Here is a 72089-nt window from a genome sequence, read left to right on the forward strand (position 1 = left end):
ATGTGCATGGTTTCTAAAAGACGTCCTTGTTTTCATGGTTCCTCTGTCTAGTACCAAAAAAAAGTGTGTCACACTGATGTTTGTCAGAGGAGTGCTTCAAATGTGACAGTGAAGTATAGGATACTGCTCTGATGTGTGTGTGCCTGTGTGCGCGTGTGTGTGCGTGTGCGTGCATGTGTGTGTGTATGTGTGTGCGTGCGTGTGCGTGTGCATGTGCGTGTGTGTATGCGTATGTGTGTGTGCGCGTGTGCGTTGTGTGCGTGTGTGTATGTGTTTGTGTGTGTGTGTGTGAGGCTCGGGATGCCCTAACTCATTTTGTCAGCTGAGGGAACAGTGCCACAGCCAACCCAGAGCTGTCTCTCATCATAGCACACAATCAAACACCTGTCAGCAGGAATGAATCCACCAGCGCAGCACTGTCCAGGAACATCCCACTCTGTTTTAAATCTTCACGAGATGACAAGAATGTCCCCGCTGCAGCCAAGACCCAACACTACACGTTACACTGAATTCTCTATTTACAGCTCGTCTGTGAGCACGTCTGTAGAGGAGAATGAAGTATGTGTTTGTTAAGATGCCTTTCTTACAGAATACGTGGTGAAAACATCAATATTGTAACAATACACCGTTAAAATATTCAGTAAAATGCAGTGTGTCGTGGAACATTGCAGTAACAGGACACTGCTCTCTAGCACCTTACATTACTGTTCTGTCGTTTCTTACATTCTAGAACAATGTTCTGAGTCTTTTAGAACACTCGCCAACATTCTGAGAACAAAGTTCTAAAACAGTGGCTCTGAACTGTAGTCCTGGGATCCCAGAAAGCAGCAGATTGTTGTATTAATTTTTGCTCTAGCCCAGCCTTAACAGACCTTATTCGACTTTTCTACGGATTAACCCCGTCCTTGGCTCCTTAAACTACGCGTACTACTGTTGACTAAAATATGTGCTGTCTACTGCGTCCCACAGGAGCGGATTTAACAAACATGTAGAACATTGCAAAGAAGTGTGATATCAAGGTACAGCAGGCACACAGATGAGTTGGAAAGCCTCTTTGCCTTTCTTTGGTCTGGTAGGACACACCAGTGAGAGAGGGGTTGCTGCTCTGCTCTGCTTCACCCTGGCATTAGTATAATGAGGAATTTGAGTTTGCCGGCATGGTTCAGTAGCCTTGTATGAAGAATTTTTCAGTAAGTTTTATCCTCTAATTACAGCTGCTCAATATCCTCTCCACACCAATCAGACTAAAAAAAAAAAGAAAGATGGAGAAGGACAGCGAGAGAAAGAGAGAGACAGAGAGAGGGGGAGAGAGAGAGAGAGAGAGAGAGAGAGAGAGAGAGAGCGATAATGGAAGAGCTACACGTTTTTCTTGTTTTTTTTTTCCAGGAACATAAGGATATTAGAACTGGGGTTTTAAGGAACATGAATTCATACAATGTTAATTATGTCACACCTTATTTCCTGTCAGGGGTTGAACGGACTGAGAAAATCAGGAGAGGGAATGTTAACCGCATCATAAGACATTGCTGATATTGTCTAACAGAGGCCAACACGCATGAAACAGAGTCTCTGAGAACGCAGATGTCTCATACCATCTATGTCACGTATGTGTCTGCGTGAGAGATTAATTATGACCTTTGCGCGAGTAATGATGTGCATTGACTCTAACGATGCCTGGACTGTTTGGCCGTCTCGGTAAAAGCAGATGTCCCCACGGCCCTGTAGCACAGAAACATTCCTGTGAGTGTGCTCACTGCAAACGGCAGTCCACCTCTCGGATATGAGCAGTCATACTCACAGCCGGCTGGAGTGGCTTAATTAAGCTGTAATGAACAGACTGCAGAGCGGTGTTCAGCCTGAGTGTGGGGGGTGTGGGGGGGTGTGTGGGGGGTGGGGTGTTTGCTTGAGATGGGAGTGGAATTGTCTGCTCTATACTTATTCCACTCAGCTGCGACGTATGATTGACACATCTGCTTTTCCAGGCAGAATCATCACTGCGCTGGAAAATGATTGCACTTACAGGAGACAATGCAGATAGGGAAAAAATATATATATATATTCACTTATAGACACCAGTGGCAAGACAACACATTTAAAAAAAACAACAACAACAACAAAAAAAATTTGAATGCAGACAAATACCAGACATCAGTCAACTAACTGAGAAACCTATCCTTTCTTTTAATTGTAAAACACAACAAAAAAGAAACCCATAGCCTTTTGGAACTGATCTTACCTCAGGATAGCTCAACAGGTCTAGATTCTTTTCTAGCTTTTCTTTTTTATAATTTTTTTCAGGCGAAAACGAGAAACCTGTTTTTGATACATCGAATGCACATTCTGTCTCCACTCTTAAATCTGGCGCTTTGATCGCAGTCCTGGAGAACGAAGCACTGCTTTAAAGACTGGCTGACAGGGTAAGTGACTGACATAGTCCACTCCTATATTAGCATCCAGAATGAAAACTGAATCAGACATGTGTTTCTTACTCCGATTATTGATACAGCTGCTTTATTTTTGGACACGCGGGATCTGAGGTTGTTGCAGGTCATCAAGCAAATTTTAATTTTATCGCCGGAGACTCTCCTCGGCAACGCCGTGTTGGAAAGTGAGCGAAACTGCGATGGGGGTGGTATTTTGTGCTGGACATGCATGACCTTTTGGGAACACTCTAATAAAATGCTCTGCATGCGTATGCTGACTTTTGGTTTTTTTTTTTTTGGTTTGAAATACTAGGGTTGATAATTCTGGTTTGCTATAGCGGTGGGACTTGAATGTTAATAATTTCACAGTTGGTTGCTGTACTTTTTTTTTTTTTCCCTGTTAATGCACATGTATAATTCACATACAAGTTTAATTTGCTTCTGGCTTCTATGCAGAGCAGCAAATTAGAGTGTACCCAAAAGAACACATTAACACATGTCAGCCCTTCGGCCCTGCTTTCTTGCCATTCATCTCAATACAAACTATGAGCTCTCTTTCTCTCTCGTACATTAAGCGCCTGTTCAGTTCACAGCCTGTACTGCAGTTGGGTGGCTTGCAAACCCACGATGCGTATTACTGTAGGTTTTTGTAATGAATCTTTTTCATTATAGAAGCTTATGCATTCTCAACCCTGTTTGTTTTGTGAAAATACATGCCAACATTCTCTAGTCTTGTGTGGTTCACATAAATCTGAAGATTTGTATAGGAAAGTAAAGTTTACACATGTGCTGGATGACCAGGCATGCCTACAGTAAGCATACACACACACACACTCACACACACACACACACACACACACACACACACACACACACTCGTGGGTGCGCCTTTTATGCTAGATTCTGAGGACCCGACGTTGACTTCTGCTATATTACAAGTAAAGGATGACAACCTAATCCAAACCATAAACTTAAACCTGAACCAAAAATATTTTCCCTTTTTTTTTGTTTTTTAAGTCTAAAAGCCACCAATGCAGTTCTTCTTACTGATAGGGACTATGATTCTGACAACATGTTGATAAGGCATCTCGAGTAGTATAGTGTGTTTTCACTAAATGTCCTCCTAAGTTAGAGAAACATAGATAGATAGATAGATAGATAGATAGAGAGAGAGAGAGAGAGAGAGAGAGAGGCAGAGAGAGAGAGAGAGAAAACTTAAAACTGTAACTTTCTTTCTGTACAATATTTCTGCTGTGAAGATCCTTAAAAAAATCCCTGGTTTGAGCACATAAACCCATCTATCCACAGGGTGAGAGATCAGAAAGAGAATACAGAACAGGACATTCACATGGGCCGTGCTGAAATATCTCTGCAGTAAAGCACGAGAGTTTTATATGTAGTTAACCTTGTCTGCTGCTGTTTTCAGTTTAGTATAGAACACACGCCCTTGACCTTAATGAATCCATTGTATTACAGCAAAGTAAAACACATAGTCTTTTACAATAAAAAAAGTCGTTTTGGTTTTTTTTTGTTTTTTTTTTGGTCCACCCTGTACTTTGACCTTTGTATCGTCCTCTTTTTGAAAGTGTACAGACGCCACTTGTAGCTGCAGTCTATTCCCGCCATAAGCATGTTAGATGGCTCACTGCCAGCTGAAAGCCATGGCCAGATGGTGCTTCAGGAACAGAGGTACAAAAGGACCCTCAATATTTTAAAACTATCTTCAAAAGGAGAAGAAGGGTCATTATGACAACAGAGCGTCACTGTAGGAAAATAAAGCCTGAGCGTTATTTGATTAAATTATAAAACGCAACTCATTTGCCCTTACCGTCTGATTTATTCACTTTTATCCAAAGTCTCTGATTAAGAACTCTAATTTGAAAAAAAAAAAAAAGAAAGAAAAAAAAGGGGGTTGAGACAGCGCTTTTAAGCCTGGTCTATGTCAAGGTCTTAGATGCCACTATTTCCTACCCCTGCCTTAATTACCTTTCTTCATGTGCCACAGGGGATGCCACAATGAGAGAGGCTGTGAAAATATTAATCAAAAAGATTTGCTGAAATGCCATCCAGTATTAAAACCTAACCCCCTTGTTGCGAAAACTCTTAAAATAGCATCTTTTTCTCTGTACATTTCATTCTCTGTTCGGAGCAGCTGGTGCCCACTAAGGCTCTGAAACCGTGCCCGGATCCACAATGGCTGTCTGCCGTGGAGGTGAGCCAAATAATTGGCCCAATTAACAAAAGAAAAAGGGTCTCATGCTGATCCATCCATCCGAAAATGAAAAGCAAAATGTGGATGATATCATGAATGACAAATGACTAGAAATAGAGAGAGAGAGAGAGAAAAAAAAAACTGTTAAAAAAAAAAAAGGAACAGTACTGCAATACTGATTTACGCAAATATTCACACAAAATTGTCAGAAACAGCAGAACAATTTTGAAAAATGTTTCTTAGTTACCTTTGGCATTGTATGGGGGGGGGGGGGGGGGATTCTATGCATCTTTAATGAGTAGAACTCATTATGAGAGAAACATAGGTGAAGGAAAGGTCACATAGAGTCCAACGCGAGAAATGGCTGGGTGTAGGAGAATTTCAACACTTTAGACATTGTTCTTTTATTTGTACTTGATCCATTCAAGCAAGAGAACGGCTGTTAGTGCTGCAGCTGTTATGAGACTCGTTTAGTAAAAAAAATTTAAAAAAATAAAAAAAAAATCAACAAAGTTAGCTAATAAAAATGCATGGAGCAAAATCCAGCTTAACAAATTCCAGATTTGTGCCGTTTCAAACAGAAAATAGATCCAAACAACAACAACAGCAGCAACGACAACAACAACAACAACAACAACAACAACAACAAATCTCACATAAGCCCTCACTGGCCCCTGTGCCCCTCTAAGATCTGTGATGATATTGTTTGGTCAAAGCAATAAATTAATAAGCAAAGGATCAATCAAATAAAGTCCACTTCTCTGCAACCTCTGCTCTCCTGCTTGTCATTGTCGGGGGCAGAGATAAGTTCACGTTTTGCCTCGCCTTGTTTACATAGAACACGGCTTTTTGATGTAGCCTGTTTGCCCTTGACAATCACGATATTTATTTACTTATCAGCTGATTGTGGATATGTTGTCAGTTTGGTAGAGCATTCTCAGAAAGTTGCTCATCCACAGTCTGACTTCAAAGAGCTGGATGCCAACCGCTGTGAGGAAGGTAGCAGCGCCCGGAATTATTCATGATTAACTTAAGTAAGTAAATAAATAAATGGGAATCAATCAATAAATAAATAAATAAAATGTGAACAAATTTCTTATTTCATTTATCTGATGATAGAGAAGAAAAAAAAAAAAGTTTTGCCACAAAGTTCTTCTTGAAATACTTGCATAGATCATAATAATCTAATAAGACCCTTATCAAAACACAAGAAGAGGAGAGGATACACACACACGCGCGCAGAAGGCAGATGAATATATTATACATTATACATTTAAGTAAATATTAAATTAGATATTAGATATTTGGCATATCAGTTTGGTTTGGTAAAAAATCTGAAAGGTAAATATACGGTTTCCCAAAATCACACACACACACACACACACACACACACACACACACACACACACACACCAGATGTTCTTTGCACACCCTGAACTTAGATACTATGAACACTGGATATCTTAAAATATAAATATTTTAAAATCAGCCAAAATCAATTTCCTGCTACATATATACGCGTTTTTTTTTTCAGTTCATATACACGTTTTTTTAGCTGATGCAAAAGAGCATTTAAGACCTCTCAGTCTATGTCTCACAGTGGAGAGAGAAGAATCAAAAATGGTGTGTTCAATTGTAGTGGGGCTTTACCCAGGAGCCTCTGTATCCATGGGTAAGGCAGAGCAAAGTCCGCTATTACTGTTAGCTAGGAACCCACATGATCTCCCGGGTCCGCTTGGATCTCCCTGTCCAGTTTAACTCAGAATTTACAACAATCCCCAAAGGAGAGAACACAGGTGACCCTGCAGAATGTACCTTTATTCCCTCGTCCCCTCTAAACTTCTGTCAGCAAACTGGCTGGCACAGAGAGTGAGAGACATGTAAACTATGTTTTGAGATGCCCTCGGTTTAATGGCTAAGCTTAGAAAGCACAGAGAAAAAAAAAAAAGTGAATCCAAGATTTTTAATCAATGTCTAATAAGCCCAACAAAACTAACGTAGCTTGCTTTGGAGAACTGATGAGCTTCCTGACTGAAAGTGCACGGTTAACAAACCCGAGCTCTGGGGTTTTGCTCCAGCATGACTAAGCAACAAGACCGCCGCTCCCCCAAATCACACTAGCCAAACACGCTAGCTAGTCTAGTCTACTCCAAAATGCGTGTTATTTATTGATGCGTTAATAAACTCTTTCATGCCAAATGACTTTTTTTTTTTTTTTAATCTTGATGTTTTCCCCCGTTGCTCGTTGCATACAGTGCAGAAATGAAAACTGTAATCGAAACAGATTTGCACAGATATTGCGTTCACACCAGGCATGTCTCTTAAAATGAATCCTACACAAAGAAAGACACATTCTCCCCCAGCACCCCCCCTAGGTATAGTGCTGTTATCATATTTCTTACATCTTTTTCCTTCTCAAAACTACTCCAATCACTTCTTTGATAATCCATCTTTGTTTCTGTGTCAACCAAGTCCCTTATCTGTCAACCCCATCTGGAGAGGGGTGGGGGGTGGGGGGGGTCTTATTCCCCTTTCCTCTGCTGATAAGTTGTTCTCTGGTGATTTCACACACATGTTCTTAAAGCCCATGAAATCAGGTACCTGATACTTTGATGGGATATAAGTGATGTTTGAATAAAGTAGGCTATATTAAACTATTATAGTGGTGAACAGGTCACAAGAGAACTTTCATTATCACTTTGTCTTATAGGCCAATTTCAAACACTGATAAAAAAGAAGAGGAAGAGATTGGGCCATATAAAAAAAATACATTTAAAGTGTTTACTTTTCTGTGTACATCCACTAACCTGCAATTCGCCTGCAACATATATAATATCTTATAAACATACAACATCCTTAATGAGTAATACATAAAAAAGGTCTTAATTCTCTACAGCATCAAGATGTGACTTGTAGATATTTTCAGATATTTTCCAGGCCTGGCTGGCATTAACTCTTAGCTCTTTGGTATTACTGAGGAGTGGGCCCAGCAGAAGGGAATCAATACAAATGTGATACCATTGCCGGGGGGGGGAATATATAAATGACAGTTAAACAGAATCAGCAATGAAGAGAACTTAATTTATTGGGCTGATCCAGTTTGTTGCTCATTGACACATCTGCCCTCCCTAGCAAGAATTTTTATATATATATATTTATTTCTATATCGATCCATGCCTGGATGCGCTGAGGTCACTGGGTTATGAAATATCGGTGTGTTTTCGACCTTTGGCCCAAAATCTATCTCCGCCGGTTTCGCCCGTCTCTGCTTCTAACGCGGATGTCGTAATACATATCTTGTCAAAGCAGCAATGACCTTGCAACTGAGTAAATACATAAGTACACATACACACACACACACACATACATACATACATACATACATACACGCACACACACACACATACATACATACATACATACATACATATACAAGTCAAACTCCCTCCAAACTTGTGACCAAATGAACTCCGTGAGATTGTTTGCAGTGTTTGTGGTGGTGATTCATTCAGACCTCTCAATCTGTCTCTTCTTGGACAATAGGTCATTTTGCAAATATTTTGGGTCTATTTTGTGTGACACGACTAGGTCAACCTTAATGAATTGTCGCAAGCGAAACAGCACAATTTACGTTGGGTAGGAAAAAAAAATGGTCGGCCTTACCAGAAAGTACAGATCATTTATCTCATATCACGGTGAGTGCAGAATCTTTTTTCTCATGTCTCCGTGCGCACGCAGTGTCAGAGGTCAACCCATCTCAAAGGAGAAACACAAGTATTCTAACAATCAGTCTCATTTATCACGTTAAAGAATGGAGGCCGACCGGCGCCCTGACGAAAAATTAAAAACAAACACACACGCAGTCGGATGTGCAAAGAAAGAAAGAGGGCCTTATGTTACTTGAAGAGAGAGCGCTTGACAAGATCTCTCTCACAAACCATTTATCTTTTGAATGATTTATTTATTTATTTATGTTTGTTTGTTTTTCTGTACCCCCCCCCCCCCCCAAACACGGGGCTTTGAAAGCTGGCACAAATAAGATACGGGGGGGTACCCAGTTTGTGACTGGCTTTTTCGAACCAAAAAGCAATCCTCTTTTTTAATGAACAAAAGCACTGGAAAAATATAATCCTAAATAGCTTCACCCATTGGTTAAATAAATAAATTGGTTCAATAAATAAAGGTGCAAATAAATTGGAAATTAAGAGTGAGGGTTATCAAACAGTACAGGTACTGAATTTTTTTTTCAGCGAAGGTGACTTTGGAGACCTGACCTGGCAAGGACTGCTTGTATCTACATTTGTCAGGCCTCCACGTGGACCGCAGGCCAACCCCGACCTGACAATAAGAACGAATGTCCAATCACACGGTCAAGCTCATTCAGCTTTGGATTGAACCTCATCACTTCGAGTGAGAGCCCTTTGGTTTTTGTGCCGTGTGTCGTGGAACGAGAACCTTACCAATACAATTGGCCAGAACGTTTGCAAATCACGCTTGTGTTTGACGGCGAGAGGAACGGGGTTTCCTCGAGCTGCGAACGACGACGAGGTGCACTTTACGACATCTCGCAGGAAAATAACATTTTGCGCTTTGCCGTGTCCTAGAGCTATTTAATTGAATTATGGATTAGCATGTCGTTGTCGAGGACAGAAAATTCAAGGCAATCCACTTTTTACTCTGCTTTTAAAGTGCGTCTTTTTCTTTGCGTCCATGCCTCAGCTGGTTTCCTTTTATACTGAAAGGTATGTTCTCCTGTGAAAATGACTTGACTTCTCCTGCTTTGTTTGCGCGCCACCCCCCGCATAATGGTCGCTCAGCCGACTCTAACCTCATAATTTTCTGTATATTTCTATCTACCTTTTTACATCACATATGCATATTTCTAGCTCTGTACTCTATTTAATGTTCCTCGCCCTCTACATATCAATTTATGATTTCAACATTTTTTTTTTTCGGTTTGATGATCAAAGCGCACGCGTAAGGTGTTGAAATATGGAAAAATCACTGAGGTCTCATGGTCGTTGATCGATGCAGTTATGACACGTGTGTATTTTCCACTGCATTGATTGAACGGTGATGGCATGGCACGCAGGCGGGAGAATCAGGATGTCAAGTGGGAGGCAATCTCCTGCATAATTATCCTGGTGGGGAGCTATATCACACTCGATACGCTGTTTTGCCTCGCTCTCATGTCATGAGGAATCACAAAGGTATGTTCAGAAAAGAACGACCAATTCAAAAAATGCCTTCAGTATTCATCAACGACTCTTGCTGAAGGCACAGAACTTAGCATCAGAACTTCTGACATCATTATAGATTAGATATTGCTTTCATGGGATGAAGAAAATAAAGCCCACGTCTATACGTGTGTGTGTTTGTGTGTGTGAGTTGCAGTGTGAGTTGCAGTGTGTATGTGTGTGTGACATCTTCTGTTTCTAGAACTCTCTCTCTCTGGGCTATGGCTCCTTGGATTGAGATAATGGCACCTTCACTCAAATCTGTCTTCACAGATGAAGAGAAATGAAATAAAAAAAAAAAAAAAACTGGCAAACTTTTACAACCTTTGGGAACCTCCTCTGTCTATCAGGCCGCACAAACGTGTTGTGATTAACAATGCATTTACAATTTACTCAGTGACGTCTTTTAGCTGTAGGCTCTACAGACCCTGTTAAGAAATTGATGTTTTCTCACCGCACTTTACAAATATAGAACATACATCAAATGGCGTAGGGGTGAGTTGACTTCTGCATATTTGACAAGCTGTATTTGAATGGCCTATGGGATAGCTTTCTTTTCTTTTCTTTTCTTTTTTTTTTTGTCCCTCTGCATGTTCTTTCGTCTGCTGTTTGAAAGAAACCAAAGCTAATTCCAAATCACAATTGTTTCATTGTTTTGTTTTGTTTTTTTGGTTTTCCTTTTTTCATAAATCTTAACATGATCATTTCTCTCTCTGGTAATACTGAGTGCGTCTCAGTCTAAGGATTCCTGACATGTAAATTTTCTTTTAATATTATCAACATTATTGGTCCTCATTATGCTGCTACAGGACAATTTTCTTGCCAAAATGATCAAAACCTGTGATGTTTTGAATGAATGCTTTTGTTTTTTTTTTCTTTTTTTAATTGTAAAGAGAATGCATGAGGGAGCATATGACGATAAGACGATTAAATAAGGCGGTCGGATCCGTTAGACAGGGGTTAGCTTATGAGGATAAGTCAAAGTAACAGACATTTATTGATCTAAAACCATCTCCTAATGAGAACTTCACTGTGTTTGCTGCCCTGTTATGAATTGTGCTCAGTTATGAATTTCTTTGTATTTAAAGAACAGCTCAATGGCTCAGAGCTTACTCTCTCTCTCTCTCTGTCTAACCCTCTCTCTCTCTCTCTCTCTCTCTCTCTCTCTCTCTATCTCTCTCTCTAACCCTCTCTCTCTTTGTTTTTAGGTGTGTGAATTTTAAGTGTTTGAGTTTCTGAGGTAAAGGCCTTGCTTTTTTTAAAAAAAATTCTAATAAGTAATTTATACATTTGTTTACAGATATAGAGTCTGGCTGGTGTTCAGAAATGGCTTGGGTGTCTTCCTCACAAGCTTGGCATTTCTACTTAATTAGGAAAATACTGAACCTCTAATTACAGACTGTCCAGACTGCCAATACTAATAACCCTCTTTCAAACTCTCCACCCGAAGTCGACTAAAATTAGTGTCACACGGAGGCTATGATAGCCCTGTTTCTCGCTAAACTGCACAGGAGATAACTGACAGTATCACTGCTGTGGAAATGATTATGTGTACGGAGAGTGCCATCCAGACTAGAGCTGGCCTCACCTGGGCTAAACATTTAATTGCACATAAAGGGGAGCTGAATACATATTCTATACTGTTAATACAAAGCTTCAACCAGCAGCAGAGCAGATAACGAAATTTCCGAAACATGTCTTTTAGAGGATACTGTTTTATTTGACATATGATTTTGTCCAGAGCAAATGTTTTATTAGTAGAAATGAAATTAGTTTTCCATTAGTTTTTTTTTTTATTCCTTAGAAGTAGTTAAAAGTAGTTAACGTTGAGTGTGTGAAAGCTAGCTGTCCTGGCCTCTTTAGGAAAAGGTTAATTGCCTTATTCAATGATCCACGAGACTTTTTCATCTCGCTGTCGAAAACAAAGGCCCGGTTGACGACTTTTGTCCTTTTCTTTCGGCACTATTTCAAGTCTCACACTTGACATGACATACCGGAATGCAAATGAAGTTTTCATTCCAAGTCTAAAACGGATATCGTTTTCGTTAACCTGAGACAAATTTCCATGCAATCCTGGGGGCTAATCGCGCTGCAGCGTCGTGAGCGGCCTGGCGGCATTGTGAGCGGCCCAGGCAGCGCCTGTTGGCTTTTATTATCGGTGTTATAGTGTATCAAACGAAATAAACAATCGACAGAATTAATCATTTCGATCATAAGCATTAAGTGCTCTTAATACTCTCGACGTCTTTAAATAAGTAAATAAATAAATAAATAGATTACATTTCGCTATGGCACTTTGTTCAACAAACGGTCCAAGCAATATGTAATCCTGTTTAGATCCTTTAGTCTAGAAAGGACTGGATATTCCTTGAGCTGGGCTTTCTGTTGACTTTTTGAACTATGCTATCTTGTATTAGATTACATGGAAACTGCTTTCATTCCAATTAAGCAATGCTTTTTTTTTTTTTTTTTTTTGCCCCGCCAAGGCTTGATTAGAAAGGGGGAAAAAAAACCCTGTAATGTGTTTATTAGTCTGTAATTCATACACTCTCAGAATGTCAAATGGATTTACAACAGATGTAGCTGGGCAGAGTTGTTAAAGTCTAAACTAATTACAGCATCAATGATTGCTTTAATATACAGACTTGTCCATAAATCCAACATGTTTACTGCCTAGCAGTACTATGATGTCACACTACAACAGAGATAAAAAAAAAAGAGACAAACTAATCCAGAGATAAGTAAATGTGTTCTGTGTCAGAATAAAAACTCTTGCACATACACAAATATTAAAAAAAAAAAGGCTACAACCTCTAACCAAGTGAAACGTACCTTTTCTGATCTGTATCTTTTTTTTTAATCAACTGAATGAGCAGAATGACGACGAGACGTTGGACTTTTTTTTTTCTTTTTTTTGGACACTTTTATTAAGTTGCAGGTTTATAAAACTGAACACATACGCACTAAACAATATTCCACATGCACAAGTTTAGTATACAAGACAAAACCTGTCACTTTTCAATATGAAAACAACATGTTATAGGCTGGTCATCTCATTGAGATTATTGATTAATACACCAGTATTAAAACAGAGGGCCAAGAGCAGTATAAAACATCATTGGGTTGTCTATGCTGGCCAGTCTTAAAAATATATACTTACTATTTACATTTGAAAAAAGTAGTCTTTTTATGGTGAAACAGATGTGTGGTGTTATGAGAATATTTATGTTTATAGACAGTTTTAGAACATGTGTTATGTATTTGATAATAAATTATTACAAAATACAATGAAATAAAAAAAAAAATTAGAATTAAATACAACGTGACCCCTTATATATTACAGTTTTACACAAAGACAAAAGGAAATCGATTGAACCGCACGAGATTAAGAAGGGTAAAGAAAGAGAGAAAGAAAGAAAGAAAGAAAGAAAGAAAGAAAGAAAGAGGGAACACACTGACACTGAAAGGCAGCTGCAGCAGCGGAGATGGAGGCTTGCGTTAAGTAAGCAGATACTGCTCTTGAATGGCAACAGGACTGTACTGTACAGAATTTTGAAATTGAAAACCACTTCATGTTAAATAATACCGACCAGAGGCAATGTCACATCATCACTCATGCAACACAAGTCATGTTTCCAGTGAGTTTTTTTTTTTCGCAAAAGGCTGTGCTTACTTAGCAATTATGGATTTGATTTTCTTTTCTTTCTTTCTTTTCTTTTTTTTTTTTAATAACCAACAGTCGAAAAGGAAATAAGGAGGTGTTGCTGCTGGTATAACTCAATCTGACATTTGTGGGGGATATCTGATGGGATGGACGGGGCAGGGAGGTCAAACATCTTAATTAAGTGGAGACGCACTTGTGAAGTATAGAGGCATGAAACATCACACTGCATCTTGGGAGTGGGAGGTTCTTGATGATTGGGAAGTTTCTTGATAAATCAACAAAACAAAACTACATCCTTTACTAAAAAAAAAATAAAAAAGGAGAAAAAAAACAACAACATTTGTGTGGATATTTCTGCTGTTTGCTTTTCTGTCATTAACATTTTAGCAGGTAATCACATCTTTACTCAACATGCATTGCAAAACTTTTCTCCGGAGCACACGCCCGCTGGACAGTCAGCAGCTGATTGTGTAGCCACAACGCCAACAGCACTTCTTATCACAGAAACCTGTTTAAGAAGTTTATCTTTTTTTCTTTCTTTTTTTTTTTTTGCAGGTACATTTTCAAATGAAAGTTTACTAAGCAGTCAAGACAGCCTGGCGACGCAGGGAGACCCAAGAAATGGGAGCGAGAGAGTATGAGAAAAAGAGAGAGAGCGAGAGAGAGAGAGAGAAAGTGAGAGAGAGAAAGAGCGGGAGAGAGAGAGAGAGAGGGAGAGACAGAGACAGAGAGAGCAAGGACACCTTAGACTAGAATCCAGGCAGAGATGTGCAGCCGGACCACTGGCATCAGTCAATCAAGTGTCTCCATTGTGACAGCCACAATAATAGGGAAAAAAAAAATCAATATCCCATTGACTGAGCTGCTGCAGCCTAATCAAGGCTCATCGGTCCTTTATGGAGACAGGGGAGGAGCAGATAGGACGGCCTGATTGTGGGGTGCATTTCGGGCCTCGCCGGCCGTTTCGGGGCTGCCTGGGTGCGGCTGGTTCCAGTGAGTGAGCAGGGACAGAGAGTCACCTTGGTTCAGTTCCTTGTGCTTTCTCCTTTTTTATTTATTTTTTTTTTTTTTCTTTCCCTCCTTTTTTTTTTCCCTTGTTCACGACGAGAAACGAGTGCAAATGCGAGACAAGGCAGCCTGTTTCGCTGCGAGAGCAACAAGAAGAAGAAGAGCTAACAGTCCCAGTGAAAGGCACGATTTCCTTATAGCAAAGCGACTCACAGTTTACCTCCTGATCCCATCGCCCCTCCTCCTCAGCGTCGCCGTTGTCTTTTGTATACACAGGTTAGCTCACAAGCATAAGCGCGACAGCGTCGAGATGACTTATTAAAAGAAAGATATAAAGTTTTCCTATAAATACTTTTGCAGATTTCGTGACGCGTAGCACACCGGGTTACTCGACACTGGTGTTCCTACAGTGAAACCACTGTATGCGCTGCAGGATGTGAGCATTATCCACGTCTTCGTGACGTCTTCGTGATGTAACGTAACAGGGTAAGGTTGCTGTGTTACGGTGTTACGTGTCGCGCGTTACGTCATAATGGTGTTACGGAACTCTGTTGCCACTATTTCACAGATTTTCAAGCATTTCTCCTCTGAATGACCCAGCAGGTTGAAAACATCAGTTACGAACATGAGCACGTCTGGTGCTTAACCTGTCGCAGGTGTTACATTTTTCGACATACAACATATACCAAAGTAGTTTAGGATTACACGTCATATACAACAAAAACACGACTGGCACGAGAGTTTTCTCGGTGCGGTTTCTGTTTAAGCTCGAAGCGGTTAACGTTCTCACATAGCCAGCGACTTTCTGAATCAGAGAGAGAGAGAGAGAGAGAAGGAGAGTGAGAGAAAGAGAGAGAGGGAGAGTGAGAGAAAGAGAGAGAGAGAGCGAGAGAGAGAATGACAGAGAGAGAGAGTGAGAGAAAGAGAGAGAGAGAGAGTGAGAGAGAGACAGAGAGAGAGAGAGAGAGTGAGAGAAGGAGAGTGAGAGAAAGAGAAAGAGAAAGAGAGAAAGAGAGAGAGAGAGAGAGAGAGAGACACGCACTGCCATTATGTTGTTGATACCTGGGAACACTGAACATACAGAGGGAAGGACCTAGACTTTTCCTGTCCATCAGTTGCTTAATGAAGCTTTCAGCTCTTTGCATTTTTCAGGTACGCCATTACAGTTATGAAACTTTAATGATAAACCCATTTTCGCGTCTCGCCTCATAGTCACTCAGTCACTTGCAAATTTCCTTGAATGCTTATTCACCAGTTTACTAAAACTGACCTAACACAGAATTTACAGACAGATTTTCTTAACCAAGACAAGGTCCTTAACAAGGCACTAGTTCTAAGGTCTTGTTTTTTTTTTGTTGTTTTTAAATGATTTTTTATTTTGTGTACCGCTGCTTTCGTGCTAATTTAATACTGACTCGCTGGTATAAACTGAATCTGTCGCCGAGCTTCGTGGCAGACGCGGCGGATTCGCTAATGTACGTTCTACTGAATCACTTGTAAAATTAGCCGGGTTGGCCTCCAAGTACCTTTAATATTCTTAAGAAACCGGATCCTTGATTGTGGAGAATAGGTAATGGTCCGGGGCATCCATTATTGAAGAAGGACAGAGCTTAATGCTATGTCCTATGAAACCGCCGCAGACAAGAGTCTCATTTTGCGGGGATGTGACAGATCTGTAAGAGGCCTAATAACTTCTCATTCCAGACTTGTGCCTTTACACTAGATTACACATTACACAGGGACCTCTGAGCCCAGGGTTCTCCAGACCTCTCTGTCTAAGACGACAAAAAATATACCGGTTGAGTCCTGTGAAACTCTATCTTTTTGTTTCAGATTGGTTACTATTTCAAATTACGCTTATGTCTTTAAAGGACGTGGTTGAACCGTACCCAGACAACGCTCCGGGCGGTTTTTTTTGGCTAACTTTGATGATGTGTAAAGCTGGATTTAACAGCTTGTTTTGGCAGACCCCTTCAGCATGACCCTTTTAAATTTTTTTTCACATGTTGTGAATCTAGTTTCCAAAGCTACGCTAACAACAAAGATCACCGACAGTTAGATTGGAAGCGAATGAAAGAAAAGACAGGATTAGAAAAATTACAATGTCGCTAAAAAACTATGGATGCCTGACACATTAAAAATGGTACTAGATGATATACACGGTACGATGCAAATATTCTGTCATCTACTTTGGTACATAAATGGATTTAAGGCATTCACATTTCTCAAGCTTAAGAGGAACATGGGTGGAGGGGGATTATAGTAATAATAATAGTAATAATAATAGTGGTTGGAAGATCATCAAATTGGAAGAATTTGTCTTACAAATGTCATGACAGAGCATATAACTTGAGAGGACATGTCGTTAAATATCATGCATACCGATTCATAATCAGCCCCAACCAAAAACAACATTTACACATGACACCGCCTGCCCGCTGATCTTTTGCTCACGCATCTGTTTGACATTTCAAATTTTACTGACTCTTGAGGTTTAGTGATATAAAATACTGCCAGAGAGAGCAAAATAGATAGATAGATAGATAGATAGATAGATAGATAGATAGATAGATAGATAGATAGATAGATAGACGGACAGACAGACAGAGAGAGAAAGAGAGAGAGAGAGAGAGAGACAGAGAGAGAGAGAGAGACAGAAAGAGAGTGAGAGTGAGAGTGAGAGAGAGAGAGAGAGAGACTCCTATCAGACTAGAAGGAAAAGGCAGGGAATAAGAAGCAGAGAGAAGTATGCTAATCTGTGTGTGTGTGTGTGTGTGTGTGTGTGTGTGTGTTCAGGAGGTGCTGAGCATGGAGAGTGCAGTAAGAAGAAGAGGGGGGAGAGAGAGGCCTCTGAGGCTTGTCGTTCCAGAACCTCGTGCTCCCATGCCTGAAACACACACAAAAACACAACAGAAGCCCCATTCAAACCAAGGTCTCACAGTAACAACAAAACAACCCATTCCCACTTGCATGCTCTCAGCTGACAATTTCCTCTAAACCAAAGGACAAGAGGCAAACCTCAAGGGCATGCTCTATCTACATTATTAATGGCTTTCACTCAGAAAAACCATTACAAAATCCCAAGATTATAAAGCTAATGTTACATCTGAAAGAAGATCTCTTTTTGAGAACCCGGAGAAAAGAAAAAAAAAAAAAACCCTCCAAGAAAACAAAAACAAAAACAAAAAAAACAACACCTCAAACGCATTTCAATTGCGCCCCAGCGCCGTGAAACGCGCGGCACTGTTTTGTATGCTACGCGGTTCTGCAGTCAACAAGGAATAATAACCCATTGGCAGAGATGGATTACACGGCATGTGCATTTCTAAAAAGGTCGGATCCGGAGTGTCCCTGAGAAGTCTATTACACGTGCCTGGAGAGGAAAGCGGGAAAAGGCGAGAGACGGAAGAAAAAAAAGCGAAAAAAAAAAAAAAAACAACCCCCCCCCCCAAAAAAATCCCAAAAGCAGTACTTGCATGAGGGACTAGTTGTTAAGCGCTATGGGAAGAGATGAGACTGGGAGGACTTACTCAGGTTGTGAATGTGGATCGGTTCGCTCCCCTCCCCGACTCCCCCCTCACTCAGCGTCTTAATCTGGATGACGTAGTTGTCGTTCGCCGAGAGGGTCAGCTCCATGCTAGTTTTGTTGGTCGTTATTGAAATCATATCGTTATTGTGGTGTCTCCTGTATTGCACCTGAGGACAATGACACGCGAGCGCAATCAATCAGACGCTTAAATGGCTAAAATGAAATATTAAATTAGGTAAGTGTGAGTAAGGCTCCATCCAGAAAAGGGGAACGGGACCCTGGTAATGCACAGTTAATTTGGCTGATGGAGACTGATGTTCACTGCTAATGTTTTCCTGTCCTAATCTGTCTGTCTCGATGTTTTCCCTGTGGGGGATATTAGCAATATGAGAGCTACTAATTCAGCACATGTATCTTTGTGAGGCAAGGTACAGAGGTGACCAGGATCCTGGCCACGGAGAAGACAGTCTCAGACGCAGTCTCGCATGCATGTACACACCCGTGTATATGTGTGTGTGTATCTGTGTGTGTGTGTGTGTGTGTGTGCACTCACACATACAGACCACTGTCCCAGAATCTCATCTCTGTGCTTTGTGTTATTGAAATAACTCATGTTCTTTATTACGACCCAATCAGATCTGTCTCTCTCTCTCTTGTTCTCTCTTTCTTGCTCCTTTTTAATCTCTAACACTCACTATTTTTCTGTCAGTTCAGGTGTAAGAACCAAGTTGATAGAAAAGCAGGAAAGTGGGTGAGAAAAAAAGCAGATGCAGGTTTTAGTCTTGGCCAGATACTGTTTTTTTTTTTCTTCTCCTGGTTCAAGTGAGGGAGCTGCTACTACTTTCTGACTATAACAGCAAAAACAATGCGGTTTCGTCAGCTCGACAGCAATTCACAAGGTGCCTGAAAATTCTATGTGAAAGTGCCGTAATGATGTGCTTTGTGATGACTGGTTGTGAGGCGAGAGAGAGGGAGAGAGAGAGAAGGAGAGAGAGAGAGAGAGAGAGAGAGAAAGAGAGAAAGACAGAGAGAAAGAGAGAGAGGGAGAGAAAGAGAAAGAGAGAGAGAGAGAGAGAGAGAGAGAGAAAGAGAGAGAGGGAGAGAGAAAGAGAGAGAGGGAGAGAGAGCAAAAAGACACAGGTGTGCCAGACGACTCACCAGATACCCAGTAACTTCTGATTCTGTATCCAGAGCAATAACAGGATCCCACTGTAAAGTTAGCTGCGTGCCAGTCAGATTCCACTCCACATTCTGAGGAGGCTGTCCTGGGGCTGAGAGGAAGAGAGAGAGAGAGAGAGAGAGAGAGAGAGTGGGAGAGGAATAATGTTTGCCATTCTCAACAACAGATTATGTAAGTGAAACTCAATCCGTTCCTTGTTACTGTCTCAAATACTTTTTCCACTTTTTTCCATTACATTCCTGAGAAGACTTTGCTTTTTATACACACATTTTCTCTTTGTTTGTTTGGTTTTTTTTCACTCATACCTTCAAAAAGGATGCAGAAGAGACACTCACGTGGTTTTCTGGTGGTGGCATTAATAGGGTGAGACTGAGGGCCTGTCCCAGCTGTGTTGAAGGCACTGACGGCCAGATAATACAGCGTGTTTCCCTCCAGACCACTCACATTCACTGCCGAGTAGTTTCCAGTTATTCTCACTTTTCCCACTGTGTCTGGCTTTGTGTCGTCTTCCCAGTACACCACCTATTTACAATGGAGACAAAACAAAGAACAAAACAGAGCCCAACCCCTTTAGCTGGAGAGACCCATTTCTGAACTGTGACTAGAGACCTAAGACAACTGATTGGTCAGCATGTATTTCATTACTCAAACCTGTAATATTAGTGATTTTATGCATGTTAGCAATTTTTTATCATGTGCTGAAAGCTTTCATAGATACAAAGCCACTTGTGGAGAAGAATCTTTGTTCCAAACTGCTCTCCATCAACAAATTACTCAAATATGAGTGACTGCAAGTATAAGGATGAAAAGGATGTATGTGATGACAGTAACTGTAAGTGTTCATATTTTCAGATATGACTGCTAAAAATAAAAAAATAAATAAATAAAAAAAATAAAAAAATAAATAAATAAAACGCTGTTTTGACTGATATCATACTCAGAGTATGTGATAATGAGCCTACTTTTGCCGCGAAATTTTAAGTTACGTTTAAACTAAGCAAAGCAGCTATTAATGCATAAAAGTGTGAAAGCTGATAATTAGGCTCTGATCTTCTGAATCTTGGAGACTGTATGTATGTTGGCTCATTCATTGATGATTTACTGTAGCCAGTGCCTGGGGTGATTGGCTAACTTCCAAGTCCTATTCTTCATTCTTTCAGAACAGCTATTGTATTTCCATAAAGGGAATAAACGGTGTCTTAATCAGTTTGGAGGCCATCCTCAGGATAACACAAATTTAACGTATTACTTCACCGAACGCCGCGTTCATTCGATTATCATCGACTTGCTATCCGCCAGTCTCCTGCGTGATTAAACATGTATTTCCCAATGCATGCGATCAATAACTTCATATGGTCAGAGAGGGAAAAAAAAAAAAAAAAAAAAAAAGATCCTTCTACTGAAGCGCCGTGTTAATTTTCTTAAAGATATGCCATTTCAGTGAATGCTAACCTTCAAAGATGTGACAAAAGTAAAGTAAGTAAATGAATGAGCGAGTAAATCATTAACCTCACAGGTCACATTGTGATATCAACTTTTGGCTGCTAGTTAATATGAACGTTAAGTTAATGAATAATTATGCGTTTAGGGGGAATCCTATTGGGACAGACTTTCTGCATTACCGTTCCTTTTCTTGTCTTTACTCCGGGCCAGTACATGACAGGCAGGTTTCCCGTCCCCATGGGTCCGACAAATGGGCGAGAGAATCAATCCAAAAACGACTTTTTTTTCTGTTTTTCAAAAGTACAGTTGTAATAGCTGTATCAATCCACCCTACTACTGGAGCGCTGTTAAACTCAAACAGCGGGTTTTTTAGACATGAACGGGGTGGCGTGTTTGAACTGACGGCACTTAAAGCACACAGCACCCGCGGCGGCATACTAATGGAATGTCACTATCTTCTCTTTTTCCTCTCGACTTTCCTAAAGCTTTTTTTTTCTAAAATCCCGTACGCTGACGCGATCGTGCCGTTTTCCCCCCCAGACGATATCTCCGGCGCCATGGCAACGTTGCGGTTATGTGCCGCGGGGCAGAAGGTGACAGGAACGGAAAAGAGGGGAGGGGTGAGAAAACCACGAGACTCTCGTCGCATTCTTAATAAAGAGTCAAAACTCTTTCACTGAAGGCCCGGGTGCCACCACAAAGAACCCCCGGGATGTCGTTTCAAACGGCAGGGGCTACGGCTATACAAAAAAAAAAAAAAAAAAAAAAAAGAAAACCTTCGCATGAAATGTTTTGTCTGACATAGAAGTAGGTCCAAGATCCAGGGCAAACCAGTACATTTGAATCTACGACAAATCTAGATCCGTCACAGGTTCGTATCTATGGCAAATTTAAAAGTGACGATGAAAACAACCGGTGTAAATTGTATTTAAAGGTCATATCAGGGTTTGTGAATGGTGAAAACACCATAACCATACCTCATAGCCCAGTACTCTCTCTGGAATGGTGGGCACAGGTTCCCACATCACCTCTATTTCTGCAGCAGATACACTCCTGGCCAAAACCCGCTGAGGTGCCATACTTGGCACTGCAAGGAAAGAACACAAGACCGGTGAGAAAAAGGGCTTTTTTTTTTCTTTTTTTTCTCAACGACGTCTCTCAGAAGCAGTATCTGATACAGACAGGGTATAAAGTTATATTCTCGCGGCGGAACTGAAGAATCTACTTCCCATTAACAGGATCTGTGAGTGACGCGCAGGAAGACGATCCGCACAGCAAATTCAATTAACACTGTACCTTACAGACAATGCCTTAAGTGTCTGCCAGGATTTCCTATAATCTACCGCCACTATAGCTAATATCAAGTTGACATTTGCCGGCTTGGGAAAGGGGATAGGAAGATGGAAGAAGAAGAAGAAGAAGGAAAAAAAAAGACTCGAAGACTGTCTAAACCAACTTATTTCATCATTAATATTCAAGGTCACGTCTGCGTACGGGAGGATCGGGGGTGAGAGCGCTTATTCTTCCTCTCTTCGTCCTTTCATTACCTTCCTCCGCAGAGAACACCGTCGCTATCGAGCTGAAAGGACCCTCCCCTCTGTTATTGTAGGCTCCAACCTTCACGTCGTAAGGAGAGAACGGGGGGATGGTGTCGTTGCGGAAGACGTATCTGGCCACCCCCGGCGTGGAGATGACCGCCCGCGTCCAGGTCACCGTTCCGACGGGCCGGAAAGCGATGATGTAACCGAAACCCTCACCGTTCTGCAGTTCCTCCGGCACCGGCTGGGAGCAAAACACAAAACTATAGTGATATTAAAACACATAGAGACAAGGACACGGGCTGCCCCTTATTCCCTCTGCCTCTCAGCTTCCTCGGTATAAGGCTTCCCACGTCTGCCTACACCCGACAGAAAACTCTGCTCCACCACATTTCTCTCAAGGCCTGGGTAAAAGCGACGTCATAAACGCCAGCATAAATGATCGTAAACTACAAGCACGACACCTTTCTAACGCTTTAATGCAGTAATATGCTTTATTATTTTGTACTGTTTGCAATCATTTTTAATCCCCCCCCCCCCTCCCACCCCCCCAAGAGGTGATAATGAGATAAAAATGACAAGGTCATAAAATGCAATAAAATGATTCATATCTAAGACAAATTGTTATGCATGAAACATACTAATGGCAGTTTATAAAGTGCCATCATTTTTCTATGGCGACAACACACTCTGCTGTACTCTGTATTTCACGGCATTTGTAAGTGAAGTGGGCCTGAGAGACATAGTTTCTGGTCCAGAGCAGAATCCCATTTGGAGAGAGAGAGAGAGAGAGAGAAAACGAACCACCCATCCCCAACCAACCGACGCCCCCCCCCCCCCCCAACCGTAACCCACCCCTCCGCCTTACCACCTCCCCCCCACCCTCTCCGCACCCGAGAGAAAGGTCGGCTCAAACACAGATCATAAAACTGTCCCGTTCTATTCTGGACAATTAAGCAAAAGCATTAGGCCAGTGATGGAGGGAGGGGGAGAGGGGCCGACAGACGACTTACCTCCCATGTTATCACTAATTCTGATTTGGTACCTCCTCCACCTCCAACGTCAGTGGGGGCTGTGTCAGGCACTGCAAACACACGGGGGCCAGATCAGCACAATTACCGGACAGTTAACCGTGTTCGACACACACAAACACACACGCACGCGCGCGTGCACACACACTTATTTCTTCCTTTGACATGGCTTCATAAAATCCTCGTGTACTGGTCTTTGTATATCAAAATGCCAGTGGCTTCCTCATATATCTGTTCACTCAGCGAGGCATTAAAACCCTGCTGTTCTTAAACGTGTTTTTTTTTTTTTTTTCAAAAATGTCAAATGTCACGCCGAACGAATAAAATCATTTCTCTGGAAAAAAGCCTGAGTGCTAACTGTAATATACAGGTGTGTTACAGCCTATTACTCGATGACTGTTTTTGTGCCAGAGTCACAGATCTGGAGTTCAGCCACGTGCGTCCGCATGCGTGTTTAGTACTCAACGGCAAATGGCCCATCTCATTCAATCTGTCACATCAGCAACTGCCTCAAATACTGCTGAATGTCAGGGGTCGCTTTGTGTGTGTGTGTGTGTGTGTGTGTCTGTGTTTGAATGTGTCGGACAGTGTGTGTGTTTGTGTTTTGGTATGTAATGTCTTTTCTGAACATGTGAGAGAGCCTGTGTGTGTGTGTGTGTGTGTGTGAGATGACATGCTTATCGTAATGCTTCCCTAAGTGTGTGAAAGAGTGTGAAAGAGCAGGTGTGTGTGCTTCTGCATGTATGCGTGCGTGGGAAAGAGTGAACCCTCTTGCATGTATGCACATGTGTGCTTCAATGACTTAATATGTGTGTGCGCATGTGTGTGTGCGCATGTGCGTGTGTGCGTGTGTGTGCTTGGTCTCAGACACTCACTTGCATCCTCTGTCCTGGTTTTGGCAGAGGGTGGACTGGGTTCGCCCATCCCTACACTGTTAATGGCCACCACTCTGAATTCATACTCTACCCAGGCATTGAGCCCCACAACTGTGGCTGTCAGTGTATTCCCACTGATCACCTCAGGCACTGGGAACAGGCAAAAACACAAGGACATTTTTATATAAAAACACAGCAAGCATGTGGGACTTTTATACAAAAACACAGCGAGAATGGGGAATTTTTCTACAAATACACAGCAAACATGGGACATTTTTATACACAGGAAACATGTGGAAATGACTATTTTCTCAGTAAACATAGGTAACAAGTAAACACTGACCACCCAATAGCAATTTTTATATTACTGTGCATTTCTGTATACTTGCGTTGTGCATTATTACACTCAAATACAAGAACTTAAAATCACATAAAAACATTTATAAAATTTGTGATATTTATGACAGCATTAACGAGGACGGTCACGTTATCCGTCAAGCACAGAAAACTCCCCCAAAACATAACAAAACAAAAAAAAACAGTCTGGTTTGACTGTAGATCCAGTACTCTTGGCTGTTTCTGTGCCGCTTTGCTTTGTGTTTGGAATACCTGTGTCAATGGCCTGCCAACCCACTGTGAATGGGGTCCTGCCCTGGACAATGTATCCCGTGATGGGGCTGCCGTTGTCCTGACCCGGGCTCCAGGAGAGCTGAGCAGTGCTGTCTGTGATCTCCTCCACTAAGACCGCGTCTGGAGGTCCAGGAGGACCTAAACCAAACCCGCAATGTGTCTTTAGTAACAGAATTAGGAACATAAGTTCCTCAGAGAACTGATTTTTGCCTTCGCTTAAACAAACATCTTTTCATTGCAGTTTTACAATACATTACAACCAACAAGCACAAAAGATTAGCGGCCAGCAGTCACCAAACTTGCCACCGGTAAAACTACTCAGGAAATGTCTCCCTGAGCCAGCTCTGACTTCCTAATGTTTCTATAAGTAATTTGGTCTTATCTCCAGGCGCACAGATGTTCTGTAATCTCACTCTCAAAAGCCTGTGGGTGTAACCTCTGCTGAAGCAGCATAATGTACTAGATTACCTTGCTTTTAAGAGGGTCACTGTTACCACACTGATTGTTATGGTGTGTGTGAATATTGTGTGTGTGTGTGTGTGTGTATGCGCGTGTGTGTGTGTGCGCGCGTGTGCGCGTGCGCGCATGTAATTAAAATACTGGCGAGAACCAAGTGTACTCAAAAGAGTAGGAATAATTCATAAAAATAATTAGGTGGGGGGATTTTGCTGGTCCTCTCACCGACATGACAAACCAGCAAACAAACACACCTCACCCGCCAAAATAACCCTAATGGCTATAGTCATTAGTCTTTAGGCATCTTCAATTCATCATGAATCTTTACTTACATTAGATGGAGGCCAGTCAAAAATCCTCACATCAGAGCATCATATCAAGGTACAAATGAGTGTGTGTGTGTGTGTGTGTGTGTAGATGCCTGAGTATGTATTTCATAATGTGCATTTCTGCTCCAAATACTTCACAGCTCATTTAAACTCTTACTTTTTCCCTCCATTTGCGCAGTACGCGGAGGCCTACAGCGCACCTTCGCTCATGTGTAAATGAGGCAATTAAAGACATTCTTAGTGATAAACAGCTCCTCTTCTAAAAACACCTGGGACAGTCCTCATCAAGGGGCTACTAGGCATGAATACCAATGCGGATCACCGGAAAAAAACTGTAACAATTATGACCCGTAATAAAACACACCCCCAGACGTGTTTACTGTTCACTCTGCTGTCCCTTCCGCTGGAAAATGGCTGCTGTACACGATAAGCGTCCGCCGCGGTATGCAAGCGTCTGCTAAATGACACCAATAATGCAGCTGAGCAGAGCATTATGGGCCGTGAGACTAATTCCATCAAATAGCCATAGACTTACTATTGTGACAGTAAGAGGCGGCTTTTTGGCTCTTTGCCACTCTGCAGAAACAACATCGCCGGCGTTCTTTTTCCCATCAAAACACATTAGCTGACAGAGTTATAAACCGTGTACAGTCCTCTGCATGTACACTTCCCTGAAATGGACGACGGTCGTTCTCGGATAAGACCGTCGGTTGAATAGCGTGTGTAAGCGGCTCCAATCTGAGGCTTTGCACAATGGAGGAAGTAGTGCATGGGTAAGGGAAATCTTAACCAGAAACTGAAGCGCTGTAAGTTTGAATCTGAAACATGATAGCACTATGCCCATGTGCCCTTGAGTTAAGACAGCTAACGACAAGGTTACTTGAGTGATGTGCAACCTCTGACAAAGAAATAATTGTAAGTTGCTCTGGATAAAAGTTTTGGCAGAATTAAAACGTGAATTTATATGAACATCCTTTAAAAGCAGGCAGAAAAGCTTGCCACTGAATTCTTTTCCACACACTGATTCTTCTGCCCACACTGATTCTTCTCCAGTGATGTTTCTGGAACTTTCTCCATTCCAAATTTAATCAGCCCCACTGATTGGCTAGCTTGGCTGTCAACAACATTTTGGGAGAAGAGGCAAATTCAAAGACAGCTTGAATAGAAACATTCCGTTTTGCCTAAATAAAACGGGATAGGAAGCCATTTCTTTGTAAAAAGACGAGCAGCAAACTCTGCCTATGTAATAGGTTTCAATATAGCTACTTATCAATACAGACATCCCCATGTCTTTGTTGTGGCAAGACCAATTTCCACTTTTAAGGCACTATCTTATCATAAGTGACAGCATAAACAGGCCCCACTGAGTTTGGTAATGGCCATGTTAATTTAGCTAGTCTTCTACTTTTTCAATTTTCGGGCTGATTCATCGCAATTCATCAATTGTAATTTTCTCAGAAGCACCAAACGGACCACGCAATTCTGCTGCTACAGAGAGAACAAAAAACGTGAGGTAGTTGCTTTTTTGGCATTGGTATGTCCTTCTCAAGGCAATAAAAACACGGAAACAATAAAAGAACCAAATGGCTCGAAACAAAATATTCAAGACAAAGAAAGCTCTCTGTTTGTCTCCCTCTTGTTTGTACACCAGTCGCATCGTAAACCAGCTAAATATGCAGCACGATAACACAGCTAGGGGGGTTATTTCTTTTCAAACTTTATTTTCCCTAAAAAATTCAGTCCTTTTTCTCGTTCTCCCCAATTACCCACGATCCTGCACCAGTTGCAATGACAGTGAGATTAGCATGCTTACCCCGATATTCGTTAAACTGACAGTCACGTCTATTTATGTTAAAAGCTCCGTAATATTGCCAGACCTTGTAACACGCTCCGAAAAGTGGGATATTCACAGAACAAAACCATACTGAACCTCTATGGATCATCCCCACAGCTGAATAGGAAACCAACAATCAGGGGACCTCAAGCAGCGAGAGTGGCTTTGGCAACAACCGCAGCCAATTTTTTTTCCCCCCTCAGTTCACAGCCACTGCTGGAAATCTTACACAGCCACGGCGGGCCGGCGTGGCGTAACCCCGCTTTCTGAAGGCATTTTTTTTTCCCCCTCTTACCTTTGACAATCAATATCGCATCAGCCGACAAGCTCTCCACGTCCGTGTCGATGAGGCAAACGTACTTCCCGCCGTGACTGAGCTGAATATTCCTGATCATCAGATCTCCAGAGAAGATCTGGAAAGAAAAACAATCAATAAACGATACTACGGTAAATACGTGAAAGTGGCGACTGTAGAAACGCAGGTAGAGACTCGCTAGTGTGTGAAGGACAAAGAAAAACACTCCCCCCCCCCTTTAAAACTAGCCCCCCCCCATCATCCGGAAAAAAAAAAAAGTCAGAATATATGCTAGTCCACCGTCTCAGAGGGAATAACACTTTACAGTTCAGAAAACAGGTGACAACAAAATAATAACATTCAAAACGACAGAGGGGCTGTTATTGAACTTGTTAAGGCGAATTTAACACAGAGAAAGCTGTGTGTTTATGAGTGTGTGTGTGTGTGTGTGTGTGTGTGTGTGTGTGTGTGTGCGCTGTAGCTGTGTGGAAAGAGAGGAGTCCTCCGGCATCACAATCTTGCAACACATCCCAATCCCCCTGTCTCCTTTCCCAGAAGTCTGCAGTGTTCCGTGAGACAGCCAGGATCTAAACAAACAGTCCCTCCGTCTGCTCCCGGGGCTCTGCAAGCTAACTCTCCCTTTCCACGGCAGCATTGGAACACACACACACACACACACACACACACACACACTCAAGCTAATGTGCAGGATGATAGTAATTATTCTGTAATTACATAAACTGTGCTGAGAAAAGCTCTGAGACACTGGCTGTAAGATGCCAGAGGTAATACTGTTTGAAATAAAACACAAAAACGCCTATTAACGCTTTGGCTAACATAACGTGTTGAAGCAGAGGGCAAAGGGGGAATAAATCTTTGTCTGACCTACCGCGAAAACACACGACAGGATATAGAACTGAAGTTTACAGAGGTGGCGGGCACTCTTTATCGGTGTATGCTACAGAAACAACACGGCCAGCGATCTTTCCCCCCCCCCCCACATCATAGCACGTTATCTGACACCTTGAGTTACAAACCATCTTCAAGTTTTTATATACTGCATATAGTTCCCTCAAATGGACAATGCTGTTTCGCAAGCAAGAATCTGTAACACAATAGCACGTGAAAGCTGTTTGAATCTGAGGCTTTCCGCTAACACAATGGTGGTAGTAGTGCAGGGGTAAGGAAACCAGTCACTGCGGTGCCGTAGGTTTGAATCTAGAACGTGACAGCTTCCTGTCTATGTGCCCTCGAGTAAAGCAGCTAACAACAAGGCTACGTCAGTGCTGTGCAACCTCTGACAAATAATTCTAAGTTGCTCGGGATAAAAGTTTTGGCTTAATTAATTTATGCGAAGTACAAAACCCCCTTGAAAAAGCAGGAAGAAAAGGTTGCTACTTAAATTGAGACTGCTTAATCTGATTCTTCTCCGGTCATGTTTCTAGAACTTTCTCCATTCCAAATTTAATCAGCCCTACTCATTGGCTGGCTTGGCTGTCAACAGCATTTTGGAGGAAGAGACAAATTCAAAGACAGTTTGAATTGCTCGTTAACTCTTTTAGTGATATAAAGTGTCGAGACAGGGGGCAAAAGGAATAAAACTGTCTGACCCGCCAAGGAAACACAACATACTGGTTATATAATGGATGTCTATGGAACTGGGGCACATTCTTCTCAGTAGTTATTTTCCTTCACAATGCTGCCACTGCAATGCGGTGAGCTGACATATACTCTGTAACATGTGTTACAGATTTAGTTGTTTCTGTAATATACTCGTTGAAACAGACCCGATCAACTAAAACAAAAACGTGGGACAGAACATGGACGACGGACATTATTATTGGAATTGGTTTGAATTGCTGAAAAGAAACAGGAAAAACAAGCAAGGAAAAAAAAAAAAGGATGACTGTATGGCATGTAGGTTTAGCAACACGCAAACACATGGATGCGACACAGCCTTCCGGAATCTTCTGAAACGCAGCGCGTCCGGGGTATGATTCACTCTTGGGTAATCCAGGTTAGAAAAACACAGAAGTCACGCCAGATTCCATCAACCTCTGGAGGTCTGTGAGCAGCAAGCACGGTTCAGCTCGGCTGCAATTGTGCATGAATGTCAGGGGGCCATCAGCACTCCCAGGCAATGACAAAGTGGACGGACTCTCTCTCTCTCTCTCGTTCTCTCTCTCACTCTCTTTCTTTCTCTGAGAGACTGGGGGTAAGGGTAAGTTCCTCTGGGTTGAACTAAGAGCCTAGACAATGCCCCTCATCAAAATGGCATTTGCCAGCTGGCTGCCTTGAAAGTGAACGGTTAGATTCCATGCCGCCGCAGACTGGGGAGTTGTGGGGTTCAGATCTTAGTTAATTATGGTAATGAATTCATCTGAAGCTGTGGAAAAAGGGGGATGATAATCTCTCGGAGCAGAGGAGGAAGAATCTGTGAAAACTGTATCTCATTACACATGTCTGCACATGTCACTTTCATTTGTGAGAGTCATCTGTGACGGAACACGCGTGAACTTTGCATGGCCGCGGCTGCAACCGTGACTGGGATCATGTGATGCTCCCCCAGCAATCCTCTGCACAGCCCCCCCCCTCAACCCCACTCTTTACATTTTGTCTTTTAGTAACTCATGACCTGGAATGAACCTTGAATTAATAATCAATACATTAAGCACAGATTTAGCCTGTTGTTATATATTCTTCTTCTTCTTACCACTATTATTATTATTACTATTATTATTATTATTATAAATTTGTGAGAGACAAGCCCAGAGTAAATGAATGAGCTCTACATTTAAAGAGGATGTGTTTAACAAAGAAAGATGTCTTATCATTGTTTCAAAGCAGGATTTGGGCTTATCGTTTAACTCAGTCCTTCCATTTGGCTGATGGCAGCAGACTCATTACTAAATCATATAAAGGCCACAGCTACATAAATAGGTATGCAAATTCAAATATGCCAATGACTACTGATAAGGCTTGTTCTGCCTTAAGGTTGAAAATGTCGAAGTTATGGGATAAAAAGTTAAAGAGAGAGAAAAAAAACAGAATTTTTCAACAATCACTTTCTCGATTTTACAGTATCAAAGCTAGGTCAGACAGGTCAGTATGAAAGCTTGTCAATGTCTGTAGACTGACACAGTGTTAGTCTACCTCACAGGATTCATGAGGCAAGTCCGACATATAAAAAGAAAACCAACAAAAAACGGAAACGATGAATGGACAGGCCAGACAGCATATGGAGTTGAATGAATTCATTTTTCATTTGAGGTTGCTGTTCCTGGTCTGCTGAGATAGAAATCTGGTGTGTAGCATGTAAACATCATGTGTTGTATAAGAACTGCGGGAATCCATAAAATGTATGATGTGGTTTGGCAGACACGATTCTACTTATTTGACTACAATCCTGATTTCTTCTCCTTTATGTATCAAACGCCCTTAAATATCGCTGTATGGCGTTACAATGACGCTTCGTCCGAATGGGAACAGCCGTGAAGCTGCGGTCACTTGCTCAAAGTTTGTTATCACGAAAATAATAACTCACAGATCGCACTAGGGCCACACCACTACACGTCGCATTCACCCGGCCTCCTGACACTCACCCCTCCGACTACCTCGAAATGATCGGCGTCCCGCTGGAAGTCGATGAGCTGGCCGTTGAAAGCCCAGGAGAAGGACACGTCCAAGGCGGGATCGGACGCCACCTGGCAGGGTAGGACGATGCTCTCCCCTACGATGATCTCCATGTTGGACGGCCCCTGCGTGATTCTGGTGGGTTCTGTTCGAAAGTGACAGCACATTTTATCTCAATATAACTGTCGGGCGAGAAAATGAGGTCTCCTTGGACCAACGGCTAGGCTGCAGAGCAGAGTAATATGATGGTGATGAACAAGACCTGATGCTGTTACACAGATTCGCTCGCCTAAGGGGGGAAGACAGCCTCTCTCCTGTAGAACTAGGCTCCAGCTAGACTCTGTTCCAGTCCTAATCCTACACACAGCTAATCTCGAGGATCTGAATTCGCCGAATCGTGTATTCTAGAGTCTGGTTGGAGCAATAAAAAAAAAAGCCTGCATACACCAAGTGGTCCCTGGAGGACACAATCCTCCTCCTTACTCCACTACATTCAGCCCATTAAGCTAAGATTTTTCAATTTTAAAATAATGAACTTCAGACACATGTAGAAAAATCGCTCTAATAATAGAAAGAAGAAAGACATACGATTAGGTAAAAAAGAAGAAGAAGAAGAAGAAGAAGAAGAAGATTAGCTGCATTGAATGTTAATGTAAAGCACTGGGGTGTAGATGTTTTCTGTGGGGAAAGGTCATGGTAATTAAATTACACTTGATTAAAGGGTTCAACTGTCGGCACATGTCAAAGAACCAATGAGGAGAAAAAAAAGAAAGGAAAAAAAAAAAGAAACAAGGAAGGCCGCCATCGATATAATGCCCAGATACGCGAGAAGTAAGATCACACACACACACGCTGACACAAACACACCCCCACATAATGACGCATCATTGTGAGTGGCTAATGAATTTTTCTTAGTTATAATACAGCTGTACAACCAGCTCAAGCCCAAGCCTTTTGTAGTCAGAATGGAACGGAGAGGAAAATGATTTTTACGTTGGTATAATGAGGAAAACCAGATCAGATGTGTTAATGGTCACAACCATCTCTAATAAACCTTAACAATGACAGGCTAATTATAGAAAGATCAGGTTTGGTAGACAGGTGTGAACTGTCAAGTGAAAGTACAGGAGAGACAGGAGTGAAAATGAACTGCACTTAAACTCCCTCGTGAAGAAGATCGTGACGGGGCAGCAGAGAACATGCAGTTTTGCATCTCCGAAAACGTAAAAAGAAAAGAAAAGTTGTTCAGAATGACTTTGAAAGGACAAATAAACAAGACCTGCATTTTTCTCATATCCCCAGACACTGATAAAATGTTAATTATAGGTAGAGAGTGTCCTTAAAAACTTTCATTATTAAAATAAATTAAAAAAAAAAAAAAAAGCAAAACAAAACAAACAGATAACAATAACAAAGACATTCCATTTCAGTAACTTCTTTAAACTTTTCCAAATCGGTGTTGTGTGTTTAGTGTGGATGCTGTTAGTCATAATTTATTTTCTGATTGAAATTTACTTTGTACTTTGCAAACACAAATGGTTTTTAAAAAGCGACGCTTTGCTGAATGAATAAGTCAGAACGTCCTTGGAATAATTTGGATACATTAGAGCGTCTGTCACATGGTGAAGTGACTATGAGTCCATGAGATGTTGCCTTATAGAACTAAAAGTGCCTTTTCAATAGCAAGGCAAGAACATACCATCTTAAAAACACAAAATACAGTGTAAATAATCCAGTCACATCTTCAGTAAGATCAGAATGCCTGCAACGTCTGTAATGTCATACCTGTGATAATAAGTTTTCCAGTGGTGCTGTCAGTTCCAAACTGATTTTTGGCGATGCACGTGTAACTGCCGCCGTCCCGCTTTGTCACGTTGGAGATCCTCAGCGTTCCATTGGGAAACAGAGAAATCCTTGTGGGTAGGAAAAAAATATTTCATCTTTTTACTGATCTTACGCTAACTGAAGGAGATGTTAATTTCTCCAAACGTTTACACAACTAGTCCCTATCTGTTCACAGACATATGTTTTTGAGATTGTTCTTGTTGGAAGTTACTTCTTCACTGTCAGAGACAGATACAGGGGAGTAACTCAGCAACGGTATGGGTCATAACATGACATAATTCTTGTTCAGAGTCAATATGTGAGCAATAGCCTCATGGTATTTAAAATAGTTATTACACGTTCACATTCATGATTTAGGATCGTCGTATTCCTCTAATATTCTGCGTCATAACTCTATGAAATTAAAATGCTAAAAAAAAAAAATTAAGTACTCAACCATCTAAAATGAACGTATAAATTTTTAAACAAGCGGAAACACAGTGTCACGTTGCAAAAGCTTAAAAAAAAAAAAAAAAAGAGAAGGAATATCCCGTAACGTAATTCCATTATGAAAGCGGACCATCGGGGAGAACGTCGATGAACGTGGACGGAAAAAAACCGTCTTTAGGATTTACCGTTTTACGTGGAGGAAAAAAAACAGTCTTTAGGATTTACCGTTCGTTTCTCTGCAGAATCTCGTTGCCTTTCTTCCACAGGCTGATGGCTCGTGGCGACGCTTGGGGCTGGCACTCGAGCGTGACCTCGGAGCCGGCACGAGCTTTCTGCAGGCCTCTCAGAGGATTCTGGGAAAAACTCGGGGGTGACGCTGTTCATCACACACACACACACACACACATGCACAATCGCACGCACATACACACACCTTAACCCATGAACAAGCTTAACGCTGTGATGAAAAACACTGACTTATAGCTGTTACCCTTTCTAAACCTTCTGAAGAAAAAAAAAAAAGAGACGCCCTGCTATTAAGATCAGGTCCACCTGCCTCTGTAGACATGACCTAAATACAGATGAATTTTTTGTTACTCTGATCCACTCCTCCATCGCTCATCACCTTAAAGTATTCTGGCAGTCACTATTTTAATATTTTGAGACTCGATTAAAGGGTTTGTTTGAACAGGTGCCTTCAAGGCTAATGAACTAATCAATCAATTCCACCATAATTTACATAAGAGTCCTCAAATGCCATAGTAAAATATTATTCCAGCCTCTCGGTATTGACAGAACGGAAGGGATGGAGAGAGAACTCAAGATACTGACAGAGAACTCTATTTACTTGGCTCATGCCAGAGCGACATTTTAGCACATTTTTTTTGCAGAACTGCTGCATAAGCCGCACTGTGACGATAAAGTTTTATCATTTGAAGGAGGATGGAAGCAGATAGGAAGACACGGATGGGCAGAGATAGAATAAAAATTGCTGTCAGTCTTACCCAGCACGATTAGCTCTGCACTAGCATAAATAATGCCATGCTTGTTCTCAGCCAGACACTGGTACATCCCGGAGTCTGACAGGTTTAGAGACGTTACGGAAAGAATCCCGTTTTCTATCTGCACTCTTCCCTGTAAAGGAGCAGAGACATAAAATAAACCGTCCATACGTACATAAAGTGCAGGGGAGTTCGATTAATTACGTTAAGTTAGCCTACACACTCGCAAAAGGAGAGGGAGACTTACTGTAATTATTTCTGCGTCTGGGATCACGTGTCTCCTGCTGAGCGCCCTTTTAGTGTTAAGTGTTTTGCTCAAGAACCCATGCCTTGTCACACTTCACGTTCAAAGCCACAAAACTCTGCTTTTGCTTACTAAGCCGCATTCCTTCACGAAACCATTACCGTCGCCATTTCGGCTCTAGCTGCACATGCATTAGGTCATTCAATTTGAGAAATGGGACATGGAAAAAAAAAAAGTGTTTGGATTATATTTGAGTGGATGTTTTGCTTTGGGTCTGAGGTTTGGGTTAAAGCGGCAATGGGAAAAAAAAAAAAAAAAAAAGAAGTAGAAGAAGAAGAAAAAAAGGAAAAAAGCGCTGACCTCCAGCTTGAGTAAAGAACAGAAAAAAAGTAGCCTGGACAATGGCACAGGCACTAATATGCAATTCATTTCCCGTGGGCGTCCAGTTGGAAAAGACAGCCAGACAGGTTGAAAGTGTGCTGGTGTGGTCTCGCCAATGGGATGGCAGAATTTAAACCCCATCAGCTGTTTTGGGGGCGGAGGGGGAGGGGGGGAGCTCTGGACAAGACTAGGGGCTATGAGGACACTGATGGGACACGGGGGGTGGGGGGGGGGGGGCAGCATCACTCTTCTGGGACTAGTCTGGGACTGATTAAAACACAGTGTCTGTCACCGAGGGACACTACAGACTGAGGAAGATTGTTTCCGATGCCTTTCTTTTATTCATCAGCGAGGACACTTTGCAAAAAATGAAAATGTGCTCTGAAGGACGCTGCGCTCCGAAGAAGATGGTTTCCAAAGTTGTTTTTTTTTCCTTCAATCTTGGGAGAGCTTGCAAAGATTAGGAAATCTCAGAGCACACCGCCTCTACTGGGAGTGGCTCCATGATTTAAAAAAAAAAAAGACAACCACGCATTCGCAACCATGTGATTGAATCAGGAAAAAAAATGAAGTAAACAATTGGGATTTTAATGAGGCATTATAGACTTTAAGGACAAAGCGCTGGGTTTGTGTTAATTTATTCTTCTATTGTACGGTACTTAATTCTTTTTCATTTTTTATATATATATATTTTTTTCTCCAGCATACTTAACATTAACTGACACTACATCAGTTTGTTATTGCCCAGTGTTTGGGAAACCGCCTTTGTCTCCGCCAGTCACATACAGAGGAAAAGAGTGTTTGAGGACAAACAGTTTTGTTGAATGAACATTATTGTACCTCGGTTTATCAAGACATTTTGCCAAAACAAATTAAACTCAGAGTGAATCATGGATTTTGGGGGATAAGACTTTTAGACAGCAAGTGGAAAAGTACTCATGTCCTCTACTGATAAAGGATGAGCTAAACAGCAACGATGAGAGCAGTACGCAGACTGGCATTATTATCATTGCTTAAGAAAAAAAAAAAAAGTGAGAGATAGGGAAAGAGAGATGGACGGATTAAATAAATAAAACTGGGTTCTGCTTTGGGTTAGAGTAATTATTTTTGTAAATTAAGTCAATTCTATGCATGCAAAACAAATTGTCTGCAACAAATTAGCAACGACAAAACAAATACACAAGAAATCTCCAGATTTAGAATCGCACCACCTGCGTATTGTTGCATTACCCCCCCCCCCCACACACACACACACGACCACCACACAACCCGGCCCTAAAGCACATCAATGTTCTGCTTGTTGTTTTTTCAGTAATGCACAACTTGTAGTTGGAGGCATGGTTTTGGATTGAAAATGAAGTACCATGGCTGGATTATATGAATGTGAAAGTTAAATGCATTCTCCTGTACCTCTGACACCAGGGTTTCCCCGTCCTTAAGCCAGCTATAGGACGGCTTAGGCTTCCCATTGGCCTTGCACTCCCACAACAGGTTCTCCTCAATGGACATGGCCGTGTCACTCATTGTCTGCAGCCAATGAGGTTTCGCTGCGGTAGAAAAAGAGAGAGAGAATTGTATCATCTCAGAACATTCTGCAAGTTGGATGGATGTGATCATGGAAGACTGAGAGTCTGTTTACTTAAAACCATATATAGATGTAGATATAGATAGATAGATATTACGTATATATAGATATAGATATAGATATAGATAGATAGATAGATAGATAGATAGATATACGTATATATATACACACACACACACACACACACACACAGATATACATACATCCCCCCCCCCCCCGTTCTGAGGAAAAGCAATCCAATTTGACGCTCGTGATTAAATGAAATGGATGAATTCATATCCAATTTTTCAACCTTTCTGTTTTTCTTTATTTTGTAGAGCAGTTATTGCATGCCTCATAGCATTAATAATTGCAATCAAATCGGTAGCAGAGAGAGACGCGAACACATCAGCATTAAAACCCTGTTCACCAAACATAAGCACTTCTTCCTGGAGTTCTCAAAAGAGCTCCACAATACTCATTAATACCTATTGGTATGCAAAATACAATGTGTTCAATGCAAGCACAGTCTCCTCCAAAATAAATAAATAACAGAAACAAACAAACAAATAAAAAACTCATTTCACAGCTCATATGAATATGAAACTCTAAATATAAAAGCATTGAGCCAAACCATCCAGAGAATAAGACGACTCTATCACGCTAAGGAGAAAGTCAGAAGTCAGTCTGAACAACTTCCTTGACCTCATTTTACACTATTTTCACTCATTAGCATGGCAGACATTGTGATTTCTTCATGTCAATTAATGATTTAATTGAATTTTTTTTTCCAGCCATAATCTCAGATTGAGGCTTGGGGCAGTTGGGGCGGGGGGGGGGGATGGGGGTTGGAAGAGGGGAGAGTTGCTCTGAGGTCACTGTGTTTTAAGTCCTCAAGATTGTCCTCTCCTCAAGTAAATTAACCAATCTTGCTCTCGCAAGCCGGTATCACTGTGTGTGTTTTCTGTCTCTCCCGGCTCTAACGCACCTGATTCGACTCATCTTCAGCTCGTTTTCAGGCTTTTGATTAGCTCAGGTGGGGGTGTCTGTGTCGGGGGGGGGGGGGGGGGGGGGGGGGGGTGGGGTGAAACACTTAATGGAGAAAGGTGGCAGAAACAGGACCTTCTCCATAAACCTACTAAATGTCACAGGATGTGACATCACGTGCCTATCTGCCCTACCATTATGATACCACGCATCTCATTTCGAGTTATGTCACAGATGACAGAGTGAGGTTGCCACGCCGACGTACGTGTCATAATTCAAATGACAGGAAGTCATGACCACGGGGCTGTTTACAAGAGTGATCACAAAAGGACATGACATCTTAAACAGGGCACTGGAGCAATCAAACCATATAGGGTTGTGTGTGATGGGTCTGATGGTATTGTCATAGCAACTGATAGCCTATCCTTTACTTAATATACCTGACAGGCTGTGAGAATAAATAAATAAACATAATATACACACACACACAAAAAAAACGCAAAATAAATAAAAGAAACTCTTCGCAAATTAATCAAAATCTAAAACTATTACAGTTGACAGCTGAATACAGAAGAGTCACATTTAAGTAAACATTTATTTCTCTTTAAATATAAGACTAAATACACGAGAGAGAAATAACTGACTATCCGTCATGACTCAGATGGAATTATGGGAGAGAAAAATGGATGGGGTACCGTGGAAAGAGAGGCGTCCGCGGGCCGCATTCTTTCCGCGGCTGTTTTCCGCCATGCACTCGTACGTTCCCGTGTCTTCCTGCTGGAAATTAGGGATTTCCAGGATGGCGTTGGAATTCCTCAGTGTGACCTTGCTGGGAAAAGGCACTCCGCTTGTCCTTCTCCAGGTAATCTGAGGCACCGGACTGCAGAAGACGAACAGAGTCCATCAGCAGCATGTCCGTCATTCAGCTAAATCTGCTTCTCTTTCCTCAGCCTTATACACACACACAAAAAAAAGTCTCCTCCTCCTACTCGCTCTCTTTCTCAGAGTGTCTGAGCGAAATTCGAGAATTATAGTATAGTGAAATCTGTCTAAAGCCAGCGAGTAAGCACTTTCCAGGCCACTTTGGATGGCTTTGCCCTCTTAAGGAGATTGGAGAGGGAACGAATTTGATTTTTTACATCCATCTGGTGTGATACTGCTCCCTGGCCCTCGCTGTCTTTCTCTCGCACACAGACTTCACATCTTGAGCGGTAAATGACACCTCTTTTGTTCCAGCGCTCATATGGCAAAGATACAGCCTGTATTTCACACCAATTAGAGAGTATGGAGTAAACCATCAGGGCCGTTGCGAGCAGAGAAGCAGATCATTAAAAAAAAAACAGAGAAAACCAAATCTTGTACAATTCCCTAGTAAAGACAGTAAATCGTGTAATGAACAGACATAGAGCTATGGCTTTGTGTATCTTACATATGCAAATAATTATGACAAACTACTTATGACGAACACTCTCTGTCTCTGTCTCTCTGTCTCTCTCTCTCGCGCACACACACACACACACACACACACACACACACACACACACACACAGAGGACATACTTTCCTAGAGCGAAGCATTCCAGTTTCACTGACGATCCTTTAGCAGCTGGAACAGCATCTGGGAAATGAAGTTCTATTTTTGGCTCATATTCACCCATGGCTCCTGTGATGGACAGATAAAGCTCATCACATGCAAAGCACTCTTGTTTTGTAATAATTGATTCATGACATACATGCTTCACACAGTGAAGGACAGGCATACAACAACGGCAGAGAATATTTATTTAGTAAAAGAAAGAAAAAATGTATCCGAGCACAAAAGCAGAAAAATAGGATTTTAAAAGGGATCAAAAGCACCATAAATGATTTATGAAAAACATTCTCAATAGCATGAGGACACGAGTAATGAGACGTTGTCTCCGGGTAGCCAATTTATACCTATGGGAAAACCCCATCACAACAGAAAATACTGCGTCTTCACCATTTTACAAAACAGATCTCGAAAGAAGAAAATCTTTGGCCATATTTCTCTTATTATGTATTCTGAAATAACCGTACGGGAAAGAAAACACGGCGCAAGGGCACGGACTCTTTAAAGTCGTGTCTATTTGGAACTCGCTCACAGTTGCCTGGGAGTCATTACCGACTTCCGTGGGAGTAAAAAGGTTGTACCGCACTTACTTCAGCTGTTATGCAAATACACAGGTGTCAGAGACACTTGACAAGGTGGGAGTGCATATTTTGGCGCGTTAGAGAGGGACGGCACGCGGAAGTTTACGTATGGGAGGAGAACCCGTGGGCACAGGCTCTCACCGTCGCTCCGCAGCACTAGAGGGGTGGGAGAGCTCAGCACTTTGCCTTTGGTAATAGTGTTGTTCACCACACAAGTGTAGTTGCCCACGTCTGATGGTTCCACTTTGGCGATGTACAGGTTCCCCGTCTCCTGGGATACAAACCGCCGACTGTCTTGCTGAACAAAGTAAGGGTATTCGTTGAACACCCAAGCAAAAGTAAGCTCTAGAAAAAGAGAAGAGAGATCAAATTTTACATACAGAAATAACAATCTGATAAATTTGCTCATGGCAAGTCCATCGGTTGCACCGCGGTCTTGGGTCTTTGAGCGACAGCGCGACATACTACTGTAATCAGAGCTGATGAAATCCACACACTGTGTGTTTGTATCTTTTCTTCGCCTTTGGCGCTCTCGTTGAGTAAAGTTGAGACTCGGTAAACAGCATCACACTTGTTTTGCGAGAACAAAGGAAAGAGAGCGAAACAAAATGGATTACGGCGCCTCAGTGGCCCTCTTATGACACATGCCCTGTTTGGCCACACAGCGGCTGTGGGAGGTGGGGGGGGGGGGGGGGGGGTTGGGTGATGGGTGGTGTGTAGGGGGGGGGGGGCTTCTCCTCTGAGTCTGATTCACGCATCACTTCCTCGAGCTTGCAGAAAGTCTGAGGCGGAAAGGAGAGCGAGAGCATCCTGCCACGCCGAGTTAGAGACCAGGGTAAAGAGTGGGAAAGAAAAGCAAGAGAGTCGACGAGCGAGAGAGTTTCAGGCTCACCCTGAGGTTCAAGGTGTGTGTGTGTGTGTGTGTGTGTGTGTGTGTGTAGCGATTGCCAGTCATCTCCCGTCCTGAGGGAAAAAAAAAATGCACTTCCTAACCTGGACGGGGATTACATCTCAGGAGCCAACTCAACGATGTCCAAACCAATTTACCCCCGATTACGCATGCAAAGCCAGGAGGGCCCGGCTCTGAAACGCTAGCGTAATGAGGAACGATGGATTTTCAACAAACTTAAGAGAGAGAGAGAGAGAAGTGAAACTAGCATTCCATAACCCCTTTCAAAGGAGCAACTCATCTTATGTAATGGAGAACATTATGAAGATTCCACTGACACTCGTACAAACACCTTCCGATAAATAATTTAGCTCTGAGGAGAAAACAGATATTGAAAACAGAACAGTATGGCAACATCATTACGTGACCAAGACCATGTCTATGTTTACTGAGTTTCCTCAGCATTGTGACAGAGACAGTATGGCCCTTGTACGCCGAGTTTACCACTCATTCCAACGATTCAGGCAAGTGGAGCGGAATCAGATTGCTAAAGGGATGTCCTATAGTCCACAGATAACAATGGATGCTTCACAAGGTTAAGGTCACGTATGACTTCCACGGCCGTGAACGCGCAGAACGTGACGCTTGGGCTCTTGTTTGCTCACTTCAAAAGCACCCCCCCCCCCTCAAAAAAAAAAAACGACAAGAAAATTAAAAAGAAAAAAACGAAGAAAGAAAAAAAAAAAGGGGGGGGGGGGCAGGGACGGTGGACGGTGACAACAAAAAGAGTCATATAATTTGCTCACAGAAAGAGTGGCTGTCACATTATGTTTATCACTAGGCATTCTGGAACATTCTATTATTCTCTGTCTGTGCTATCCCGGCCTCTTTTCACGCTGCAATCCAAAATCAGATGGGGCAGAATAGGAGCGACGCATGGGAGAAATGGGGGGGAAATATTAAATATTTTCTTTTCTTTTCCAACAGGTTTTTTTTTCCAACAGTGTACGTGTGTAGAAGGGTATGCATTCAGCACAGGATGGAGTGCTGGCAACTTCAAAAAGAAAAAAAAAAAAAATGTTTTCTGAATTTTGTAGTTCAGTGGGGGATTGGCTTTATTGTCTCTGAAAACCTTTTTTTTTTTTTTTTGGTGGTGCAGATTTCAGCTTATTTCAAATGGCAAACTACGACAGCTTCTTGTTACGTGCTAAGGTTTTCCTTTCTTTTACAAACTCTTTAATGAGAAAGAAAAAAAGCCTTTTTTGTAAGTAATTAGCAAGGGGAGGGTTATTGCATTTTGGGCAACTTAAAATTGATTAACTAATATGTGTCGAGAATGCATTTCGCTGAAAGCGTATTGCCTGTCGCTTGGGTTAAGACTCCAATTTGGATAGCATATTTTCATTTGCCTGCAAATTGTGCTGTAATTGAAGAAAAGTGATCCAAATGAAAAAGTAAATGGGGGCCAAATAGGTGAATACTTATTTTTACCAAATAGGTCTTACCAGCAAGCCTATTTTGGAGAAGAAAAAAAAAGGCTTGAGTTCAAAAATGTCATTAAAATGAAGCAAATTCATTAAATTTCATTCATTGGGTCATACAATCTTTAAATAGCAATTCATTAATATGATGATGTATTAACAACTCTCAAATCCCTGTTCAGTTAAACTTCCATAAAACAATTTCAACAATAAAAAGACATTTAGCATTTTCTAACTACATAAACAGTGGTGTCTCACAGACAAAAAAGGTTTTTTGAGACATTTATACTTCTTTGTTTTTTCAGTAGCCTTTTTCTTGGGTTATGGCGGTTTCAGATACTGGTATTGATTGAAATGAAAAACCCCACGTGTAAAAAAAAAAAAAAAAATCTATTTCCAGAGCACTACATGCTGTACATGCTATGCTCTTCATGAAGTCTAAGCCTTTACTATCTCCACACAGTGGAACTGCTGGCCCGTGAAACAAATTCAACGTCTTTTCATATCCAAAGTCTCTTCCCCCGATAGTAATTGCTACAAGCCTTAATTGATATTAATGTTTCACACTGTTGGTCTTTATTTCCATTTGATATCTAATGGCTTGCGGTAATTGCTGATGTATGAATTAGACTTCTAGACATGAATTTGATAAGTCGACAGCAGCTACGCTACTTGGCTATACGTTGAAACAGTGCAGCCAAGGCTCTGAAGTAGAGTACGCCTCAAATGCCAAGTCTGATAACTACTCTCTATTTTTTCATACCTGTGTAATAATATTAGCATTTCAATTACAAAAACGAGGATTTTATTAGGGTAATCTATCCACACACATAAAATCGAATCAAAAAGGGTAACGTCACTCCAAAACACTCTCACACGCTGCTTCTACACCAGAGGATCATTTTACAGTTACAAATTTTTTTTATCATTTCCTTGTAATTATGAAATCAACCATAATTAAAACGCAACTAATTGCACTTGGTGGGAAGTATGAAATGATTAAAAACGTGTTTCATTACAGCTCCTTCACGTGAATAATAGAGCAATAATAAACGGATGATGACTGGGTTAAAGCTGTACCCTCCAAACTACCTGATATTTCAACACCGCTTCAATTGTGCCCAAAGTCGAAAATGAGCTGTGGATAAAAAAAAAAGCTATTGTGCTAGTATATGGTTTGGACAAAAAGCTGTATACGTGACGTAAAAAGACTTACCTCCAGAGTGCAGAGGTGGACCGCATAATAAAACGACTCCTTGGCCTTCTCTTACGTTTACAGAGTTTCTTGTCTGAGTTTTGAAGTTTTCAAGGTCTACACACACAGCCACACACACCCACACACATGAAAGAAAGAAAGAAAGAAAGAAAGACAGAAAGAATCATGTTAATTCTTGTCAGACCTGGTCAAGGATTCAATCCTAGTCTGAGATTAACAGCACTGTAATCTGAATAGCACTTCTCGTATGTGAAAGGATTTAAAAAAACAAAAAAAACAAAAAACGTGATTTGTAGCTATATAGGTGAGACATTTGATAGTTATTTAACACTGGAGTTGAATGTGAGTGAGGTATTGAGGAACGGATTAGAAAGTAATTTACCGTGGAGAGCAGAGGAATAGTTCTCTGTGGGGGATGTGTGAAGGATGAGCTTAAACCGAAGGGAAGAGGCAAACATAAAGAGCACAAAGATCAACAGCTTCTGCTGCCAGCAGCAATAACCCATCACCATTATCAAACACCGCCCGAACTCACACTTAAAAAGCATCTGTTTTCCCGTCGATGCACTCGGTACAATTCATTACTACGCATTAACAGGGATGAAAGAGCCAGACGCAGCCTGTACCTGATGCCATAAACTGGCCCCTTGGTTTCCTAATGGAAGAATTAGCTGTCTGTAGCCAGCCTTCCACACAGCTCCACACCCTCAAGCAAACAGCCCACAGACAGCCGTGGAGCAAACACAAACAAAAGACAGCCAATGTGACCGCTAAGACAAATTAGGGTGTTACAAAAAAAAAAAAAAAAAAAAAAAAAAGGGGGGGGGGGGGGCGCTTGAATTTCTGAGGGTAGTGGGTCACTGTAGAGAAGATTAATGATGATCCCTGGAGACCAAACTGAAGTCCCATTCAGCACAGTCATGGCGGGAGGAGGAGAGGAAGTGGAGGAGGAGGAGCCACAGAGGAGAAGAAGAGGATGAAACGTCGACTTGCAATAAAAAGATGAAGAGCTTAACTCAAAGAAGCTGAGTCTCTCCCGGTGATTAATGGGGGTTTTTTTCGCGTTTGAAATCTATGCGGATCGGTCAACGTTATCAAGCTCAAACACTGGCCAGTGCCGAAAACACCTCTACGGAGGAGGTAACGGAACAGACAGGTCAGACAGTGTGGTCAGACAGGTGAATTAAGAACACTACAGTTCGCACATTCTTTTTCTCCTCTCTCTAACAAAATGAGAAAAAAAAAAAAAGAATAGAAAAACATTTTACTGTTTGCTGTTGCTTCTATGGCATTTTTTTCCCCCTCAAAAAAGTTCTGGGGCAAATTTAAGTGTTCCAGAAAGTTTAAATCTTTTCCATAACTTCAAGGGAGTCTGGCCAGAACAGAATTTAATTTACTGTCTGTTTGTAACTTCTGAGGCAAATTTAGAGCTTCTGCAACACTTGGAAATCCCATGGATACGTTTTATTTTATTTTATTTTATTTTTTTAAGAATGACACAAAAGTAACTGGGGAGCAAGTATGATTTTTTTCTGCTGTTTAAAGGAAAAAATTTGTTTGTTCTCCTCATTGCAGAAATGCTCTATGGATGATTTTTTCCCTTTAATTTGATGTAAAATGAATCAAAACAAAAAAACACAACAAAAACCCACACAGAGATTGTATGGGCTTGCACTGAAGAATATCACCTACAAAGAAAGGAAAAGAAAAGAAAAAGAAGAGAAGAGAAGAGAAGAGAAGAGAGGAGAAGAGGAAAGAGGCAGCTGAGAAGGAGGCTCTCCTCCTCACTGACAGACAGATAAAACACCAAGCTTTCTCTCCACTGACAAGTAATCAAACTTGGCAAGTATCCCTATATTAAAACCATCCTTCCCCATTCAACCACCCAGTGATCAATGAGGAAAATAAATGTCAAGCCGGTCCTCCTTTTAACCAGTCCCCTGCAGTGAGATTCATTATCCAGCCCATGAGAGCAGAGCTAGCCCATCTCCTAAGGGAGAGTGAGATGGTCTGTCTAACTCAGAGAGACAATCAATAGGGGAGGAAACGAGATGAGAACAGCTGGGCATAGGAGGCAGCACTGTCGTTATTGTCAGGTACGAGAAAGCCCTTAGCCGAGCTCTTACCTCGTCGAAAGCCTATCGCGAGTCCTCACAAAAGTAAAGAAGAAATGAAAAAATCGAAAAGAAAAGAAAAAGAAAAAGCCCTGCATTAGTAACCCCGCACCGTTTTATATTTTAGTAAGGGAGTCCTTGGGGTTTCAAAAAATGTAATTGCTGGGGAAAAATGCGACTTTGTCAACTAATCTCTGTGCTCTTGTTTGCATTGTTATATACCATGGTTTTCCACTGTTTTCTTTACCTAAAGTGCAAGACTGCATTGATAAAAAGAAGGCTATTGTTTGTGAAAGTCAATATACAGTGCACAGATGCCGTTGAAGCAGGCAACACAGCGACTAATGAGAATCAATGATAGGCTCCGAAGCCAATGAAACGCTGCTCCAATCCCTTTCCCTGTTGTGTCTGACACTTCATTCGATTACCATTTCTTTTCCCTCTAAATAACGTATTTTTGCTGTCGTCGAAATAAAACGCCATAACCTTCCCGAGGCTCAACCTACACGCTTACACTCAAATACACACACGCGCGCACACACACACACACACACACACACACACACCAAAACCCCATCACACATCGATCACGTGCGTGTGTGCATTAATCGGGGACTTACATGCGAATTGCAGACTTGCGCGGCGACTCAGGATGGTTCCCACCGTGTTGAAGGCAGTGCATTGGTAAATTCCTGTGTCTTGGTCCCTGTCCAGACCTTTAATGATGAGATTGCCCCCAGACATGCGACGCCGGTAGTCGCTCCCGAGATCAATGAGTGTTCCGTTTAGAGTCCATCTGGAAAGACACAAACACAATCAGCAGCTGGGGCCTCTGGAGATGCCAACTCAAAAACATTCATCAAGTCGATCGATTTGATGAGTCCAGCTTCATTACAGGCCAAGAACAGAGAGACTGAAAGAAATGCCTCCTCTTTAAACATTTGGTTTCATTTCAAGGCACACTTTTAAATAAGTCTACGTTTTGGTTTTTTTTTTTTTTTTTAGACCATGAAACATAATTGAGAAATAATTACTTTTAATGACCTTCAATGATCTTTATGTTTGAATTAAAAAAAAAAAAAAGAGGTCGAATTCATGATCAGGAAAAGAACAGAGCATTACCCCCTTTTACTCAAAGAGTTTATTTGGTGCAATCCATCAAGGACAGACTGCCTAGGACAGAACATTGATAGATCATTTCTAACTTAGCACGTTTATTGAAATTCTATAAAAAAAAAAAAAACTGAGCCATTATTGAACATTTAGGAAACGCAAATGATTAAAAGAGCACCAGTCAAGCCATATAACTACCAGAAAAGGCAAAATGTGTCATCTGTCAAAACCCAAAATATAGCAAAACGACAGAAAACTCGACAGAAAAATGGACACTTACATACCCCTGCCCCCCCCCAACCCCCCCCAAAAAATCAACACATTACATCACTTTGCATGAGTCGCTGGTATGAGTGTATAGGCACTAGCCTCAGGGAGAATTTCAGGGATAAGGGGAAAAAAAAAAACAGACAGTGTTTGGACAGACCTCAGGATATCACAACTCAGAAAGGAGTTTGCAACTATTAGTACTTCAAAGAGGATGTTGAATAGCGTTGGTTTTGACTGAATACAGAATCACAATGTGCTGTGGGAATAGAACATTCTTCAAGAAACAAATGAATTGGTCTGAAATTCAAGTCCGTCTGAGCTGTAAGACACAGTAAAATGACAATTTCAATGAAAGTGAAATCAATATTACCCTTCCAAGTCTCCACAAACTAACAAGCAAAGCAGAGCTTCTAAATAAGTAAATAAATAAATAAACAAACAAACAAATAAAAAAAATCTCTCATGGACTCTCTCATCTGACAGACAACAAAAGCTATACAGTTGCTGCCTTTTATTTGGTTTCTTGCATTATTCATCGGTGGCAGTGTGTGTTTAAGTTAATCTAGTCCCTTTTGTCGCTGTTCCAGAAGCAGAAATTACTCTTAATATTTTTGATGCGTCGCAGTCAGAGTGCTGTTCAGAACATAGAAACTCTGACAAAATAACCGACATGCTCAAATTTTCCTAGATAACGCAAACAGCATCCACTCATAACTATAGAACGCAGATACACTCTCCCCACTGAATACTGAACTACTGAATATAACCACACATATGTGCTTACTCCTCATGAGCTGAGCTCGTACAAACATAAAGAGACTGGTGTTTTCTTTTTTACGGTTATGGAGTTTTCTGTTTTATATCATAACATCTGGTAGCACTTTGTCTGACGTGGTGGTTGAGAAGTGCTTGAAAGTTCTTCTGGATGTGAGCACAGAGACAGCTGGCCTCTGGACCTTTACAGAAAGTAATTGAAGAGGACAGTTAGCAGTCTGAGCAGACAGGGTGCCTGTCTTTTCCTCTGCAGGACATGTTAGAATTCTCGCCCCAACCTGCAGGAAATGTGCGCACACGAACACACACACAGACCCACACACACACACACACACACACACACACACACACACAGACCCACACACACACACACACACACACACACACACACACACACACACACACACTGTGTTACAGCATGACTAAATCACTGGATAACGTGTCAGCTGGACCTCATGGTACAAAAGCCAGCACACCCACCAGCGCAGCTTCACAGAGACCTGAACACGAGGGCCTTCTGACAAAGCGCCGAGCTACCTCATCATATGCCCTTCAATGGATTATTCATAATTAGCACACATGTATCTGGCCACAAAGAGCCCGGGCCTCAAAGAGCGTCCAGCGTAAGCTTAGTGAAGCCCGTTTTCAGGCTATGAAAGGGCGTGCAGGGATTTGAGAGGACAACACGGTGCTGTTTTCAGATAATGACTATAACGCCTGTAGCCTTCTTTTTTTCAGCTATTCTGTACTACACCGTAGCTAGGACACACACACACACACACACTCTCCAGTTATCTATCTCGCACTTCTCTCTCTCTCTCTCTCTCTCTCTCTCTCCTGTAGGTACTGTATAATTATGGGATGGATCACATTTGAGTGCTGCAATCTACCTCAAGAGACATCCCCCTCATCATCCCCCTCATCATCACCATCATCACCATCATCATCATCAACATCCTCACCTTGTTATAATGACAGATTTACTCTATACATAGAAATCAAAACTAAAAACCCACTTCACAATAAACACTAAATTCAAACAGTTGCCTTCTCTGGTACATGTTGTGGCATTTGAATCATAAAACTCCAGTTATTTTCTCTGTATAACGTACAGCTCTAATCCATCGAGCATATTCCAAAAAAGAGCAACTCTTGCACTCCAGGACTAAAGCAGTCTTCAGCCAACAAGGATGTAAACAAACATATTTCTCTCACGCACTCCCTGTGTTCCTCTGCATCTTAAACAGCTCGTCTCTGATAGGTTGCCACCGATCAACTGATAAAGGTTTGACTTTAACGTCCTCCAATACACATGAGACCTTGTTTCCTCCAGCTCTTTGTAGACATGAGGGAAGACATCTTCCTGGTTAGCGCTGATGACCCTGCACACAGAAGTACTACACTGCAAATGCATGAACACACACACACACACACACACACACACACACACACAGAATCTCTAGTTGTAACTGTTGTGCCCCAGGGGCGGCTGGGAATGCAGTATGTTTGGCATGGTTTGAATGAACTCTGGCCGACCTTGGAGTGTGCATTAATGTTGTATGAGTGTCCCCCCCGCCTCACCCCCCGCCCTCCCCAAAAAGAGAGACGAAGCAGCACTGTAGTGACTTTAGACAGTCACCTCCCCTGTCTCCCCTCTGGAGACTGCACACAAACCACCTCTCTTCCAAGCAGTGCATCACACCTTCATATAACCCTTTCACTGCCCTGAGAGTCTCCAATACAATACAACACAAACTGATGAATGCCATTAAACCTACATTATGTACATTATGTATATATATGTGTGTGTGTGTGTGTGTGTGTGTGTGTGTGTGTGTGTGTGTGCGTGTGTGTGTGTGTGTGTGTGTGTGTGTGTGTGTGTGTGCTGATTAGGCCTGAATTCTATGTGCATGAAGATTGGTTTGTGGTGTGACTTAATGCCGTAATTATTGCTGCAAAAACATGGTCAAGTGAGTGACACGGCCACATGTGTCCTCTCTCTCTGGAGTTCACACTGCATTCCTCCATGGAACACCGGAACATCTAAACACAGCGACAAAAGGCTCGGAATGTTCTATTTTGTTTCTGTAAGACAAAGTGGCCTTGAATCTGTACAAAGTACCTGAGTCAAGTGGGAAGACCTGCACGTTTAAAGAGCTCTTTTGACCGTCTTATGAAATCTCAAGATGTTCATTTCTGCAGCCAAATGAATGAGACATTATAGAAGTTAATGTCATGAAAGAAATGATCTGGGACTAACCTCCTCCAAACTAATACCAATAATAAAGATCATTTTCTCTAAAATAATTAGCCGTAGCCTCCAGAAATAATATCTGGGTTTCTAACTAAGCTGCATCCAATGAGCACACTTGGTTCATGTTTGTCTTGTCAAAAAAGAAAAAAAAAGTTAACTTCACTGTACATGCCTTCTTCAACAACAAAGCATGACTGACCTCAAAACAACAACTGATGCAGAATTCATCATCATTACCTCCTTTTATGGAGGTAAAAATAGCATTGATTTTAATTTTATTTATGGATGACTTTAACAAAATAATGTTTGATCTGTTAAACTCACAGCATATAATGTTATTACATAACAGCCCCTTGTTCAGATAAATGTTTGATGTGAACTATCGTTTGTGGTAAAAAAAATGTTGCATTCTGTGTGATACATGATAGATACGTGTATTCTGATATGGCTCTAGGTCAGACCGGCAGTTCCACATGAGTTGAAACGTGCATTACCGCCTGAGCACCCCTCTATGAGCAGATTTCCCGAACTGCATATGTCTTCACAAATGAACCAGAGGCAGAGTAATTTATTTCAACTATAAAGACAAATATTGTATCTTTTTTTTTTTTTTTTTTTGCAGAATGCAGAATGCCTTCCAAATGCCTTCTGTTCTTTTCTTCAGTGGGGAGTCAGGCTACCGGTCTTGCTCTTCCTAGGAATTCTCCACCCAGAACAGAGTATCATGTGATAGCACCCTGCTTCCATTGGAAGCCTGGGGTTTTCAGGCTAAAGCACGTTAGAGGAAATGTAAGCGTTTAACAGAATGACAGTCACAAGGTTATTGCCTCTCTCTCTCTCTCTCTCTCTCTCTCTCTGCTGCTTGCAGTGCATCTGCATGATGCTGACCCAAGCTCAGAAACACAATCTACCACAAAAACAGCACCGAATGCTATTTTCAGCAGTGCTCCCCCACCAAGAGAACAACCAGGGGGGATGTCTGGGTATCTTGAGTACAAATTAGTCATTTAGATTCAACTATATTTCTAAACCATTTTCCCTGCCTCTACTCACCAACATGATACATGACTCTACATACAACCTAATAAATTGGATCTCAATAATACCTGCAGCCTTTTTTTTTTTTTTTCTTTCCTGTGGTCTGTATCCACGAGGAGGAGGAGAAAAAAAAAAAAAACAAGGCCTGGTACAACCATTTCACAGTATGCAAATTACAGCTTTGTCGTTTCTGGATTAACGCCTTTAATGCAGCAATTCGTGTGCTCCATAAAAAAAACAACGTGTCGGCCTTGACACTGGCACAGGCGACGGAGAACACTTAGAGGAGAAGAAGAAGAAGAAAAAAAAAAAAATAGGTCATTGTAAAATGCAGCATACAGTAGGTTTCCCTTTCACACGTCTGCCGCAGTAAGACTGTAAAAGGGGGCAAACAAACTGCCTCTCTCTTTAAAAATCAATAGCAATCGGTGCTATTAGTCTCCAATTTGATTCCCACGAGAAGAGACAAAACACTCGAGATTTGCTAAAAAACCTAAGTGGTTAAATGGAACGGAGCAGCGGAGAATGGTTACAGATGGCTGAGATAGGACACTGAGAAAGGACCCTTTACCTGTACTGCGGTGATGGGATTCCATCTGCTTCACAGGTTAGAATTGCCTCCTGTTCTGGCGAACTGATGGGCAGTGTTTGATCGCTGGGCTCCACTCTCCAGCTTGGGCCATGAAACATTCCATCTTCTGCACCGGCTGGATGACAAGAAGAGAATTACATGGGTTACTCTTTCTATGTGACTGAGTAAACAATTCTAGCACAAAACTTAACAGTCCTCCAGAGAGGACACTCTGTTCAAACCGTGAGAGAAGGATGGGGGGGGGGGGGGGGGGGAATTGTAAACAAAGAGACATTGAAATAACTCTGTGTCTTTATATATAATAAATAGCATATGTCTCTGTGAAACTCAAAAGCTGAAGTGCGAATGTAATACCCGTACACCGTAATGTCTAGACAAAAAAAAGGGGGGGGGGGGGGGGCACGCTCTAGTGGAGCTTTCTGAAAATGGTAAACATTTTACATTTTTCGCTATGTAAAATCTACACATAAAGCAACTGTCGTGCAAAAATGATGAGAAATAAGAAAGAAGGAGAAGGAGAGGAAGATGACAGCATACGCCCACTCTTCTTTTCGCCAATGATTTATCATGCATATTATATAAAGCACATTTTCTAACGTCAGTCTCTGAGAGAGATGTCAGCACGCTCTGATCTCTGAAATGTCAATTCATCAATCAGTTATCCCGGGTTTTGGCTTTTGATTGTTCAGTATGCGTGAGAAATAGCTAGTGCGATGCCAATGAATGCATAGATTAACCTAGGTGGGGTGATGTATAATGGCACAGATAATCAAGTCAGTAGCAAGGGTTAGTTTCAAAAAGGACCACCTTGCAAAACAGATTTTGGTGTTAAGAGATCCTGAGCAATCCATACTCAATCCATAACTTAAATCGTTGAGCTGACAATGTAGTTCCTTTTTTTTTTTTTTTTTCCTTATTTTGCATCCGATTTCATTTGAAAGAATAGTTGGAGGCAATGTGTGAGTACATTTAACTACAGTTTATCAAAATTCCCATTAGCTGCTAGCCAATTCCCTCAAAAGATGTAGTGAATTATCCAGAATCTTCTTTGATGGCCTCCAAGCAGCATTCATGCCAATTTAATTCAACCAATTGTATCCGGTGCTGGTCTCAGCTGGTGGAAAAATGCGGCCAAAGAAAAAGACAAAGATAAAAGAAAAAAAAAAACCCTGGAGATGGAAAATAATGCCTGGATTGTCTCCCCATCGCATGTGTCCATGGGAGCCTAAAGAAGAGGTGCCGTTTCCAGGGAGATCCACACGTTCTCAACCCAAGGTTCTTGATAATCATCTCTGACATGTTACACATGTGAATGGGACTCAAATCCCAGGGGATCATTGAAGCGCATACGCCAAAAAAAAAAATGGATAGAAGCAGGAGTGGATGAAGGACAGAAGGAAAGCTACTAGACCAATCAGTTTAGCCTTGCTACAGTGACAAGTAATCAGAGAATGAGGACCATAGAGGCATCCAATTTGAATGGAGCGCAGAAAGCACAGAAAGCTCTATAATTTAAGAACAGACGGTTAATACTTTTATCTTCCAGAGAGGTGTACTGCATATGGGTTAAACTATGATTAAAGGTCGACATTTTATGGCATATTGGCCTAAAACCGTAAAGTTTTACTGTCTCCAAATGAAGACAAAGACATTGTTAGCATCCCTGCCAACTAAAAGAAAATACATTCTCCTACCCAGGAGGAAATTTTTACACTGAGTGAAGCATATGCATTGACGTTAATAAGGTACTGGTTTGACTCAAAGGAATTTTAACATGTCCCACAAGAAGGCCCAGCAAAAGTTACACATGCTGCTATAGGTCCACATAATCATTCAATTCCTCTGTCTTGATTATAGTAAACATGGCATTGTGTAACTGTGGATATTAATTTAGTGGTGGGGAACAAAATCGAAATACTTTGGTCGGGGGGGCAGTTGTAAGACATTTACCTGCAAGGCAGCCAATGATTGATAGCAGCACAAGTCGTTTCCATAGTAACATCATCTTCAGTTGCCGAGGGCAAATATGACACTCATCCAATTGCTTGTGAATGCTTTTCCCTTGAATACAAGACGTTTAATCTGCAGAAGAAGTAATTATAGAAATAATTAAAATGAGACATTTTATACAACATATGACAGGCATTTACTTGTGAGACAAATCACAATGGTTACACTTTTCTGAAGTAAGCACCTTCACTCAAAAGACAAAGGCAGCCAGAGAAGGCGACATCAAAAGAGAAGGTAAATGCCTTTAGGATCTTAGATCAGTCCATTAGCTGAGTAGATATCTCCCACTGCAGTCGGATTCTCCTGAATCTGTTTGAAACAGACTGGGTGCATGCAGAGGACAAATATACAGAAAGATGAACACTACGCAAGAGTATGGCGGTCATAAAACAATTTTTTTTTTTTTTTTTTTTGCTCATACGCAAATGTTCACAGCATTTTCGCCAATCTCTAAACCAGGGAGATATCTGCGCACGAAAAAAAAAAAAAAAAAGGCATAAATGTGCTCCCGAGACATCCACTCCAGAAATGTATTCCCTGCCAGTCTAAAGACCTGCATTGTAGTGTAAATTATGCACTACTTGTCAAGCTCCAAGAAATAAACAGAAACCTGCTACATAAGAGGAATCAGGGGGCTGGAATTTATTGACCTCAAAAGCTCCTTTCCTCCTCCTATTAATAGGAGCTGGCAGCCAACCTAAATAGAGTTAGCTAGCAGTATACTCATTTTGTATGCTGGAGCACAATGGAGTTCTTTCTATCTTATAAATGATTGTCTTTGTCAGCGTAACTCTGTACAAATTTCAGAGACAAAAAAAAAAGGGATTTCAGGGGTTTTAAAAAAATAAAGCCTACATCTTTCAGATATATCTGAAACAGAAAACAGAAAATGACTGAATATGAAGGCTTTGCTGTACAAATGTGTGAGTGAATTTATTATTTGGCAAAAGATGCACCGAACACGTTCAAAGTCAGTGAGATGCTCTCCGTGACTGTGTTTGAGCCAAATCTCAGGAAAAGTAAATATACACACTTATTTATTATTCCATTTCATTTTTAATATTGCCTTCAGGGAATTCATAATCGTCATAGGGTCCAGCTCCATTGCCCGGAGCAATTGCATCTTCATGCGAAGTGTTAGCTTCGCAATTCTCCTACAAACGTAATATGAACAGTGCCAGACTGTTTAAAACGCCATTACAAGGCTAAAACCCCAGTTGTATTCAGAGTCAATGTGTTTTAATTGAAACACAGTTCAACTCTTGTGTTCATTTGGTGTGTGGGCCTCCAAGAGTCCCCAGACCCATAATGTGCACTAACTGAAACAAAAAGACCATCTTTTATCATTTGATTATGAGTGGCATAATTTTCAGGCAAGCTCTGGTTAAGCACTTCAGACTCGGTGTGGATAATTGTTCATTGCGGGTAGTGATCTCCAAGACGGAGGGACACTTTGTGGATTTCGTGATGTCTTTTAAGTTTTGGGGAGGCATTCTATTACTCGAAATCATGTCGCATTGGATTACATGGTTCTGCTCTTCCCTAAGAACCACACAAAAGAAAGAAAGAAAGAAAGAAAGACAGAAAGAAACTCCAGTCCACTGTCTACACACACTACAGTGCTGCAATTTACAGACATGTCACTGTTATGTCTAAAACTAAAATTATTTCTCTTTTTTAGTTAAATGGGCATTTCATTGAACTAAAAGGAAAAAAAAAAACTTTACCTAATCAGCAATGGGAGAGAAGTGCCCACTGGAGGCTTCTCACAGTGCTTATTACATTTATAATACAGAATGGGGGGGGGGGGGGGGGGGGGATTGCCGAGTCTTGTAATTACAACCAATCTCTTGTGCGCCCCTATAAGAACAGAGGTGGAGTGTCATTATCCACAGAGTCTGTGAAATGGAATGATAGACTCACGATTGCCCTGCAAAATGCAATGAGGCAGCATATTTTTTACCTCCACCAAGACTGCAGCCTAATGAATGCCATTGGATGACCGTATTCTGAAGCAAATGAGATGACTTGGTTGGTACGGTCATTGTTTAGGCATATAATTGATAGCAGAGGTGGTTAAAGACATCCATTTCCCCCTGAGGGTCTGTGTAATTGCAAAGCATCTGATGTTGGGTGGTTGGTGGGGGGTGGGGGGGGGGGGGGGGGGGCAAGGAGATGTGAGCCAGTTTTAGATGCAACAGAAAACCCAGACAAGCAGAAATACATCTCCACCTATTCAATAATTAATGAGTAACACACAGAGACTTCAGAAAATCACACACATAGAACTGAGCTGATGAGCATGGTCACACTGATCTACCAGACGTTTAATGCTTGCCCAAATTAAGCATATAAATACACAACTAAGACTGCTGAAAATCTATGACTACTACTCACTATTAATGTAAAAGCTTTTAGCTGGGAAAGCTTTTCTGGAGGGTGTTATCTGTAATGTGTTAGGGATAGAGCTCTGTACTTCACCTGAAGGCAGAGACCAGGTCAAAACGATGAACACGGTCTTACCACCTATATGTACTCTGCTGACTGGATTCACGGTTTAGCCCAGGATTCTCTGTCAGTTTTCAGCTTGGCCACAGTGGTAGCCAGATTTAGCCCGACATTCAGATACTAGATATTAAGCTGGGAACTATGAGTTAAGTCCTTTGTAGACTAACCGCCAACGAATGGTACAAAGTGATTACAATGTTCAATCAAAGACTGGGCTGCTCCATTAGCAAACCAAGCACTAGATCCGAACATTAGCCAGAGAGCAGACCCATGCAAAATGATGTCTTCATTCTGAATGTTCAATGGTCTCATTCATATTTTACAGGCATCATATGGAAATGAAACTGTGGAATGAAATAGGCTCTAGAAAATGGTTTACTGAAAGTTCATTATGCAAATATTCACGTTTTGTGTACATGCAATAGCAGATAGTAGTTGCGCTGCTCTTTCTTATAAGGACACCGGGAATGATGTTCTCCATTCTGCCAATAATCATTTCCCCCTCGCCAGAAAACAGCACAGACAAGACAGACAGGCAGAAAGAAAGAAAGAAAGAAAGAAAGAAAGAAAGAAATGGCATTATGACAGCGTGGTGTGGCAAATACAACAAAGGATGTGTCAGATCTGTAACTTGCTACGGAGTATGAGTGACATGAAATCACAGTCTATTTCAGATTTCTCGCCAGCAATCAATCATGAATAATCACAGAGAAAGAGACAATGGTTTATGGTCCAAATCCATTGTAAACAGCAACAGCTCCCTATATTTGTGCCAAAAGTCTGCTCTGTTTTGGCTCTGTTTTTTTTTTTAATGCATTCTGAATGTACTCTACACATTATTTTTTCAGCGTCCTTTTTCACCGCTTCTCTATTGCTGCTGCTGCTGCTGCTGCTGCTGCTGCTGTTGTAGTGGTTGTTGTTGTTCAAAAAAATCCACCAAGAAAACTCAGAGCTGACTGAAGGTGAAAAGACGGCAAACACTGTGTTTACGGGTCTACAAAATGCCTGGGTGAATCCCTACAGATAACTGGGAGGCCGGGAGAATGTAAGTGCACTTAAGAGACAGAGCAAGACAGGAGCCAGTGATCCGCTCCCCATTCCCATTATCAGGGTGGTGTACCCCCTTGCTCCCAACAGCTACCCAACAGTTCCTAACTATCCATTCCCATCACCAACCAAAGACACATCACACAACAGAGAGGGAGGCACTGAGCTAGAGAGAGAGAGAGAGAGAGAGAGAGAGGAGAAGAAAGAATTGTTCTATCCTTCACTCACTCTCCAGGTTCTACAACAAAGAACCCATTGACCTTGTATTACAATATCTGATGTTCAGAGATATCTGTAGGCAAATTAAACTCCTTAAGAGTGGAAATAATGAAAGTCCCATTGAAAGAGAAGTGAGCCCTACACCGCTGTGTTTATATGAATATTATTCTGCGCACTACTGCCTACCATGTTTTTTTTTTTCAGTCCTAATTTAGCTATGCTTGTTAACTACAAAATGAGAAGAACCCAGCATCCCAGATGCATCTATAAATAAACATGAATACCAGGATCACTCCCCCCCCCCCCCACAACCCCCCATGAATAACTCAAAACAGGAGTAGTGTGTGAAGAGTGAACATGTGCATTCCGGTACTGGCTCGTTTTCACTCGTACTCTCTTTCCGACTGCCGAGCACACACGGTTCCTCTGAGACTTCAGGGGAATGACTGACAGCATATTGATTCACACTGAGGACTTGTATCAGATCAAACATGTTTAGGTCAGGACTATCATTAACTATTACCTCAGCAACATAGATTACAAATAGTCATTCAACATACTAGAACACCACGCAATGTGATACTGGACCAAGAATAAAGTCATCTCTTTTGACTAAAAGGTTCTCTCTCTCTCTCTCTCTCTCTCTCTCTCTCTCTCTCTCTCTCTCTCTCTCTCTCTCTCTCTCCCACGTACGGTAAAAGAGGCACTAATGTAATGGAATTACGTTCTGGATGACTAATCATAACTAATAGAGACGCTGAGAGACTAAAGAGCCACAGGCAGTACCTGCCCGCTTTTATATAGCCTATCTGAAAATGAGCAGTGAGCCGAAGTCTGAACTTCTCTGCAGTAAAAAGCGACGCTGTGCCCTCTCTGACCGCCACGCAGAACAGACACATATGGCTTCTTCGCCCTGGATGAGGAAAAGCAATCCGAGTAGGATAAATCTCCGTCGCCTCGGGCAGCAATCCACAGCTCCTAACGGAGCATTATACGAGCATTATGCATGAGACACGATAGCGCTTGCTGACTCTTCCCGAAGAATGTTAAAGAGCATTCACCTCCACACTAAACCCAGGAAGATTAAAAGTTTTCTAGGACGCAGTTTTCTAAATAGCTCTCTGCAGTCCTCTATAACTAGAGAATTAAACTGTGCGGAAAATGTGAATCAAGCATCTCCATTTTGTATTTTCGTACAACTATTAAACAACACGAGAGACACCTTTAATTGACAAACATCGTAGAACCTTATTTCCATAAACAAAATATATTTATTTGCCCTATTATAATCCCAATCCATAAAGTGTTTTTCAAAAAGACTGAAAACCAAACGGGTAAAATTTTCTTTGAGAACTATTACGTTCGATTCTAGTTATTACAGGGCATTTTGTGGTCTGATACTGCTTTACTGAGTCAAATTTGTATACATACCGTGTTGCAAAAAAGAACGATGTTTTTTCCTCTTCATTAATTTGGGTGAGGTGGTTCTTTCATTAATTCCACTGTCCTTGTTGGACAGAACCAGTTCATGAAACGCCTCTACCCTCTGACCGTCGTTTGTACCATTTTCTCAAGTACCGCCGTTTCACTTCCAAGGAATTGCTTGAAGAACACACACTGAACCGGGCGTAAAAAATGAGTTCAGGAGCTGACTGGGGAAAAAACACGTTTATTTCCTCTAGCTACTCGGTAAGGATGCTCTTTGTATTCCCAAAAGACTCCCCCGCAATTAGCCCACGAATCACAGAGCCCCCCAGATCAGACGTCTCAGCTCTCTCCGCGCTCCTTCACAGGTGTTCTCGTATCGTCTGGTAGCTGCTACGCAGCACTAGAAAGTGTGCCAGACGACGAAAAGAAGACGTGCACCACTGAGTTTAGATTTACATTATGCGCATCCCAGCCTGCTCCAGGACTATGGATCTGTTGTGCAGAGGCAGCAAGGCGCCAGTGGTCACGCGTTAAGACTTCCACCGATCAAATGCGCCACCGGTCGTGGGTTTGATAATGACGGAGCACGCCCTAATTCCAGAGCGCTCAAATCCAACGCCTGCGTTCAGTCGTTTTATCCAATTAAAGCTTTTTTATTATTATTTGCATCTGGCTGTTCCTTTAATGTCAGTATATAAGTCACTTAGTATCAGTAGCGAAACAAAATGGAAATATTGCATCAGTTTATCAAATCTCTTCAATTTTGGCTCACAGCGCTTGCACTTTTAGATGCTGAAAACCGAAGAGCGCCTTATTTAGCACACCATTACGAATATAACAAACTTAGCAAAGAACGGATTTTATTTTATTTTATATTTTATTTTAATTACTTGTTTTTGTGTCTGTATGGACAAGCGAAATCAATCGTTTTCTTTCGTTTCTCTGCGTAATGGGGTAGTTTATAATGTTTGTGAATGCATTCCTCTGGCATTTAGACTGAAATTTTCACCCTCATGTGATTTACTATCCTGGAAACAGCTCCACAATTTACAAATCAGACGCTGATATATAATATATGGATATGGAATTTCAGACAACCGATATCACGCATTTGCTGAGATTCGGAGTTACAAAACAGCACACCCTACTGTTGAACATATCCCCTGTTCAGTCATTATGTTTTTAATAAGAAAAAAGCGCCAGTGGTTATGAGGACTAACTACTAACACTATTATTTGGAGGACAATAGCGTCGTAACTCAAGATTACATAAAATTAATGCCATTGAACAGTTCTAATAGAAGTGCCAACACCTGCTAGGAAAGCTGGGTTTTCGGCTGACGCATTCACTTATTCTTTTTAGATTTGACTTAAATGGTTTTGTTAGTGTTGATTATTATCATATTCTCATATGCAGTTGATATAATTCACCGACGGCTCTGCATAACAACAGATTCCGCTTAAGAGTTTGGTTTAAAAATGCCGTGAGAGATGAGCGAAACGTAAACTTAATGGTATATTTCAGAAGTTTTAAGGAATAAAGCATTTTGTATTGTTTCAGGAACGTTAGTTTTTAGTTATGACTAGTAAAATACGTTCCCTGATTGTTCTCACTGGACCATGATTGAACATTATGTTTAGAAGTTCCCTGACCGTTTTGGGAACGTTCCAAATTTTGTTATTCTACAAAGAATCCAGAATGTTAGGAAAAGGTTTCCCAAAAAATAACCGAAGGAGGTCGACATGTTAAGATTAGGTTAACGTTCTGTGTTTGCTGAGTTGACAGTGGAGTCTTCGCCATGCGTTTTATAACTTTTCGTGTGATCTAAAGAGCACACTCCATTGTAATTGACTATGTAAAACTATAAAAACGCTGTTATAATCTCCTCTACAAACAGATCCAGTAAATCTACGATAAGTACATCACACAGGAAGAACCTCAGCTGGGTCTCAGAACCTCCAGGGCGAAGCTCTCTTTGACCTAGTGTCAGAATACGATGTACTTTCATGTAGATGGAACGAGGAAAAGGAAGAACATTTGGGAAAGAGGGCAGTGGCTTGTCAAAAACGCTTGGGGAATAAGACGGCGCATTTGGCGGCTATGACACTATGTGCTCTGTGTCCCCGTGTACCGTTTTAACCCTGCGAAGAATTTGCTTTCCAGGTCAGCACAATATCCCAGGAACATTGTGCAAATGCATTAAAATGGTCCATATGAGAAAGCAGCACGAAATGTTGTTACATTAACCCGGCAGAAAACACTCTCTGTTACCGCACTTAACTCTAGATTCAATATACACACACCCACACGCACACGCAAAGCCGGTGGTAAATAACGAAGTATGACACTTAAGGAGTATATAGGCGGATTTGTACTCTGAATATCAACAATATGGGCAATTTTAACTTTCTACCTGACTACGTCTATAAAGAAATCATATACCTTTCACTCCAATACATTTCTGTTAACAACTAACATTAGGTTTGGTTTGGTTTGGTTTTGTTTCATTTTGCAATGTCAATCGTAAGCCACTGTGTTTTATTTTGTTTTGATTTATCACGTGGTAGCAGCTTTAAGGCCTGGAGTCACCACTGCAGGCTATTTCAAGCACAGCTGTGGTTTGGACACCAGTGAGGCAGATGTGCACAAACAGGTGCAAGATCGTATGTATTCGTGTGCCTAGGTCATAGGTTGTAGCTGCCGTGCCTGCCCTGGCATGTACTCATCATTGCCAATGTGTGTGTGTATCAGCTGACGAATGTCAAAGCGGTGCCAGAAACTTTGAATGGCACAAGAGATGGCAGCAGAAAACACGTTAGTCACCACTGGTACCAGCACAAATGGCCACCCAACGGACTTACTGAAAAGTAACGTTTACTTACACCGATGAGCCGAAACATTATGATCACCTAGCTAACATGCTGTTGGTCTTCCGTGTGCCGCCAAAATAGCACCGACCCACCGAGGCAAATACTCTACAGGACCCCTGAAGATGTCCTGTGGGAATCTGGCACCAAAACATTTGCAGCGGATCTTTCAAGTCCTGTAAGTCGCAAGATAGAGCTGCCATGGATCAGGAGGTTTTTTTTTCTTCATCTTGTACTTTTGAAAACTCGAGTGCATTAAAAGCCTGATACTTTAAGACTCACTCAAGATATTTTTTAATGGGTGACTTGCACTTTTCTTAGAGTCGTTCTATGGTTGTTTCTTTACTTGAACTCAGCTATAATGTCTGAATACTTTTACCAAACCTGACACACATGCACACACACACACAAACTAACCTAACTAATATCTTAGTTAGGATTTCCCATTGACTCCCATTATATTTTAACTAAAGAATACTAACCTATCCCTAACCCTAACCCTAACATTAACCAAAGAAATGTTTTGACACTTTTTGTTTTATCAATAATATCAATAAATCGGTCCCCAGAATGATGCAAATATATGGTACACACACACACACACACACACACACACACACACACACACAAAGCAAATGAACAGCAAACAAAATCCAAGAACGTAAACACAGATGTTTGTATATTTGTTTAACAATCTATTTTCCTGATATAATTTTCTATAATAGCGCTTAATTAAAATGACTAATTTACTCTCAGACATCAAGGTTTCCTTAAATCTTCACAATTTATTTTTACTGCAGTTCATCTTCATCTCAGCACATATGAAATCGAAACAACAACCACACTGTGAATCATTAAGCAGTCTTAAAAAATATAAAACAGCTAATAAAGAAATCTCCATACGAAACCTAGGGAAAACCCACCACACTTTTCTCAGAGCATTGTTCTATGGTGCAATGCAAAGGGAAAATGACATCAAACAGAATTTGATTTCTCATTTGGTTGGATTCCTGCTGGGACTTATCACTTCAAAGGCATGTAGGTGAGAGAGATCCATATGTTTTCTCTACAGCTTTGGGAAGAAAAAAAAAAGAAAAAAAAAGCTCTGTCTAAATCAAGGGCATCTCTGCATTTCCTCTTTCCATCGAATCTGGTGTCTCGTTCGCTCTGCTCTCATACAGGAACATTCTGCCTTTGTTAATGTAGCCAAGAAAGAGACAACGGGCGAATTATGTCTGAGGCTTTTTGGGGTTTTCTGTCGTCCATCGTTTTCATACCACAGACTGTTTTTAATGATGTAGATGTTCCCTATGCACCGTATAACGGAACGCTGATTTGGATAACAGCAAATTAGATAGACTACGCACAACTGAGAACTTATTGAAATCTGAGGAACATAACTGGCAGTGCATTTTTTTTAAGAGAGTGACAAGAACTTTATTGTCTTTTCTCTTTAAGAGTGAATGTTGGAAAAATGCTATGTTCACCAGCAATTGTGGAAAAAGCCATAATCATTCTTTTCGAAAGTTGGGGCCAGGGTAATTACTTTGCAAGGCTGAAAGTTTGAGTAAGAGTTTTGATGTCAAGTGCTAGCACTTCATCCATTGCTAGCCTCTCCAGCTGTGATCGTTAGGATAAGCTTTGGATCAGATCCATTGACTGCCTGAATCCTGCTGCCTGTTGTCCTGTAATTCTGAGAGTAGGCTTATGTGATTTTTAATAGGAAGACATGCTGAAGTTTTTTTTTGCCACTGCACACTCAGATTTTTCATTCCCATGTAGACAAAGGTTGTGTCGTTTAGTTTATTGGTTTTCAGTGTCCACTGTTTTGTTGTTGTTTTTTGTTTGTTTTTTGTTCTCCCTGCTGACCCCAGTGCAGTTCTTTCATAAAGACCATCAGGAAAATGAAAAAGATCCCAAAAAGATCCCAAAAGACACCAACCGCAAAAAATCCCATTTGAGGGAGTGCTTTTAGAACCCAGAGGTGTCAGTGTCGCCATGTTGTATGTTAGATCATTCCATTATTCACCTTAAACAAAGTTTGTCAAAACAACCCTCTGAGTCTTAAGGGGCATATCTGCAGATTTGTACGTAGTCACTTGGGAGTTCTGCCTCATAGCAGTGAAAACATGGCAAGAAAAATAAAATCAACAGCATAAAAGAATGCAACGGTTTTTAGTGAAGTGCCTTACACAACCCTGAGAAACTGAATTGGTTTTCACTGTCTTAATTTAATACGCTTAGGAAACTACTCATCTCAGACACAGACTCAAAATGATTGTGCAAGTTTAAAACTTTCTCGTTTCTCCTTAAATTATGTCATATGTTGTCCACTAGCTGCCGTGCCGACCGGAATGATCAAGTTTGTGTTTTTTTGCAACCATTCTTCCAAGGGCAGGAGTAAGTGTTTTTATGAAAGCATCCCCCGACATGTTCTGAGAGCACACAGCTGAGATGAGGTTGCTCCAGAGAGTCAAATTATTTTTATTATTATTATTATTATTATTATTATTATTATTATCATTATTATCATCATTATTATTATTATTATTAATAATAATAATAAATGTAAGACATTATTAAAAGATTGACTTCATTCCAATGTACATTTATTAATAGAGTTTTGTTACATAAGAGGTGAAAATGCAGGAAGTGTTGAGTCCTTCATTTTTAATGTGTAATTATTGCATTATGACAATAACAACGTATGTTTGTTGAGTTCACTTAAAAAGGATTGAAATGTGTTGCCATGGAACAATGACATAGATATCAAAAACTGCCTTTAGCAGTGCCCTCATCCACTCTGAAGTCCTCTGCTGAATTTTGACAATGATCACTTTCAGTGAGGCACTATCACCTTTAAATCCTTAGAGCTTTGACATGCAAAAGCTATTGTACCAGGATGACTAATCTCCTTTGAGAATAATACAACTGTCAGCTTTTAAAAATTTACCTTGGTTGAATTTTAATGAATATGAGATACTGTATCACATCTGTACGACAAAGGGGTTTAAAATAAAATTAAAAAAAAAAAAAACGTTGAAGAGTAATGAATGAGTTCTCTCAAGCCTTGTAGAGCTTTGAGAACCTCTTGATCTAAAAAAAAAACAAAAAAAACTCCAAAGCCAATCAGAACCCTTCAAAAGAGTATGGCCACTCCACAGAACTCGCATTCCAACCAATCACCATCATCATCCCCTGATATCTACAGAGCAACACTCATAGAGAAACAGACTTATGTATGAAGAAGCAAGATGATTAGTCCTTTTTATGTTTTGCTGAATACTTTTCTGTGTGTGCTTCATTTCATCTGTTACATCAGCGCCTCTTCAAATTGCAAAAAGTGCCAGAAACTCCAAGCAGAATCCGGAGTGATCCTTCAGATCGTACAGAGTGTTTTATTATCCCATAAGAATGTCATTCTGACCATTCTTATCTCTCTATCTGCTGAGCAGTCATGGACCCAGCCTGTTTACAAGAGATCAAGCCTGGAATGCCGGCATAACAATGTGAAACATTCATTGTAAGATGAAGTGTGATAACTGGATATATTTTCTCATCCCATCATGCCATCTCTTGTTTGGCAGTTTATTTCGTTATTAGTAATTTAACAGCAGGATTGGGTGCATTCACATTGGTTTGCAATAAAGTTTATGTATTGCTGCATAAAAAAGCAGTGCAAGAAAATATGTAAATTGCATCCACTCCTAGACCCCCAACAACCTGATAACTACTTACATTATTATTATTATTATTATTATTTTTTGTTGTTGTTGTTGTTTTTTATAAAATTGTAACTTCTTGTTCTCCTTTTATAGTCTTTGCTTTCATGTGCAGCTTTCTTTATTTTTTTTTCTGTCGTTGTTAATTTGTTTGTTTTATAGATAAATCTGTTTGTAAGATTTACCGTTAAATGGTTTGATGGCGTTCCTTCAGTAATGTACTAAATATGTTCATAGCTGTCTCACATTTCTGAGATTTCTATATCAGTGACTCTTAATCTGTTCAGAGTGAAGTCCCTCACGCTGGATTTGTAGTTCATCTCACTCCTCTTAGGTGATATTTAAAGAGTTTTGTAAATATATTGTAAAACTTTACCGTTGCAAAAATTGTAAAACTAGTATCAAGAGTAGACCCCATCGAAATTTGTTCTCCAATTAGCAGCCTGTTTTGACCCTAATGTTTTGCATCGCAATAGTGGGTAAGATTTGTGCCACAAAAAGTTTTCATTCCTTTAAGTGCTAAACACTGTTCTGGTATTGAAAGTCAGGAAAAGTTTCAATGTATTTCTGCATGCTTATCCCCACATTACACTCTTTTTCTATCCTATTAGTATGAGTAGGCGGAAACTGGGGAAATTCACTGAAGTAAATGTAAGTTGAATGACCTGAAAAGTATAAGAAAGATGAAGGGCAAAACACTAGTGTTTTTGAATGGAGACAGTTGAGTGTATTAAGTGTATTATGTGTGGCGGTGAATAGAAAATAGCTATCTGCACGTACTTGGGGTTTTTTTTTTCTACCATGTTTTGTTTCGGTCTTTGATTCATGATGTTTGCTTAGCTTGCCAAAATGTATCGTGCCAATGGTATCGGTTCGACCCGCAGTTAAACGAACATTTGAGTGCGTGGATTATTGCGCTCACATATTTCTGACGTGATTTATTATTTTGACCACCCTGGAAGCCCTACACCCCCCCATACTCCTCACTGTAGGCCCGTTGCCATAGTGGCGAGTGGTGACCTCTGTTTCTACGGTAACTTAATCATGATTGACACATTTACGGCCTCGCTGACAGCCAGTGAAGCTCAGGGACCTTTTAAATCAGCACTGTATTCTGGGAATTCTTCACCAGCTTGTCAAATATCTGGCATGTTTTTTAATCAATTTTACCCGATGAGATTGGTAACATAGACCGAGATTAACTATCAAACTAATGATACCATTACAGTTATTGAGTAATTTATTTATGGGACATAATTTAGCAAATCAGTTGGACGAGCTACGCGTCAACCATCAGTTCTATGTATAAATCAGTGAATATAAGAACCTGGCAGGAACACATGACCTTTTTTGAAATTCAAGATAAATAAATAAACAAATAAATACATGCATGGATTGAGAGAAGCCAGGAGCAGCCACAATGTATTCTTTAATGAAAATGTATTTTATTTGTTTGTGATAATGCCATTCAGTACATTTGCAGGGCACGGTACATTCACTTACCAAATTTGAAATCTGCAGCACAATGGAATAAAAGCTCTGTACACAGTCAGTAAATCTGAAATGACTTTACGCTCTGAACTCCAAAGCCAGAATTCCAAAAAAAAGCCTTTTTTGCACTCAGTGTCAAGCAGTAGAATGCTGCGTGATGGTATCACATTCTTTTGTCTGTTCACTAGAGGTGAGGGAGTGTCATGGACAGATTTTTGGGCATGGCTAGACAAGTAGAAGTTATTTTAAAAAAAAGGGGGGGGGGGGGGGGAATTGAATTAAAAAGTCATAGTAATTTTAGAACTGATTAAAATAAAGACACTATATGTGCATCAGTGCTCTCTGTGGAGCGTTTGTTGCGAGGTTACGAGGAGAAACAAGGCAGAGTGAGGAATGAGGTGCAGAGGAGACGAAGCCAGAATTGAGAAAGCGACAACGAGACAGACGACACTCTCTGAAAACAGCGGGCACCTTTGAGAGAGTGAAGAAGGTGATGGTGTTTGAAACGAGAGAACATCCTCAGAGAGTGGAGATGTTGGCAGTGTTGGAACAGATACGGTGTCCTCAGAGTGTGAGGTGGGTAACAGCGTCAGAACCGAGAGGGTGTCTTTAGAGAGTGAGGCAGGTGTTGGTGTTTGAACGGAGACAATGTCCTCGGAGCGATGAGCATGACGGCGCTGGAATGGTGGAATGGAGAGAGCGTCTTCAGAGAGCGAGGCAGCTGACAGGCCTGGAACAAAGACCACGTCACCAGAGTGTGAAACTGCACTGGAACAGAGTGAGTCTTATCAGAGAGGATGGCAGATGACGTTTTGTCCTCTGAGAGTGAGACAGAGAGAGTGCCATCAGAGAGTGAGGCACAAGAAATGGCCCAGAGATATTTTCAGCTGAGACAAAGTCAAACGGGAGTTTGCCTACCTCAGGAAACTTTAGAATTGCCAGATGAACAAGCAGATAATATTCAAAAGGCAGCAGGCAACCCAGAATCCAAACATACTGATGTCAGATGTAATAATGTTTAAAACAAGGGAAGGAAAAGGTCCTACAGAAATATAGACCTATCTGTGGTACCTAAGCAAAGCAAGATTTCAAGTGAAGTAAAATTTCAGCATGGACAAGAACTGAAGCTCTAAAAAGCTATTCTGGGAGTCCTGGATCAATTACGTGCAATGAATAAATAAACCAATAGATAATCTTTCAAATACCAGCACATTAAGATCTTATACGGGCAAAGCCGCCGTGTTTTCACTCTGTCAGTTTGTATGTTTGTGTATGCTGTGTGCTGCATTTTCTAGTGGGTTTTCTGTTGTTGACTGGCCGTAACCTCATGTCAATGCTTGTTATCACTGCCTGATGAGATCTTACCAGCCGTTGGACAGTTTGCCATTGTGGGCAGAGCTTGGCCGTTCCCAGACACAGTTTTGTGTGGGAGAAGTGTTCTTCGTGTTACTGCGAGACCATAGATTCACTTGATGGTAAAACAGAGTAGTTTGAGTCAGTTTAGTTGTAAGATTTGTAAACCTGGCTTAAATGTCATGTATACCTGTTGGCAATTATTCATTTCTTTGATTAACTGATTTGACTAATTAGTTGTTTGGAACTCCAGTACAGCGCGAGGATTAGGGAGGATGATGCCAGTATAGTTTTGTTTTGACCGAAGCTTAACTTGGTAGCCAGTCAGCTGTAGAAGACATTCATTTCTTGCTACCATTCTTTTCCCCTGGTTCTGAATTAGGTGGGTTCTTTTATCTGTTTCTTTTTTTGTTTCTTTCTACTATCCTTTCGTTCTTTTCCCCTGGTTCTGAATTAGGTGGGTTCTTTTATCTGTTTCTTTTTTTGTTTCTTTCTACTATCCTTTCGTTCTTTTCCCCTGGTTCTGAATTAGATGGAATTTTTTGATTTTGTGTGTGTGCGTGTGTGTGTGTGTGTGTGTGTGTGTTTTATCCCTTTTCAAAATATTTTTTGGACAATGGTTTAATCCTTTCTCTTTATACTTATTTGTATAGACCTGTTTATATTTCCCCCACCACACTGTTTGTTCCTGTTTTGGTGCATTTGTAAAAAGTATATCTAATTGAAAATGAAATGGGCTTCATTTGCCTTTCTGCCCCCCCCCCCCCCGCCCCCCCCATTCTGTATGTCTTGAAGAGAAAAAGCAACTTCTATAACTTGCATATCAAAGGAATTTATACTTTTCCATTTTGCATGGCCAGATACATCTTCCAAATGAAAAAGGAATCCAGTGTGTTGCAATACAAATATCACAATAACACTGTGTCACTGTGTGGAGTGCTCTCATCAGTTTAAAAATAAATAAATAAATAAATAAAAATCAAAACAGCTGCCAACCTAAACTGGGAGAAAAATTGCAAAATCCTTTGGTCAAACAGCTTGCCAAGAATACTATAAATGTCGTGGTCCAGCCCTGTAGTTTATGTCTTGGCAGGAAAAAAATAATACAAACCCTGAAAGTAAACATCAGATGAAATGAAGACGAAAAGCCTGAAAAAAAAGACACGAGTCCATGGTAACGGGCTGATCCTGATGCACATCACATGTAGCATCATGAACGGTCTGACTCACGCTTTTAACGTGTACGAGATTTTCAGACAGGCTAGCATGCAGCACTCACTGACAGGCCGTCTTGGCATGCACGCTGGGATTAGAATACTAATGCGAAGCCTTAGCAAGAACACAGACCTCAAACTGTACTTTGGATGCAACCGCAGGTGATGTTTTAAAAAAAATCACAGGGGCTGAGCTTTCTATTATTCCCTTTCTTCTAACCGTTTCTGGGCTGCCCGAAAACAAACAATCACTTTCACCAATTACATTGCGTGTGCCCTAGATTCTTTTGAAGCAGTACAAATTTACAAAACTGGGAGACCACCAAGTTAAAACAACTCATGCTTGAGGTTTAATGGGTGCTATTTTGGCATTCAGCGAAGAGACCTTGCTCACCTTTCTGGAAAGGTCCTGCGTTGTTTGCCAGTGAAGGATGAACTGAACAGATTAAGGCTCTCACAGTCCCGCATCTTTTTTCAACCTATGAGATCAAAGCTTTGTCTCTAGCTGCTGGAGCACTGACCAGTAACACAGCTTGTTAAGACTTTGTTGTTTTTGTTTTCACAAGGCTCCAGACAAGCACATCTAAGACGTGTCATTTTGAATCGTCAGGGTGAAGAATTCCTGTCCCTGTTGTACCTTGTATACCAGTGGGCTAAAATATCAAATACTAAAATAGCAGATCTCAAAGCAACTGAAGACAGATCATCCCAAATTGGGTAGGGTAGAGATCAGCAGCAACAAGCACTGTTGGCAGATCTTTATTTTCTGCATCCTGTCTGACATGCTGTGCTGGATGACAGGAAATTGGGGTCACTTGAAGAAAACCCTGTACACTGTCCAGGCATCGTCATGGTCCCTTTCGTGATATTTTTCCATATTCAGTGGAGTGTGGAGTTGCTTCATAATCAAAGACCTAGAAATATGTGCTACAAACGATAAGAGTTTTTCAGAAACCACCTACGAATGAAGCCGTGGTCTTAAAGCAAAATCACACTGGATCAGAACGCGCTAGATTAGGATATGGATCTGGTGCAGCATCCATTTGCTACGTGGGGTTGACTAACGTTTTTCTTTTACTTGTTAGCAATAGCAAATAGTAACCTGCACATTTACTGGGAAGCTTGGAGCTCGGTGTCTGTGCATAACAATACTGACATGCATTCACTGCACATGATTTTGGACCATTATGTTATATGGATGTCAGTTTGTGGGTCATTTGTAACAACAAACAAACTGTGAAAAATATGCCTGCTGCAGTGTTTTTTTTTTTTTTTTTTACTTCAGTACAGTTAAGTTCAGGTCCATATGTAACGTCAAAACATGACATTCTCTTCCATGACGGTATTTGACGTCTGTGGGATTCTCACATTAACAGATGATAACATGGGAGAGATCCGTGAACCTCATTTAAAAACGAGAAACAGACATTTTTAAAAAAGCCATCTGAGTCGATGTGTTATTGCATAACGGTTGGTGTTTATTGTTGCTGTTGTCGTTAAGTGAAGCACCCCTATAGCTACACTCTGAAAATGAATGGAATGGTGAGACTCTTGCCTTAGCAGTGCACAAGGTCATGTCACAAACTATGGCCAGATTTCATTTGGCTGTCTGAACTTTTCCATGTTCGAATGTATAACAAAGGATCTAAGCTCTAATAATCCATTTAAAGAGTTCTAATGCCAGCATTGTCTTTTAATTGGCAATCTCTTAGATGTCTGCTGCATTTGAGTCTGTGGGTTATAAAACACACATACTATGAACCAAGCATGAACTCACTGATGAGACCAACAGTTTGTGTTCTGAAATACAGCAATTAGATATCTCCCCTGCCGACACAGAGAGAGAGAGAGGGAGAGAGAGAGAGAAAAGGAGGATCAGAGTTCCAACCGAAGAAGGATGAAGGGCCAGGATCTGAAAAAAGCAGCATCAGATCTAACTGGTGTATAAAACACAGTAATTGACAATACATTTAAAGGCTTGTATTTAAATCAAGCAGTTTTCTTTTTGTTTTATAGTCTATTTAATGAGTCAACCTGAGAAAACCCAGTCTGAAAGCATATTGAATGCTGAAGTTTTTAGCAGCATGTTTCTGTAGTTATGAAAATAGACCATCAAAAAGTACTATGTCGCAAACAGATGCTAATCAGACCAGACACTTCTTTAGGGCCAACTTCTTTAGGTAATTAGACACATGAACATCTAAAATGGCTTTTTGGTGGGGTTTTTTTTTTGTTTCGGCAAACATATGTCTGTTTACCTTTAAAACTCAGTTTGTCTAAAGAGCATTAAAATCATGTCATTTTTAGATCTCTCTGAGTTGACTTGTATATTATGGTTAAACATTTTCAGCAATTACTTTATACAAATCAACAAACTCATATAAAGTGGTGCATCAGATACATGATGTTAATGCCTGATATTTATTCAGACTTGTCTACAAACATAGTCCCCGGGTATTAGATCATGTTTAAGGAAAATGTCATTGTTTTCACTGAAATGTAACCTTGAAGCTGTAACCCAATGAACTGAAGCTGTCCATTCTCACCATC

The 72089-nt window shown here is 41.1% G+C and overlaps 1 protein-coding gene across 1 annotated transcript; it reads right to left on the minus strand.

Moving 5' to 3' along the window:
- Positions 1 to 17336: 17336 nt before the first annotated feature.
- On the minus strand, positions 17337 to 53685 carry cntn3b (contactin 3b). The gene is made up of 23 exons (XM_030776579.1): positions 53631 to 53685; positions 52147 to 52155; positions 51660 to 51795; positions 46260 to 46435; positions 43526 to 43621; positions 40081 to 40284; positions 39328 to 39430; positions 38464 to 38648; positions 36628 to 36764; positions 34596 to 34725; positions 33817 to 33967; positions 33103 to 33230; positions 31287 to 31462; positions 27685 to 27802; positions 24750 to 24908; positions 24141 to 24290; positions 23248 to 23318; positions 22244 to 22478; positions 21674 to 21783; positions 19589 to 19775; positions 19232 to 19344; positions 18075 to 18240; positions 17337 to 17431 (listed from the first exon to the last, which is right to left on the minus strand). The coding sequence occupies exons 1-23, from the start codon at positions 53683 to 53685 to the stop codon at positions 17337 to 17339; spliced, it is 3090 nt and encodes a 1029-aa protein (XP_030632439.1).
- Positions 53686 to 72089: the final 18404 nt, after the last annotated feature.

Source organism: Chanos chanos, chromosome 6, assembly GCF_902362185.1.
Source record: "Chanos chanos chromosome 6, fChaCha1.1, whole genome shotgun sequence".
Lineage (NCBI taxonomy): Eukaryota > Metazoa > Chordata > Actinopteri > Gonorynchiformes > Chanidae > Chanos > Chanos chanos.

Coding starts and splice junctions, on each gene's coding strand:
- cntn3b (XM_030776579.1), bottom strand. CDS start 53,685: ATGATGTTACTATGGAAACGACTTGTGCTGCTATCAATCATTGGCTGC. Junction 27,803..31,286: donor ATTTCGAGGTAGTCGGAGGG/GTGAGTGTCAGG, acceptor TTTTCTTTCCAG/ATCTTCTCTGGAGATCTGAT. Junction 22,479..23,247: donor AATTAGTGATAACATGGGAG/GTAAGTCGTCTG, acceptor TTTTGCTCCCAG/CCGGTGCCGGAGGAACTGCA.